The sequence below is a fragment of the Cibotium barometz genome, chromosome 53 (genome assembly GCF_041138505.1).
Source record: "Cibotium barometz isolate CiBa-2024 chromosome 53, ASM4113850v1, whole genome shotgun sequence".
Classification (NCBI taxonomy): domain Eukaryota; kingdom Viridiplantae; phylum Streptophyta; class Polypodiopsida; order Cyatheales; family Cibotiaceae; genus Cibotium; species Cibotium barometz.
The window spans coordinates 11,429,009-11,501,097 of NC_141098.1; the positions used below are offsets into that span (position 1 = coordinate 11,429,009).

The following is a 72,089-nucleotide window of genomic DNA, read 5'->3' on the forward strand; positions in this document are numbered from 1 at the left end:
TCTATGCAAGCCCTACTGTGATTTTGGAGCAAGTTACATGCATTTGAAATGAGTGAAATTACTGGTTTTTTGAGCTCTCACAAAACAAAGAAAAGGGAGTTAAGATTTGATGCATTTGGAGCATATTTTTGGTAAAAATCAAAGCATTGATGGGTCACACACTTGCCTAGGTGTGTTGGGCACTTACTTCTATCATCAATTGATACTTCAAACACTCCCAAACCCTCCTACAGCAGGCGGCGCAGCTCCTACTGTGAAACAGGGCAGAATTTTGTTCATTTTGGCTACGAGGAGATCGATTTCTACTTGGGTGCCTGGTTCCTTTCACAATTGCTTTAGCAATTGGTTGCTATACACTTTGGAGAAGAGGGCTATGTGATTGGATTGATGAATTATGCCTAATTGAGCTGGGAATGAGCTAATTAAACAGGCTGTCCACTGGTTGCAGAGAAACAGAGCAATTTTAATTGAGCAATTAATCTTTGGTCTTATACAATTGGACAAATTTCTCTTACATGGAGTTGATGGACACTATTGCTAAGCTAATGAATGCCTGGTTGCTCAATTTGGACAAATATTGAAGAAATTAGAGCCATTTTCCTACTGGTTTTTCTGGTTTTTTCCCAAAACAGAGAAAGGGGTTTTCAAAAATTGATATGTACACATGTCAGATGGTGTTGATACTCTACATTGAGGTTGTTTAGGTGTCAATGCAAGTTGTCCATACTTGATTGCACCACTACATTGTGATTTGGAGCCGTGGAAGCGCATCAAAACAGGGTATCTTAGACTGCGTGAGTCAGTTCATCTTGGATGCATACAGGTTGATTTTCTACATCAAATTTGGAGTTTGTTGGATACCTTGGAGTAGCTGGAACATTCATTGGAGTGTGGTTGAGCTGAGGAAGGCTCATTTACAGATTTGAAGTGTGCAGAAGGTGTATGCATTGAGCAAACATGTCGGATAATCCAGTTCAGATTGTTGGTGAAAAGCTGGATAGGAAGAACTTCCAGGCATGGAAGTACAGGACAAAGAGTTTCTTGAAAGGAAAAGGATTTTGGAATCTCATTACAGGTGCTGAGCTAGAGCCTGAGCTACCTCAACAACCTACACAGCAGCAGCTTATTGCTCATAAGCAATGGTCAGAGAGAGCATTCAAAGTGCTGGATTATCTGTCTATATGTATTTCTAATGCTATGCTCATACACATACAGGATGCTGAGAATCCCAAAGATGCATGGGATACTTTGGTCAAGATGTTTGATACAGATACGAGTGCTCGCAAGTCTCAATTGCGACAGTAGATACATAATATGAAAAGGAATAAAAGGAGCATACATGATTATGTGCAAGAAATCAAGAAGTTTGCAGATGCATTGGCCACAATAAATGCCCCCATGCCTCATGATGATTTGGTGGATATTACCTTGCGTGGTCTTGGCAAGGAATATAAATCTTTTGATACATCTATCTCAGTGATGAGGAGTACAGGTTTACCGGACTTTGATGAGTTGGTTTCACTCTTACTTGTTGAGGAAATCAAACTCAGTGATTCATTTCTGGATGCATCTACTAGCCATGATGATGACAGAAATCAGGCTTTCTATTCTCACAGAGGTTTTAGAGGCAGAGGGAGATTCGCATCACGTGGACGTGGTGGTAATGGTCGTGGATGGCAGGACAGGTCTCCACAACAGAATTTTCAGCCTTCATATGGTGCTCGAGGTGGTCGTGGATATGCACCTCAGCGAGGCAGAGGTAACCCCCGTTGGTAGAGGACGTTGGCAAGGCCAACAAAATTCTATGCAAGATGAGGAATGCCATTACTGTGGCAAATATGGTCATATGGCGAGAGATTGATTCCGCAAACAGAATGATTTGAGAGGGGGTAGAGCACAACGTGGTAGTCATTATGGTGGAAATTATGCACAACATGGTGGAAGCTATGCATCAAGCAGTAATGATGGAACTGCAAATCATTTGTTTGCCATGAAGCATGTTGTGGGTTCAATGATGACAAATGCTGAGAATGATGATACTTGGTATATGGATTCAGGAGCATCAAACCATATGACATGTCATGGTGAATGGTTTGAGCATATGAAGCCTATGGATGTAAAAGGCTATGTGGAAACAGGTGATGATACCCAGCATGTCATTACACATGTTGGAAGTGTACCATTGGTTATGCACAGTGGTCAGACAAAGTCTATGTCAGATGTGTTGTATGTGCCTTCTATCACAAAGAGCTTGGCCTCAGTTGGTCAAATGGTGGAACAGGGATTACAGGTTCGTTTCAACGAGCATGGATGCTTCGTTGAAGATTTCAAACATGGATGTAGAGTTATTGCTAAAGGCAAGAAAGAAGGCAGATTGTTTAAGCTGGATGCTGGAATTCCTGAGCTAAAATCAACCATGTTCTCTAAGAGTAGAAATGTGGTACAGGACATTGTTATGTGGCATAAGAGGATTGGACATGTCAATATACAGAGATTAAAGAACATGCAAACAAGAGGCATTGTCAGTGGATTACCTAGATTCAAATATGATGGAAATATGCATATTTGTGAAGCCTGTCAGTTTGGAAAGCAGGCAAGGTTGAGGTTTCCTAGAGAAGGAAATATGAGTAGCAGGCCACTTGAGATCGTACATAGTGATGTATGGGGTCCTGCACAAAACCCATCTATCAAAGGCAGTTTATACTATGTGACATTCATAGATGATTTCAGCAGGATGACATGGATATACTTTCTCAGAGAGAAGAGTGAAGTATTGGAAAAGTTCATGGATTTCAAAGCTTTTGCAGAAAAGCAATATGGCTGTTGGATTAAATGTTTGAGGACAGATGGAGGTGGTGAATACACCTCAAAAGCTTTTGAGCATTTCTTGAGGAAGCATGGAATAAGAAGACAATTGACTTGCAGGTATACACCTCAGCAGAATGGTGTGGCTGCGAGAAAGAATAGAGTCATATGTGAAGTGGCAAGGGCAATGCTTAATGAAAAGGGCATGCCAGATTACTATTAGACAGAAGCATGTGCTACTGCAGTGTATATACTGAACAAAACACCTACAGCAGCCATTCATGGAAGCACGCCAGAGATGCGGCTTACAGGTTACAGGCCAGACATTCGACACCTCAAAGTTTTTGGATGCATAGCTTATGTACATGTGCCTGATGAAAGAAGAAGGAAGTTGGATCCTAAGGCAGAGAAATGTGTATTTGTTGGATATGCACAGGATCGAAAGGCATACAAATGTTATAATCCACAAACTAGACAAGTGGTCATCTCATGAGATGTGGTGTTTGATGAGATTGCTAATTGGTACAAAGCAAAAGATGAGGGTGTCATTGAGTCACTTGAGGTTGATGTGCCTGTGAACTTGCCACAAGCAAGTTCTAGTTCTACTACTATGTCTGGGCCAGCAGCAGAAGCTGAGAGTAGCAGTGTACGTCCATGGTCAGGACGTTTGAGGCATGAGAGTGTGAGCACTGGGAGTAGTGCTATGGATAAAGGAAAGAAGAAAGTCGAAGTCCACTCAAAAATATTTGACAAGAATCTTGCCACACAAAGGGACATCATCGAAGGTCAATTTCCTCAAATGATGAATGTCGCTTCAATGAATTAAATGAGGAACTGAGAATCACCATCTCGTTCTGATGATTAAGTCTATGTTCCTCCGGATCCTTGCCTCTCTTCTCTCCCATTATTAACATCTCTTAGCATCCCCCCACTAATACAAATTCCATGTAACATTGCTTATGATTGTCAAAAACAAAGTGAGCAAACCAAAAAAAAAAAAAACAAGCTCACACAAATAAAAAATGCAATCATTCGCAAAAAACCCCACCCCCACCCCGTTAGAATTCCCAATAAACCACTAACCTCTTCATTCATTAACTAGCTTTTTCTATTTCTTCTGGAGGAACAAAGACCATTGAATGTCACTCAAACATCAAAACCATCGACAAAACTTGTTCATTCTCCCCACACAAAGATCTTCAATGCACGCGATTATGAGGACGCGATCGCCATTAGGAAGGGGGGGATGTTAACACAATTCTAGGGTTAACAAGATCTACCACCATTATCTTACATCAAGGAGTCATAATAGATATACCAAAGGGTCATACATTTAAGATATGAGCAATAGTGTCCAAAGCTACAACTTGGACGGGCACCCGTAATGGTTTGACAAAGTATTTATGGTGATTCCCGCTTCACGAGCATGTGGTAGCAAGTTAGGATGAAGTCCTAATAAGTGATATACTTCATGGATATATTATGAGAGTAGTTATTGTTATAGCATTAGGCCTCTTATGAGTCTAAAGTGCTTGGCCGACCACAGTTTAAGTGAGTGCGAACACTTATGGCCATGTATATAAGTGAATTTCTCTCATAATACAACATACTCTCCCATTGGGCAATTAAGTCTTGATCTTGCTAATCCTCTTGCTAATCTCTCTCCCTAATGCATGCTAGTGAGGTGTGTGAGTGAAGTGAGATGAGAGGAGGGACAAGTACCCGTAGTGCAATGCGGTGGTGTGACAACGCTTGCGGGAAGTCGTAGTGGAATTGCTTCTCAAGGAGTTGTAGAGCTTGGAGACCTTAAGGGTTATGAGCTCGACCATTGGAAAGATTCTCACGACAGTTGCAGTTCACCAGGTAACCTCTTTTTGGATGTGTTTCAAGGAGGGTTAGGGTGAGTCATAACACACCCTCCCTTCCTCTCTTTCTCCCACCCTCTTCCCTCTCCCTCTCTCTCTCTCTCTCTCTCTCCTTATCCCCCCCTCTCTCTCTCTCTCCCTATTCCACCCTCCCTATGCATAATCTCTTCTTCCCTCTCTCACGCTCATCTTCAACCCTTCTCCCTCCCTTACCCCCCCCTTTCTCTCTTTCACCTCGTCTCTCTCTCTCTCTCTCTCTCTCTCTCTCTCTCTCTCTTCACATGCCTTTGCATAGCATTGCATGTGAATTTATTTTCTACATTTATATTTTTGCATTTGCATGACATTGCCTGCTCTTTATTATCCTTTTTCATGTCAATACATGTATGTGCCATTACAATACATTACATTGCATAGCATGGCATAGCAGTGCATTTGGATGTTATTACATGTGCATGTCATTGTATGGTACTTCTTGTCCTTTGCATCGTGTTGCATGTTATTGCATAGTACTTCTTACCCTTTTCATAGTTATTGCATAGTGTTTCATGTTATTGCATAGTGTTGCATGTTATTGCATAGTATTTCTTGCCCTTTTCATAGTGTTTCATGTCATTTGCATAGTGTTTCATGTTAGAATTTCGTAGTGCTCATGCTAGATCAAATATGTGGAGGAGAGAGATTCACAAAATACAAGAAAAGATCTTGCTTATTAAGTTGCTCAAAATACAACTAAGCTTCATGCTCATACAAAAATACCTTCTAGCTCCACCTTTAAATAGGTGAGATAGTGGACCATAAGTCCATTCACACACACACCCTTCTCCTCCCCTTTTACATAACCTCTCTTAATATTTCATGTCATTGCATGACTTTACATGTGATTGTATGACTTTGCATGTGATTGTATGTCATTTGAACCCTTTGCATGTGACTTTATATCATTGCATGCAAGTAAAATTGATAAGGTGAATAAGGTACACAATTATACATATGAGATAATTTCATTCTAGGCAAGATATCTAGTATGCCTTGCGTACTATTTCATAAAAAACAATGAATAATGTAAATTTATTAAGGTTAATAATTTTACAATTATTATTGACATCATGGCATAGTTATTTGAGAGGAAGAGGGAGAGAGATAGCGAGAGGGAGTGAGAGAGAGAGAAACATGATGACATTACATCCTGAGGATCAAAAATACCACTTTCATTTACAAATAAAACCAAGTTAATTCACATATAGCTTTCAAATACAACTCTTCTATTATAATTATTCAGTTCCATCAAGAGTTTCATGGGCATCGCTTATCCTCCGAGGTGTAGGCACAAAGTAAGCGTATGACGTTCATTCCCTTTCGTACTTCCTCTAGCAAGAGACACTCGGATGCATCATTAATAAAACCATGGGCTCTCCATGTACCAATTAATCCCACCACTTTGGTTTGCACTGGAGAAACATCATCATCACTATTAGGAAGTGGTAAGGATGTGAGAGCTTTCCATGGTTGTGCATCCTCTATGGTCTTTTGCTTGACCTCCACATTGGTGGCCTCACTAGTGATACGTGCAACAACAACTTCAATGCTAATTTTTTATGAGGCCATCATAAACAATACAAAGGAGGGTTGTGGGTGGTGTGCTCTACTAAAATTTCTATGCTAAATAGTGGTTAACAAAGTTGCATGGAGGTTATCTATATATTTATAGTAGTGGGAGAGGTGTGCTCTTATTTTGCACCAAACAAAAAAAGATACCTTTCTTCTTTTTTAATGTCAATAATAAAGGCATCTTCCCTCAAAATCCTACACCCCAATAATGAAGGCATTTTTTCTTTCTATTTTGGGGAAGAGAGAGTATGTCATGAATAACAATGAACAATACAAAACTGAATAGGCTAATATAGCTGCTAATTGAGGCCAAGAGAAAAAATTTCTCTCAAAATGAATTTAAGGAAATATATTTAAATACATCATGAAGAGGATGTGAGCCACTCTCATGGTGGGGAAAATTTAACCCATTCTTGTGTCGCGTGCATAAGCTTTCATCTATTATGAGCTTGAGTATTTCTTTCAAGTTATTTTTATGGAGGGCCAACCGTGAGCTTCCAATATTGGTATTAGAGCCAGAGCCAAGATCAGTGAGAGAACTATGCTGTCGTACCTTCTTGTCAGGGAAAAAAAGGTTGTGTATGGGCACTCAGACGGCCCGATACTGTTGTCTTTTTTTTTGCGTGAAGGTGAGGAACGCTGGCACGAACCTAGGGAGATAGTAATTTGTTAGAGCACTGCCCGAGTAGATAGGCGTCTACAGTGGACACCATGACAGGGGATAGCACATCGACCACCAGCAAGAAAACATACCGGCCGCTAGCTCATCGGCTTGCAAATACACCTAGTACCACCTGTGCATCGGCAAGCAAGGACACCGACGAGCATAAGGAGCACATTGTACAGCCAACGCACCGGTAACAAGCGTCGAGCAACACCGATGGGACGGCCACAAAATCGATGCACCTCACCTCCCTGACAATCTCAAGTGTGGATGTCTCCTAAGAGACAATGGTAAAGAAAGGTCTCTTCTCCCCTTTATACTTGCTTTGCTTACTCTCTACAACACTATGTAGGATAACTGGGTGCCTGCGTGGCGGTCTTCGGTGAAGCCGTGATGAGAAGAAGAAAGAAGAAGAAGAAGGATAGAGAAGAAGAAGAAGGATATAAGAGAAGAGGAAGAAGAGAGAGAAGAGAAGAGGGAAAGAGAAGAAGAAGAAGAAGAAAAGAAAAAAAGAAGAAGAAAAGAAAAAAAGAAAAGAAGAAGAAGAAGAAAAAACCAAAAAGAAAAGAAGAGCAATATATATATATACATATATATATATATATACACACACACACACACATATATATATATATATATATACATAAATATATATATACATATATATATATATATATATATATATATCATCTTTTTGAAGGGGGTCTTTTTTTTTCAAAGATCTTTCAAATCTTTGTTTGGTTCAACATCTTTGATTTCTTCAAAGAATCTACAGCCATTAGACCCATCTTTCTTCTTCATCAATTAAATTGGCGATGCCCATGGTGAATTGCTAAGCCTAATGAAGTCCTTGGCGAGATAGGTACCAAGCCGATGCTCAGACTGGCTTTGCATCCTTGAGCACTTCAATGGCATGCTAGACATTACACTCAGGGGGAAAACCAGATGGCAAGTCGCTTGGAAACACATCATGAAATTCATGCAAAAGACTTTGCAAAGAATTAGAAACTTGTTGAGTGGGCTTAGGAGAAAATTTAGTTTGCTCATTATTATACATAGCACTAACATGTTGTTCACATATGACAGAATTGGGAGATTCAATACTCAAACTGGAATTAAAATCACCACCACTAGCATCATCATGAGACAAAACTAAAGGAGACATGTAACACAAAAAGAGATTTTCTATTTCCTGAGCATGTACAAGGGAGAAAAATGAGTGGAGATGGGGGCACATCACGTTTACCTTGTAAACGAACTTGTTTACCATTGACCTCAAAATCAAAAGTATTATCTAAATAACTACAAGAAAGAGATGGTCCTAAATGAAATAACCATTCATGACCCAAAATAACATTAGCTCTCGTAATATTCATAACCTAAAAATCTAAGTGCATTTCATGTCCCTGAGTAGTGAGTGGTACTTGCTTAACCACTGTGTCCCATACATGCTTATCATGCCCATTAGCAAGAGATACCATGTATTTATGATCACTAGGGCTTTGTGGTAATTTTATTTATTTTTAACCAAGTGATAATTCAAAAAGTTATGTGTAGCCCCATTGTCAATCATGACACGAACTCTTTGTCCGTTGATGTGTCCATGCATTCGAACCAAATCATAAGGTTCGAAAGAGGGTACGCACATCTAGAGGTTACATAACACTCATGCATGGCATCGGTATGACATACTTGAACTTAAGAAAACTTTTGAGAAGTTTCAAGTGGCAAGACTTGCACTGTGTACACTGCCTTATTACCGCCTTTATTGACATCTTTGCCATGATTCTTTGGATAATTCTATTTATCATGATCAACAGCTATGCAAATAAAACATAATTTTTTCCTTTTAGCTTATTCATAATCTTGTCGTGTTGACAAGGGACCCCTTGGCCCCTTGGCCTTCTTAACCGCATCATTACCTTGTTTGGCCCCCTTCCATTTGTTCCCCTTAGAACCATAAAAGTCGGATACTCCAACCCAAGGTGTCTTGGCAGTGCATTTCTTCTCAATATTATCATCAAAGATTTGCACGCTTTTTATGGCCACTTCCAAAGTTTTAGGATATTGAGTTTTAACCTTAGTTTTATATTCATTATCTAAACCACATAGAAAACCTCGTACTTTATGAAAATCATCCAAACCTTCGAGCTTGAGAATTATCTCACGATACTTAGAAACATATTGAGTCAACGTAAGATCTTCCATCTTACAATTGTCCCAAGCATCCCGGTGTGCGATCCATCTCGTTCTCAGGTAAGAACTCTTTTCAAAAACATGCCTCAAAAGCAGCCCATGTCGTAGGTCAATCATTCCCACCGAGACTCATCCACCACTTGAGGCCTTGCCCTCAAGCGTGAGACTTGCCTCGAGCATGCGAACAGCATCAGAAGAACGCTTCAAAAGGTGCAAGTCCGTCCACTTTTGTAAAAAAGTGTTCACTGCATCTTCACTCTCCTTCTCTTCCCCGTGGAACATGTGAGGCTTCATGCTCTTGAGTATAGCTACCACTTCCTGATTCTCGAGCATTTCGGTGTCTTGAGTTGACCCTGCAGGAGTAGATGCCCCTGGAGTATCCGAAACCCTGAACTAGCGACCAACTGCTTAAAGAGTCTCTTGCATCGTCTTTAAACTTTGAGAAAGAACAAGTAAACTTTGCTCAATATGCCGTGTGCGTGATTCTAATAAAGTATATGCATGTAAATCGACAAATCCGTGATAACCCACATCCAGATCAGCCATATTGGTATCCAAATATGGATGACTGCCATGCTGCTGACTCTCGAGGTGTTCGAAATTTTTGAGGTCATGGTAACAAATCAAATTCGAATGCAAGATGAAGATGAATACCTGACCAAAACTAGCTCACCAAAAAACTTGAAAATTCAAAAAGAAATCAGCAAGGTCATGGAACAAAAACCTTTCTCCTAAATCAAAACTTAAATAGCATCCAACCACTGAACTGTTGATGCTACCGAATCAGTCATAATGCGTAGCAAAGAGAGGATTTCTCAATCTAAACAAGAGCAGAGAAAGCGTACTTGTAAGAAACAATCCAAACGAAAAGCTTGCCCAAGAGTTTGAAGAGAAAGTATGTGAAAAGCTTAAAACTATTGGAAACTTTGCACAGCTTGAAACTAGGCAAGCTGCATGGGAACCAGCTTGACCCAAATCGGCGCGGCTTGTCTTGTAGAGAGGAAGCTTGGAAGCTTTGTGTGGGAAAAGTCTTTTAATAAAAGCTTTTATAAAAGCTTAGCCTCAAGGGTTAACAAATCTTTTATAAAAGCTTAGCTTCAAGCTTTTTTCATGGTGGCAGCAAAAGCAAACGACGAAGAGGAAGAAGAAACGTTTAGAGTGGCTCACAGAGGCGCCCGAACATGGCAAGCAGACCAACCACACAACTAGCAGACCCACATGCACAAATTTGACAACATCCACTCCTGTTTTTAGCACCTGCACTTCCTCTCCCCCACAGCCCTTAGCGGCCAGTCTCGCGCAGCCTCAGAGAGCCAAAAACATAGCACCAAGTGCCCTTAGATGACTTGTTCTTTTTTTTTGGGGGGGGGGGGTTTGTCGGCTTTGTGCCGTGCTCTACCGTGCCTAGTGCTACTGTTGGCAACCAATGTAGACTTGGCACTACTGCTGCTTTTGTGGCCAGGTATGCTAAGACCAGCTGTTAGATATGGCTGCTGCAATGCTGTCCAGCTATGTGCGACTGGTTGTGCAATGTTAAAAACAGCCACGCTAGGGCTTGTGTGTCAATTGGAGAAATCTTATGGCCGGCTGCTGTAGTAGTTGCGAACAAAAGAGAAAGACGAAAAGCTTGCTCTCCTCTCAACTATGGTTGTCGTGTGCAGCAGCCTGTTATGAATTCAGAGAGACAAGTGGAAGAAGATGATGAAAGAGCCTTGCTCTCATACCAGTGCGAGATCATCCTGCGACCTCCATGAATCCTGCTAGAAGAGAATAGGGCAACCGCCGGATATAGACCCTAGCCGGCTAAAATAGCCATGATCGTCAACACGTCTGGACTCCTCTAAACCACCTGACTCCCCCTAGTCCTACCTGTATCCTGACAGGAGAGCCTGAGCGAGAGCTTGAGCTTGAAGATCAGGTTAAAAGGTAGAGATTGATTGGAGGTTAATATAGAGGGAAGGAGGCTGGTCGGATGCTTCAGGCTACCTTGCTTCTTGATGCACATCAGGAAGAGAACCGTGAGGTGGCTTTTGACTTTTGAGTTGCACAAGCTAATCAGATTTTACAGCCATATGTGATGGTAAATCATGTTAGGGCTACCAAGGTTCCAGATGAGAAAGTGGTAGATGCTCGAGCGGAAACACGGCGGTTTGTGGCATAAGTGGAATCCTTTTATAACAAGGCTATAATTTTCTTTTTTACTAGGGTTACATGATTTATTAGATGGTAATTTTGTGAAGAAGATCTTTGACGTCCCAGAGGATTCTATGAGGTCCTATTCTCGTCCAAAGAAGTTCGAGATTTGGTTATGCAGAAAGTCTCATTATTTCTAGATGGACAATTGGTGCATGTTGTGCCCTGGTGCCCTATGGCAGAGTATAGAGATATGTTGCGCCACGCATGCCCTATTTGGGTTGAGGTTGTAGAATTTCCATCAACTATGTGAGAATTGTTACCATTGGCCATGCGTACTATCAGGGAGGTGTTGGTGGAGCCCAAAATGTCGTCCAAGAATAAAAACAGGGTTTGCATGCTCTGGGATACTGGGAAGCCCTAACCTCGATAATTGAGGTTATGCGTGGATGGATTTGACCCTTTGTATTTTGAATTAAAGTGGGGATTGGTTGCAGGCCATTGCTTCTGTTGTGGGGAGATGGGTCACTTCATTTCAGAGTATCCAGAGGAGGTGAATGCTCAGCCACAACCGAATGTGTTCTAGGGTCCGACTCATAAGGATACATTAGCTTCTATTTTGCCATCTAGTTTGAATACAGAGAAGGGTAAACAAGTAGCAAAACAAAGTGAGCAAGTGGTAGATAAAGGTAAACAAGTTTTGGTAGATATAAAAGATAGACCTTAGCTTGTGGCGACGAAGAGAGGTGCTCGCCAGACAACTACTTCTAGTGGTAATTAAAATGTGAGTGCTAGTCATGGTGCCTCTTCATCATTTCATCTTGGTGCCACAAGATGGACTAGAGAGAAAGATAACCAAGGCAGGGTATCACAGTCTCGGTATAATCTGAGACCTCGAGTTAGGAAAGAAAATCAGGTAAATTTTCCTCTTCTATTTGATAAAAAAGGGGCTACGGTCTTAGCCTGGGATAAGAAGTATCTGGATGTCAAGTGGAGACAGGATACATCACCTAATGATGCTCATACTTTAAGTGAGAAGGAACGAGTGGATGTTTTGATGCGAAGAATATGGGAACAAATGGAGAGAGAAGGCATTGAGGATCCTATGTAATATTTTAAGGAAAGAGAGGCCGATGGTGGTACCTCTCATTGATTTGCTTTCTATTTTGATGAATTATGAAGATTTCTCTTTGGAATGTAAAAGGTGCGTGTTCACCATCCAATAATTATCGCATGTGGTGTACTGGGACATGTTTTGTGCTGTGGAGCATAAACAACATTCCATGGCTAGATAAGTGTATAATTACAAGGACTTTCGTGTGTTTTATAGTGGGCACCCCACTACACAATCATGGGTCATGATTGCAGTGAAATATCAACCATCATTGGTTATGCAGGATGTCTGAGGGCGCGGTTCATTGTTTTGGAAGTGGAGTTTATGGGTGAAAAATTATGGCTTGTGGGGATGTATGTGCCTAATGGTGTTGCACAGCTTCCTTAGTTATGGGATGATTTATTGTGTTTGTGAGATGCTAAGCTTGGCTTTGTGTTGAATGTATGTGAATTGTTGAAGCATGCTTCCAGACCTCACTCTATTATGGATGGGCCAGAGAGGCTCAGCAGGAATGTGTTTGCCAATCAAGTTTTGAAACAAGATATGTGGTCATGGCTACAACTGCATGAGAGAGGATTTACATATGCCTCTCCACAGTACATGGATACAAGAGCTCATTTGGACCGAATGTATATTTGCCAGCATGATTTGTTTCTACCCAAAGATATTGTCCATGCAGGTGGAATATAATCATATTTTGTTAGATCATTTCCCTTTGGTATTGGAGATGTATAGCCATTCTGTGGATGCTTATAGGCCATTATTGGGAAGGGATCCTCTTAAGGTTAACCAGACTTTCTTGGAGCATACCATTTGGGAAAGATTTTGTTATCTAACAGCTTTTTGTTTTTTTTTTGGGTTAAAAAGATAGGTCACTTTTTGGTTGCATAGATGATGTTGTAGTCTCACAAGAAAATTATTTTGAAAAGGTAAGTAGAAGGAGTTAAAAAGTTTAGAAAATGACAGTGAGGGGGTAGAGAGGCCTAGGGAGACAAATTCTTACACTCCTAGATTATAGGAGTCATGCCTAAAATTTAGAGACTCCTAGATTATAGGAAACTCTTATATTCCTAGATTATAGGAGATGTGCCTAAAATTTGGGCCAATGAGCTTTGAGGACTTTGTAGTACTAGTGGAAAAAATATGCACTTGACTTCCCCTCCCATTACACCACCTCAAATCTCTTTTTATTAAGAAAGGGATTCAGAATTAAGCAAAAAGACTCTTTCTTAGTCCACTTCTCCCCTAATAGAGGTTGCAATTGGCTAAAAGACAAGTCCCTAAACGACCCTTGCATAAACAAGGCTAAACATGAAGAAGCTTAGACTTTTAAAAAAACCTTGTAAAACAAAAATACATCATTGCATAAACAAGGCTAAATATGAAGAAGCTTAGACTTAAAAAACACCTTGTAAAATCGAAAGACATCCTCATGTTGAAATCTAGATTTTAGCTAATTATTATCTTGAATTTCAATCCTTTTTTCACATGCAAATATAATTAAGGTGCACATGCATGCACGTGCGTGCACACACACACACACGCACACACACTCACTCACTCTCTCTCTCTCTCTCTCTCTCTCTCTCTCTCTCTCTCTCTCTCTCTCTCTCTCTCTCTGCATGTACATGTGTCATCATGCATTGCCAAAAACCTTCTCTCTCTCTCTCTCTCTCTCTCTCTCTCTCTCTCTCTCTCTCTCTCTCTCTCTCTCTCTCTCTCTCTCTCTCTCTCTCTCTCTCTCTCTCTCGGTGGTAGAGTAGGTTCAAGAGATACTACATCATCAATAGTGCCAATGGAGCATTTGTGAGCAAAATGATAGAGAGTAACAAGCGATGGGTTTGGTAGGGTATTGAGTGGCCTATTTTCTGTTATTCATAGGAGCACAAATTCCTAATAGTAGAGATAAAGGGATTGGGAATACTTGATGGTGTGTTTTGGAAATCATCGAGAGTGCATCATAAAAAACAAATGCAATAAAAATATAAATGAGGTTAGACCTTTTGAGCTTATTTAGAAAATATTAAGTTGAGAAGGGAACAAGTGAGTAGCACCTCGTGCAAGTAGTATTGTATCAATTGTTATAAGGCATGTCTAAAATAATATGAAATTGTTTATGGGTTTGAAGTTTGATCTCTTGAATTTTTAATAATTATCCACCATTAGATTCAAGCACATATATTTTTATATCTTAAGATTACCAACAATAATCCATGCTTATATGCATCATAACCCATGCGTATAAAAAGAATATAAAAGTAGCCACTTCTATGAATAATTTTTGTCTCAAAAAGTCTAATCACTTTCGAGATGCTTATCCATAAAGTTTTATTCCTCAACTTTGATGGAGGTGGTGGCTCAAAGTCTACATTTAGATGGATTGAAAAGGACCCTCCTTTCATTATCCAACTTGGCATTGCCCAAGAATCTCTTCACGAATTGTTCATTTAGTACTTTTTAGCATGGCAATTTGCATTATACCTAAAATGCTTTCACCCCTTTTTGATAAGGGATTCTCACAAAATGTACAAGGTCATCTACACAAATCTTGATGGAAATGGGTACTAGGCACCTTACATCCATATGGTATGTAGCCATATGGTATGTAGCCACTTCCTTGCTCCTTGAATTTGCTCCCCATCCCCATCCCCATCCCTCCTTATTTTCCCCTAACACGTGTGTGTGTGTGTGTGAGAGAGAGAGAGAGAGAGAGAGAGAGAGAGAGAGAGAGAGAGAGAGAGAGAGAGAGAGAGAGAGAGAGAGAGAGGAGTAGCACGAATGAAGGGGGGCTAAGGGGTGTAGGAGCAACTATATTAGTAGTGGTGTTGATAATACATTATCGTGGGTGGTGTAGGCGCAACTATATTAGTAGTGGTGTTGATAATACATTATCATGGGTGGATGTTGGAGCATGGCACATTAAATGCAATGATCCTAACTTGTTACATACAAGATGTAACTTGCTAGTTAAAAGGCTTAAAAAAAGCAAAATGACGAGGACTAGTATTATTGATCTTGTTTCATGGATATGGTAAAAAATTTCAAGGCCTTAATCGCAAAGTGGCTAGCATTGTGTTGGCTACAATCTTAACCATTGGGGCTCAGACTATAATCTTTAAATAAGGTTCCAATGGCCAAGTGTGTACTGTGAGAGGTTACAATTCTTGTTCCATCTCTTTCTAAGAGAGTTGAAGGATGTGTCCTTTATATATGAACAAGAGAGTGCAAAGTGCTAGCAAGGCCTAACAATTGCTAATGTATGTGGAAATGAATTTTATGAGGCTTGATACTATCTAGTTTGTTTCTTAGGCTTGTTAGAGCTACCAACAAAGCATCACATAATTCTATTGTTGGAGAGCACAGTTGCTTCTACAAATTCGACTTGGAACTTGATACCTTTTTTTGTTTTTTGTTTTTTTGCGAAAAGGTGTTAATGACTAGCTTGGATGTTAAAACAAGTCGTTTTCCCTTTTCTAAAGTGGGATGCAATTGTTTGCCTTCATGGTGGGAGTAGATTGATTGGTCCACCTAAGTCATATGCTCTTGTTTAAAGTGGAAGTTTGCCATTATGGGAGTAAATTGGCTTCACATAGGAGGTTGTGTGATGCCACCCTTAGTAGATGGGGTTTAGGAAGATGACCAAGCACGAAGAATTAAGGCATAGGGCCTTTATACATCGACCATGCTCGCTCAATTGCTCACAGAAAAGATGTCCACTGTCCATCTTCTATGGGCAACCTCTACAATGGGCTTCAAAACCCATTTAACCCTCAAATAAAATTTTGGGTTTCAAAACTAGGCCAAGAGACAGCCTAGTGGATAGAGTGTTCGTGCTCTATCCAACATGCATGAGTTTAACTCTCACTCCCTCCTCCCATCCCCTAAGTAAGGGATGAGGTTTAAAATAAAAACCTAGCAATTTAAAAAAACTACTTTATTGAGTAATATTAGCGTTTCACTTGAAGCCCGAAGGTGTCATGTAGCTACGCCTTTAGTTTTGCAATCCAAGGCATGGTTGCCCCATGTTTTGGCCATAGTGTAATTGGCTCCCCCAATAATAATTGCGAGCAATTATTATACACCCCCTCAATATATGAGGTGTGGGTGTAAATACGGCGAGGTCTGGTGTAAATATGCCCCCAATTATTTATCCCCCCAATTATTTATTGTGACGTAGCAGATTAAAACACCATATAAGTGTTGTGGTAGGGCTATTGTCGAGACCATCCTCGCACAAAGTCTACCAAACCGGGCTATGGCACACTGCTGTTTTTTTAACCAGGAAAGCTCGTATATTTTGTGCCCCTTGATTGCCCTCTCAAGGGGAAGCAGCGCCCCCGCCTCTTCGCACGATCGCTTGTACCTCGCACGTGCCGGAGCCTCTTGCCGCAGCGATTGCTGGGTCCACTAACTCGGGTAAGAGAAGCATTTAATTCGATCTCTCTCCACACACAAACACACACACACACACACTCGCACACATATATATCCCAGGCATGCAGCATTAGCCCTACTTGATGTCAGACTAACAACCCTAGATCTTACATACGAAGTTTTAAGACTTTTCAAGTCTTTGGTGAACATGTTGTTGCCCTTTTTCACATATCTGTGCATGTGCGTTGTGCGCCCGTATGTCCGTGTGATACATCTCGCTTGCATTATAAAGTATTAACCCTAGTTGATGTGTGTGTGAGAGAGAGATATATATATTCCATGCACGAAGCTTTTACCGTAGTTGATGTCAGATTAGCAACCCTACATACAAAAGATTTAAGTCTTTTCAAGACTCTTGAAAAAATATTGCTTTTCTTTCCACCACGTGTAAAACTTGCTTGCGTGCGGGAGTGGTGTGTGTGTGTGTGTGTGTGTGTGTGTGTGTGTGACACATCTCGTTTGCATTATATGGTAAAGTAAGGGTACTTACAGGTAGAAATGGATTTTGGTTACCAGGGTTTTTTCTGTTGCCCTCTGATTCTTTGGAATTCCACTATGTGGTTTACACATGAATCCAGGTAGAATTCCCCAGCAATGTCTTGGGCAGGCATTGAAGATTCAATGGGATAACATTTCCTTGCTGCAACAATTCCACAGACTGTCTATCTGCAAATGTGTAAATGAAAATAAATTTTCTTGCATTCACCTTGCCAACAAGGAAAGAATTTGCCTGCCCAAGCATTGGGCCCAGAAGAGTAGTGTGTAAGCCCTCTAATGCATATGGTGGGGTAGATGACCTTTTCATATGCGTACGTGCACAAACATGTATATTGATATATACACACCTGCATATACGTAACTACATGTATATAGACACAAACTCATATGTGCTATACTTTAATAGATTATTTTTATTTTCATCATAGATTTACTAACGATATTTGTTATTCACACATGTATCCGTTTGGTTTCTATAAATGACCTCAACATTTAGGATAAGTAAGTAGATATCTTGTGTTGGATTTATGTATGTGGGCGTGGTGGTGGGTAAGAGGGGGGGTTTGAATTGAACTAAAGTAAACAACTTGCTAGGTTGTATCATTATTTAGTGAAGTTAAGGCTTTGTATGAGGCAATGAACTTAGTGAGAGGCATAAATTTTGCACCCCTTATTGTGGCTGAGCGATGTTTGATGCTATGCTGATTTATACATTCTAAAAAGTTACAATGGATATTGAAGTCCATACTTGTTTTCAGTATAACAGTGAAAACAACTCTAAAGGTACTTTTTTAAAGGCTTAGGGAATTTGAATTTTTAAATATTTACTTTAAAAGTTCCATTACAATCTAGTGATAGTTTTTTCTTCGGGGGGGAAAGGGGGAGCCACATTGGGACCATATACCTACCAAACAAGTTCGGAGTCTCCCTTGGTGAAGAAGGGACCGGGGTTCCAAGTGCGCAATAAGGCTGCTCAAAGCTTCCAGTAAGGCATAACAGATGCTAATGCATGAGGAAATGAATTTTAGGAGGCTTGATGCTACCTAGTTTGTTTCTCAAGCTTGTTAGAGCTACCAACATCATTGGAAGAGCATCACATAATTCTATTGTTGGAGAGTATAGTTGCTTCTACAGGTTCGGCTTGGAACCACTTGATAGATTTTTTTTTTAATTTTTATTTTTTTTGTTGGGCGAAAAGGTGTTAATGACTAGCTTGGATGTAAAAACAAGTCATTTGCCCTTGTTTGAATTGTTCGCCTTCATGGGAGTAAATTGATTGGTCCACTTGAGTCATTTGCTCTTGGTTAAGGTGGAAGTAATTGTTTGTCTTTATGGGAGTAATTGATTGGCTTCACACAAGAGGTTGTGTGACACCATCCTTAGTAGATGGGGTCCAGGAAGATGACTATGCACGAAGAATTAAGGCATAAGGCCTTTATTCATCGCCCATGCTTGCTTAATTGCTCACAGAAAAGATGTTAATTATCCATCTTCTATGGGTGACCTCTATGATGGGCTTCAAAACCCATTTTAACCCTCAAATTAAACCCAACTGGGTTTCAAAACTAGGCCAAGAGATAGCCTAGTGGATAGTGTGTTCGTGCTCTATCCAACATGCATGAGTTTAACTCTCACCCCCTCATCCCATCCCCTAAGTAAGGGATGAGGTTTAATATAAAAACCTAGCAATTAAAAAAAAAGTACTTTATTGAGTAATGGGTTTCACTTGAAGCCCAAAGGTACCATGTAGCTACGCCTTTAGTTTTGCAATCCAAGGCATGGTTGCCCCATGTTTTGGTCATCAGAGTAATTGGCTCCCTCAATAATAATTGCAACCAATTATACATTCCCCACAATATATGAGGTGTGGGTGTAAGTAGTGTGTGGTTTGGTGTAAATATTGTCAGAATGCGCAGCGGAAGACTAACGCACGTAGGAGACACATCACCATCGAGCTCCATGAACACCCCCAACGGGCATTGCAGCATCCCTCCACTGGGCTCCCATCTCCCGGTGAGTTGCCTCCCAAAACATCGGCCGGAGGAGATGACTATGACAAGGTGCCCCTCTAGCCTATATATGGCTCTTCAACTTCCCATGCTTCCACTTATGGGATAATCCAAGGCACCTTCTAGCCATAGATCACACGCTCGAAATTGCCAACCTTCCAACACCCTCCCTCGATTCGAGCTCCGCAAGCCACCGAGGCGCGAGGGGGTCGCCCAGGACCACACATGCCTGAGTTGCCCAAGACCACACACGCCCAGGCTCTGATACCATGAAAGAGTGCACACAGAGCGGAAGCAGAGTGGCACTAGAATGTGCTGAACAAAGAGTGAAGAGAGAGAGAGAGAGAGAGAGAGAGAGAGAGAGAGAGAGAGAGAGAGAGAGAGAGATATGGAGAAAACTATATGGAGAAAACTATGCTGAATATACTGAAGCAAAACAGTCCCAAGCAAGAGACACTACAAGTCTCATAAGTGAGGGAGCAAAATATGTACAAGACTGAATGAATGATAAGAGGCTAGTCCCACCTATTTATAGGTGAGGAGGGTTGGCCGACTGGAGCAGAGGAGCTGGCCGACTGGTAAAATACCAAAAGGGCTGGGAAAAATCCCCAAAAAATACTAGAAAAAGGGGTGGCCAGCCCACAAGCAAGGGCCACGCAAAAGGGACCAAATGGGCACCATAAAAGAGCAGAATCATGAATGTGCTAACACTCCCTCTCAGCACCAGATGCTGAACATAACTCCGAGAAGCCGAAGAAGTCCACAAGCAATCTCCACAACAGCTCAGCTACAAAAGCAATAGAACAAGCTGCCAGGTACATTGTTCCTCTAGAAGAGAACAACCATGTAGGTTGCGTCGTGTTGTGCCAAATATCGGTGCCAAACCCAAATGTAAACATAGTGTCACAGGAATCCCTAGAAGCCTGAAGCTCCAAGAAGATAATACCCTCAAAAGAAATAGAGTCCATCTGCTCCAACTCTGTACCAAGAGTAGCCAAATGCTATGCAATAGCATCCTCCACGAAGGTCGGCATCGCCAGATGTAAGAACTCAATTGTCCCCTCTGAAAATCGATGTCGGGACTCCACAGACCCAACCAACTCCAAATCCCAATCCTTCAATCCCTGGAAGTACCACCGTGTCCCAGGCACGGTCATGAACACACCTGACCACAATCCAAAATCCTCACACAAAGTAAGGGGAAGAGGAACATTCACAGTAGTGGTAATTGAAGTAGTAGTAGCCTTCTCAATAGCATCACATAGCGTAGAAGCAGGCTCCATAGAAGGCAAAGGGACTAGCAACACATCCTGGTTACTAGTAGACGAAGAAAGAATCAGAGGCGAAGCAATAGGAGAAAAATCCCCCTCAGAAGTTGTGAGCAAAGATAGCCCATTGTCTTCCTCAAAAACATTACCAGAGATATCATCTTGGCAAGGAGCAATATGCATAGAAACTGAAGGCAGGGCAACAAGAGAAACAAACTCCTCAGAAGTAATGAGCAAAACTGGCCCACTATCCTTCACTGCAGGAACATCTCCAAAAGAAGTATCCATAAGATCACTGGCTGCAGAGCACCCAGAAGTAGAAAGCATCTGCTGATCATTGGCATCACCATACAGGTCACAAAGCAACTGCCACACATAGAAGGTAGAAGCATCATTAGGAGCATAGATGAAGTGTCGAAGAACTTGAATCTTGACAATTCAGGAGGAGAAAGCCATAGATCTGTCCGTCAGTCTTCCTCCACCGACACACATCCTTCGCAGAGGCAAGGTCCGGCAAGCACCGATTCTTGTACGAGAGAAACTTCATCAAACAATACTCCCTGAGAATAGAAGTAACTTGCAACTTCCATGAGTGAAAGTTACCACCATTCAACTTGTTTGCCTCATCAAGGAAATAACAAGAGAGTGGTATAGGAGCCGGAGCCCAATCTGAAGTTGTCATCATTGATCCAATCAATAGGACACCAACCCTCAAAAGATAAAATTGTCCAAATCAGAAAACGCTTATGTAGGTTCCTTCCTCCCACCAAAACGCAGCCCTAAGAGGCTGGACAGCACCCGAAAAAATGCTGTAAGAGGGTGTAAGAGGGAAAGGCAACAACAAGGACAGTAGCTTGGGCTCTCCTCAAGAAAACGCACAATCTTTGAGGAAGTGTCCTCCACAGGTACCAAGAGTGCCACCAAAGCTTGCAACACCAAAGACCCCCTTTGCAAAGGAGCAAGCCCACTGGAGAGGAAAACGCAGCACAGAAGGCTGCTGTCCTGAAGAAAAACAGGCCGCCTATGTCCAATCTCCACGTGGAAAGAAAATGCTGATCAGTAAATACCTGATGGCTGCAATTGGTGAAGCCAATCTGGAAGAGAAGTGACCAGCAGGTGCTGTCCAGAAAACGCAGCAGCAAAGGGCTGCAAATTTGAGAGAAAACGCAGAGGAGAAGGTGCTGAAAACAGGGCTGAATCTGGGGCAGCAAAGAGGTAGCATATTAAAACACCGTATAAGTGTTGTGGTATGGGTATTGCCGAGACTATCTTCGCACAAGGTCTACCAAACCGGGCTATGGCACACTGTTGTTCTCTTAACCAGGAAAGCTCATGTATTTTGTCCCCCTTGATTGCCTTCTCAAGGGGAAGCAGCGGTCCCGCCTCTTTACACGATTGTTGGTACCTCACATGTGCTGGAGCCTCTTGTCGCAGTGATTGTTGGGTCCACTAACGCAGGTAAGAGAAGCATTTAATTCTGTGTGTGTGTGTGTCTCTCTCTCTCTCTCTCTCTCTCTCTCTCTCTCTCACACACACACACACACACACAGTCAAAATCCCACCGGATCTCCTCGTAGAACGCTCTTGGTTCGAGAATCGAAACCTGCAAACAAACAAATAAACAAGAAGGGGGTGCAAGCCTGACTCACCTCCCAACCTCGACAGTCGTGGGCAAGCCCACAGACTTGGCTGTTCCCACCGAGCCACGAGCTGAGCTAACAAGGTTGACGTACCGACCAATCTCTACCTCGCGACGTCCCATACCGCCACGAAGCTACCCTCGTGGGTCTCGAGATTGCTGCCGGCCTCGGCTGCGTAAAGTAGGTGCACGTCTGCACTAGATCCAGGCTCCAGACCATAGAGTTCTCACAAATCACGCGAGACTCTATATGACTAATGACTCACCTTGGCCACCCTTTTATAGGCTCTTGGCCGATCATTGGGCATCCACACTTGCGTCCGCTCGTCCATACTTGGGTGCCTGTCTGTTAGTCTATCCCTAACTCAGCTCGCCAATGAGCTTGCCTAGCTCCAAGCTTCCCCAAACCTCAAAGCTAGTCTTGTGTGCGTGTGCACACGGTAGATACACACTATGCACGTGACATACTTCCCTTCCTCTAAGACCTCACTCCTGAGCTCACTAAAAAGCCAGGGTAATCTCTCTGAAGAGTAGTCAATGTCTCCCATGTAGCGTTCTCCTCAACACGATCCTTCCACTTGATCTTGTATTCCGTGATAAGGGTATTATGAAATCTTCTTTCACGAAATCCAAGAATCTTGTCAGGTTCGTGTGAAACAAATGTCATGTTCTCGACATCTATGATTTCTTGAGGAGTAACTAACTAGTACTTCCTTAAGTTTACTGACATGAAATACGGGATGAACTTTCACATGAGAAGGCAAATCCAATTTATATGCAACTGAACCAATCCTTCGTGTAATACGAAACGGTCCACAGTATCTAGGGGATAATTTCAGAGACCTGTCCGTAAAGTCTCGAAATCTTTCGGAACTCGCAAATACACCATCGTTCCTTGAGAGAACTTTCTGGGTGAACGATGTCTATTAGAATAAAATCTGTCTCGGTCTTGAGCACTTCTAATAGATTCCTTCGCAACTTGTAACATTTCTTGCATATCTTGCAAAAAATTACGTGCTGCATCATGTTGAAGTCTTGAGAATCCTACTGTAATAGGTGATCTAGGTTGAAAGCCATACATAAGCATGAAAGGACAAAAACCTGTACTCGTATGCTTAGTACTGCTATATGCAAATTCTAACATAGGAAGATAATCCTCCCATGAACTCTGTCTTTTGGATACATATGCACGAAACATATCCTCCAAAATCTGATTCACTCTTTCTGTTTGGCCATCAGATTGAGGATGATCTGAGAAACTCAAATTCAAAGTTGTTTCCAACTTCTCAAAAATAAGTTTCTAAAAACCACTCGTAAACTTAGAGTCGCTATCACTGACTATGTCATGCGGTAACCCGTACAGTCTAAACAATTGCTCGATAAACTGCTGTGCTAATTGCGTAGCTGTAATAGTCTTCCGGGTCGGTAAAAATCTAGCCATTTTTGTCAAGCGAGATCTACCACAATCCAAATAGAATCGTAGCCTTGATGTGTTCTTGGCAATCCGGTAATAAAATCCATGGAAATACTTTTCCATTTATTACCTGGGATTTGCAAAGGATGCAACAACCCAGCCTGTCTAAAGCGTTCAGCTTTATTTGCTTGACAAATTTGACACTTGAGAACATAATCTTCTACATACCCTTTCATCTTTGTCCAATAAAAAGTGTGTTTCACTAACGATAGCGTCCTTTGTACCCCAGGGTGGCGTCGTGACACTCCTGAAGAATCTTGGACCCAATGTCTGGGATTTGTGGGACACAAATTTTGTCATTACAGAATAGTAAACCATTCCGAATCATCCACTGGCCTCCTGCAGCCTGAATGGTAGATTGCTCAGTCATTGAGTCTTGGTCAATCAATGAGCTCCTGTCCTGGATCTTCTGCCAAAATAGACCAAAATAACTATCAGTCCTGCAAAGCCCTCTCAATGACTGAAATAAGTCAGTAGAAATCTAGGTGAACGACAAAGTATTCACCTCTCTAATTCGACTAAGCGCATCTGCAACACTATTCATGGACCCTTTCCGATAACGAATCTCAAAATCAAAATCTTGCATTAACTCAGTCCAACGAGCTTTCCTTCCTCTCAAATCATCCGCATAACACACATACTTGATTGACTGATGATCAGTCAATACCACAAACTGGAGCCATATAAATAATGTCTCCAAACCTTGAGAGCATGAATCACAGCATAAAGCTCCTTCTCAAGGGTTGGCCAACGAGATTGAGTGTCTTCTAGCTTTTTACTTTCAAAGGCAACCGGTCTACCACATCTTGAAATAGAGCAACCTCGATGGCATAGTCACTGGCATCAGTTTCAAGAACATAAGGCTGACTAGGATCGGGTAATGCCAAGATAGGTGCTTCCTTGACTTTATCTTTTAAAAGTCTGAAGGCCATATCCAAATCATTATTCCAAGTGATAGGCTGATTTGACTTACGTCCACGACCTTTCAATAAGTCAGTCATCGGTAGTGTGAGCTGAGAGTACTCTCGCACAGATTTCCGAAGAAAAACAACAAAACCGAGAAAAGAACGAAGTTGTTTCACTGTTCGCAGTATAGGTGAGTCCAGAACCTTCTGAACTCGGTCATAGTCAATGCTCAATTCATCTCTAGTGATCTTGTGTTCCAAGTAAATGACTTCTGTCATAAAAAAACTCACATTTACTTAATTTAGCATATAGTTGATTCTGTCTTAAAATAGATAAGACAATCGTGAGGTGTCTAACATGATCCTCAAGAGTACGACTATATATCAAAATATCATCCAGGAACACCACCAGAAATTTTTTCAAATGTTCACGAAAAAGATCGTTCATCATTTGCTGGAAAGTGGCTGGAGCATTGGTTAACCCAAAAGGTAATATGAGAAACTCGTAATGGCCATACCTAGTCCGAAAGGCGGTTCTTTCGACATGACTTTCATGAATACGTATCTGGTGATAGCCAGTACGTAAATCTATCTTCGTGAAATATTTCGCTCTTGCTAACCGGTCAATCAGGTCATCTGATCTAGAGAGAGGATAACGGTTCTTAATTGTCAGCTTATTCAATCTCTTGTAATCTATACACATTCTCCAGGTGTTGTCCTTCTTTCTCCTAAGCAACACAGGTGTACCCCAAGGTGATTTACTTGGACGGATCTGGCCCATCCTCAAATAATCTTCGAGTTGTTTAGCCAACTCATCTTCCTCAGCTTGGCTCATTCTGTAAGGTGGAATACTGACAGGATGAGCACTAGGGATCAAGTCAATACGATGATCTTCTCCCTTTCAGGTGGTAAACCCGATGGTAGTTCTTTAGGAAATACATCTTGAAACGAATCAAGTATCTTCTGTAATTCTTTGCTTTCAAATACACTTAATTCATTGATATCCATGGAAGGTATGAGAAATGAAGAAAGTGGAATCAATACACAATGGAAAGCGGTATACAAAGAAGAATCCATTATATTTCCAAAATCAATTGTATTTACAAGAGGTCCCTGAGAGGGATGTATACAATCACCTAAAATACTATACTGGTGAGCTGCTAGGGTCTAGAAGAATGTGGATTCTATGGCCATTCACTTCTCCATAAACTCGGAGAAGATCATGCAAGCCAAAAACTTTAGAGTTGAACAAATAATCAGAACATGTACATACCTATCAAAGACAACTGGTAAGCTGCCTTTGGCTTGGGTCCTGTGTTGGTCTTTGCATCCTTTTGCTTCGGGCACTCGTTACGCATGTGTCCTTTTTCTTCGCAGATAAAACAACGGTCCTCCTTCTTGAGCTTCAAAGCCTTAAGGAGTCGTTTCTTCTTCGCTGGAGTCGAACTTGGATTCTTCGAAGGTTGGTCCGAAGACTTTCCTTCAGTTGTGTTAGCCATAGGTGTGGAGAACTTTCTTTTATGCTTGTTCCCCTGCTCGGTAACGGGTTTAGACTTGGAAGAGACCATTGTATCGTCATAGATACGAGCTGAATGAATGGCCTCGTCCAATGTTTTGCATTTGTTATTTTTAACCTGTACCTGTAAACGGTATGAGTCTGGTAAACTAGCTACGAAGAACCCCAAAAGAGTAGTGGGATCCGATTTTGTAGCTTTCATCTGCAAGTCCCTAAACTTCTGGAGGTAGACCTCATAAGTGAGGTGCTGCGAGGTCATGGTCAAAGCGGTAAACCGGGCAACAACATCATAATCATCCTCTTTCTTGAGGAATTCCTTCTTGAAGATGTCTTCAAATTGTGCCCAAGTTGTTGGCTTAGGGTTGAGTTCCTTCCACCAAAGCAAAGCTTTGCCTGAGAGGAGACCTGTTGCCAACTAGATCTTTTTTCCATCATCATATGGATGAAATTGAAAATGGACCTGCCACTTATGTGGCCAAGTGTCCACGATCTCCTTGGTATGCTGCTTTTGCTCACCCCCGAACTGTTTCAGAGTAATATTGGGGCCTAAAGCAGAGGCCAAGGTATCCATACCCAAAGAGTAGATAGGGTAGTGGTCAAGAGAGAGATGGAGTTCTGCGAAGCTTGCATTTGGGCGGCGATTTGTGCCTGACGTTTCGAAGAAGAAGCTTCGAGAGCTACTTTGAACTCTTGGAAATCAGATTTTGACACATAATCGTCAAAAAGATCGGCATCGGTATCTTCCGTAGCCGGCAAGCCTTCGTGTTCGACAAGGGGCTCCAACTCCGATTCTTGGGTCGACATCGTGAAGAGGGCAAGTGGAGAGAAAATTCGATCTTGCACAAGAAAAGTGCTAGAGAACTTGAGAGCTTGAGAGCTTGAAAACTTGAGAGATGTATGGCAAGAAGCCCACTTAAGGGGTTTATACAACCTTCCCCAAAAGCAACTTGAGCTTTTGCTTTTGTGTTTATATATATATATATAACAAATTGTGTCACATCTCAGTTGAGACAGAAGGTTTTGACAGAATGCCATGCTCTGCCTTATGCAGGCCATCGTAGTATTGAAGCTACAGTAAAAGCTTTTGAGGCATTCTTTTATTGGCCTACTATACGTAGGGATGCTGATGCTTTTGTTCGTGATTGTATCATTTGCCAAAAGGTGAAGTATGACCGTCAAAAAACACCTGGGTTACTTCATCCTTTGCCTATTCCAGATAGACCGTGGGAGAGTATTGCTATGGATTTTATCTTTGATCTTCGTAGGACAAAGAGTGGGAATGATGGCATCTGGACTATCGTGGATCGTTTCAGCAAGCAGGCTCATTTCATTCCAGTCAGGAAGAAGATTAATGTAGAGCAAATGGTGAGGATATTTTTGACAAATATCTTCAAGTACCATGGGATGGCCACATCTATCATTAGTGACCGAGATCCTCGAATGACGAGTTTATTTTGGAGAGCATTGTTCGAGAACATGAAAACTTCATTGAAGTCCTCATCGTCTTTTCATCCACAAACAGATGGGCAATCGGAAACTGCCAACTCAAATGTATTGGATCTTCTAAAGTGTTATGTTTCGGATCACAAGGAGCAGTGGGAAAAGTATCTTCCTTTGGTAGAGTTTGCTTATAACAACACCATTTACACTTCGACAAGTAAGGCACCTTTCGAGATTATGGAAGGCGGGAAGAAAGTACCTCCGATCGTGCATACAAAAGATAAGATCTTCGAGGCAGATCGTTTTGTGGAGAATATGGATGAGGCTTGCAAGAAGGTCAAGTTGGCTCTTCAAAGGACTTAAGAGAAACAGAGGAAAGCAACAAACCTTCACCGTCGATCATTGGTTTTTAATTTGGGTGATTGGGTGCTTTTAAGATTTGAGAAGGCTAGACTCAGGAGAATGAAGGGTAAACAACACTTTGTAATATGCGGAAGCTTCGGAGAAGGATCGGTACTTCAAAACTCAGAAAACAGCACTCTTTTCGTGACGGAATTAACGCACAAACTGAAAGACGATGTGCAGAAAAATAGAGAGAGAAGGGGGAGATGGAGAAGGACACAGTATTGGGTCCCAATTACCCTCTGTAGGGCCCCCACCACGGATGGTGTATTTGCTTTATTAGAATGATGTAAATCTGAAAACAAATACAAAGTACTTGACCTTTTCTTGGCTGGAAAACCTGCCCTTGACCTTCAGTCCTTCACCCCTTTGCTTTAGCAATGTTCTTGGCTGTCCTGGCCCTTGTTTGCTTGGAGCACTTGGTGAATTATGAGATGGAATCATGGATTATGGGCTGGGGTATTTATACTCTTCATAGCATCCAGTTGGCTGGCTTCAGGGAGCTCCACGACTGAGTTTTATTAATAAAGTGTTTTCACACTATAAATACCTTCTGTCCAGCCTGCGCATGTATTCACACTGCTGCCAGCCTGCGCAGCCTTCTGGGGCAGCATCCTGGCTGCTGGGCACCATGCGCATGAACCAAGAAGAGTACCCCTGACTGCTGGACAGCCCTGCGCAAGGGTACTGTACTGCTGGGCAGTCTGTGTGGGCTGTCCCACAATTGGCTGACAGCCATTCTAGACCTTGTTGCCCAGCCGGCTGGCTGTCCCAAGGCCCTAAGGCTGGCCGACAGCCCTTCCAGCCCAAGCCATGGCTGGTGGGCACAATGTGGGCCCTCCTGGCCCCTTGGGGGTGGTTCTACACCTCCCCCATGCCCACACTACTACAAGTGCAAGTGCAAGATCTTCTAACTTGGGGTAGCCCTATGGGCTGGCCCCATCTCTACATGCAAACCTACATGCCTACAGAGGCCTGGCATCCAGTTGCAAACCAGATACACAGAACATCTGACATCATTCCAGAGGGAGACTCACAGCGCGGATGGCACTGCTTCATGTGCAGGACAGTGCACACCTGACCTTGGACTCATGTGCAGGACAATGCACACCTGACCTCGGACGACTGAGATGGATCCCTGGCTGACTCGTCCCGGACTGGGCTCACATGGGACCAGTTCACCATCCCAGGTCTTGCACCTACTGTACAGAAATGTCTACGTGGCATCCAAGTGCGGGATGCACGTGACATCCCCTTCTGCTTAACTTGACGGAAGCTGCATAGCCTCCAAATAATCCGTCAATAATGCCGGATAGTCTTCGAAAAATTCTTTGTCGAGCCATACCGCTTCATGAGTTCCTCGGTCCTGAAACTTCGTGAGGAACTGTTGTAGTCTTCGGCCTGAGCCATGCTTGAAACGGTGCAGAAGGATCTGTTCTGGAACCATTACTTCAGCTTCATCAATGATGTCGGGTTCCGCTTCGTCTATGACCTCTGAAGGGGGTGGACCTGCATATGGCTTTAACCAACTGACATGAAATACATCGTGCATAGTCCAACTCGGAGGTAGCTTTAACTACATAGACACCTCATTAATCTTTTTCCGGATGGGGAATGGTCCGAAGCTCCTGAAAGACAACTTTGGGCATCGCTTGCCCACCTGCTTCAATCTTTGCTTCATAATCCGAAGATACACCCAATCTCCTTCCGAAAACTTCATGTCCCTTCGGTCTTTATTGTTCTGTCGAGTGTAGGCCTCTTGCGTTTTAGCCAATCTGTCTTTAACGGACTCTAGGATCTCCTGGTAAGTCTCCGTCACTCTGTTCACCTCCGGTACTGAAGACGAAGTCCTGGTTAACAACGACTGGAAAGGCCTTCCAAACGCTGCCTCATATGGAGTCTTGCCAATAGCTGAAGAAAAAGAGTCATTCAAAACAGCTTGAACTAAAGGCAAAAACGATTCCCACTTACCTTGCTGATCGTGGACATAACACTTCAGCACATCAAAGGCCAACTGGTTGTAGATCTCTGTTTGGCCATCTGTCTGTGGGTGGAATGCACTGGAAAAATTCAACTTAGTACCAAAATTATCAAACAATGCCCTCCAAAAATGACTGGTAAACTTGGCATCTTGGTCTGACACTATGGTCCTAGGAATCCCACTAATCGGGTACCAATGCCGAATGAATAGTTGGGCAACATCCTCGGCGGTCACATTGGCCCTGCAAGGAATAAGCATAACAAATTTGCTGAACCTGTCAACAATAGTTAAACACTGTGTATTACGCTTACTCGGACTGGGAGGCAGATTTGTGACAAAGTCCATTGAAATGTCTTGGAAAGGATCCTCAGGAATTGGCAAAGGCTGTAACAACCCTATCTTCTTTCCACGAGGAGCTTTCACCTTTTGACAAATGTCACAGCGTCGTACATATGTAAACACATCACGCCTCATCTTTCTCCAGAGTCGAATTCATGCCCCTATGACCACCTGTAATGGCGTCATGGGCATCATGGAGAAGAGCTGCCCGGAATGATTTCATGACACACAGTCGGCCTTTGTAGTAAAGCCAACCATCGCGTATCAGAAAATGGCATGGTCCTGTGGCATCCAATGCCTGTTCCCACTGAGTACCGAATTCCTCGGAATCCGCGTACGTGTGCTTCATGTCTTCTAGTCCTGTACCAACAAGGTCCAGTCTAATGGTCTGAATCGCAGATACTTGTCCCTTCCTGCTCAAAGCATCGGCCACTGGATTGGCCTTTCCTGGAAGGTACTCAATCATGCCACCAAACTGCTGGAATATCTGACTCCAGCGGTGTTGTCGATCACTCCACTGTGCACTTGGCATCGTCTGAAACCAGCGCAATGCCTGATGGTCAGTGCGAACTTCGAAGTCACGGCCATACAAGAAATGTTTCCAATGTTTCAAGGCGTGTATAACTGCTAGGAGTTCACGATCATAGACTGAGTAGCTCTTTTCGGCGGGTAGTAACTTACGAGACATGTAAGCTACCGGATGACCATTCTGTTGCAATACACCTCCAATTGCGATGTTACTCGCATCGGTGATCACCTGAAATGGTTCGTCCCACGAGGCAAGGGCTAAACAAGGCGCTTCTGACAAAGCCACCTTGAGGTTCTGGAATGCCTCCAACGCTCGTGGAGTCATTCGAATCTTTTGCCTCCTTGTTTTCACTCCCTTTAGCAGATCGGTGAGGTCTGCCGAGAGATCCGAAAACTTGTCAATGTGGGTGGAATATGCCTGGCATATACCCACAAATGATCTAATGTCATAAGCAGTCTGAGGTACTTCCCAGTTAACAATCTCGGCCACTTTAGCCGGATCAAGTCGAATGCCTTCAGCACTGATTATATATCCCAAGTAATGTACCTGGAACAGATAAAATTCTGACTTCTTTTCATTGACATAGAGCTCGTTGCTTTTCAGCAACTTAAGGACTTTCTCCACATCAATGTCATGCTGCTCAACTGTAGCTGAAAATATGAGTATGTCGTCCAGAGATATGAACACACACACTCCAATCAACTCCCGGAAAATACGCATCATCATGCGGTTAAATGTAGCTGGGGCGTTCATCAAACCAAATGGCATGACCACAAATTCATAGTGGGCCCGTTCTGTACGGAAAGCTGTCTTGGGGATGTCTCCCTCAACAATCCGAACCTGGTGGTACCCACTCTTTAAATCCAATTTAGAGAACACCTTAGCTCCATTCAGCCTCTCGAGAATATAGTCAATTCGAGGCATCGGGAATCTGCTCTTGATAGTCAGCTTGTTGAGTGCACGATAATCGACACACAACCGAGAAGACCCATCTTTCTTCTTGACAAATAAGATCGGTGCTGCAAATGGCGACACGCTGGGGCGGATGAAGCCAGCTTGCAACAATTCTTGGAGTTGGCGGTCCAACTCCGATTCCATTGCCTTAGAAAGGCGATACGGAAACTTGCTCGGGGGTTCCGAGCCTGGGAGGAGGTCAATCTTGTGATCCTCCGGTCTGGACGAGGGAAGCTGGGGAGGGAGATTGTTCCGAAGAAAAATCTTCTGGAACTTTTCATGGAGAACCGAGTACTTCTCGGAAGCACTGGCCACCGTCTGGGCTGTCTGGATGTAAATCATCGCACACTGTGCGCCTTTCCTGACTGCTCGCTTTAGCCTGCAAGTGGCTTATGAGCGGAAAGTTTGGAATACCTGGCTCACACTTAATGGTCACCGGGGTGTTTGACACATTCCGATCAATCTGGAACGTGTGCTTGTCCCACTTGACATCAGGAAGAAACTTGTGAAACCACTGGATACCCAAAATTATGTCTGCTTCTACAAGAGGGGCAACCATAAAGTCACGCAGAAACTCTATGCCCTGAATCACTAATTTAGCACCTAGAGCTTCATACTTGACGCTCGTTGTCATACCTGTGCTAAAACCCTCAACCTGTTTGTCCACCGGAGTCAGCTCGAAACGGGCACGCCTAGCGGCCTCTTCCGTGATCACATCCTCCGTGCTGCCGCTGTCAAACAAGACGACGACTCTCTGGCCACCTATGTAGCCAAAGGAAAGCAATTCGTTGCGCTCATACTCCTGGTCATGGGCGCCCTTCTGCTTATCTTCGAGCTCCCGGCTAATAATTGCTCCAACTAAAGCACCGGGGGTTGAAGAACTAGGGGTAGCCACTAGGGTCGGTGTGGGAGCTGTGCTCACCACGGAAGCTGTGGAGGCGGCGGCGGCGGCCTTTGGAGGCTTCTTCGGACAATCCCGAGAAGTATGTCCTTTTGTGTGACAAAAGTAACATCTACCCCCCTCCTTGTACTGAGAAAGCTCCTCAGCACTCAACTTGCCACCTGTCTTGCCTGCCTCCGCTTTCTGGTCTGGAGTAAGCTTAGACGCATTGTTCGAGTTCTTGGAGCCAGAGGCTCCCAGGCTCTGTCTTGGGGAAGACCCCGTCTGGTTCTGGCTTTTGCCCCCCGAGGCGTTAGCCTTGGGAGAAGCCGGCTGGGAAGTCTTGGGCTTGCCACCATTGTGTTTCATTGCTGCACTCTGCGCAAGCGAGAGTACGTCCTCTACGCACCTCCCATTGGATTTGCGTGTCCAGGCCATACAAAAACTGCCCTTTCTTGTCCGAATCAGATAAGCCTAATTGTAGACACAAGGTCGAAATTTTATTGGCAAACTGAAGGACTGGTTGCGCGTTCTGACGCGCACCCCTGAACTCGTCTTCGAGTCGCTCAAGGTAGTGGGGCGGTAAAAACCGCTGCTTAAGGTCACGGACGAACTCGTCCCACCCATAAGCTGCCATACCTGATCTGGTGTGGGCATGAGCCCACTGAGTCCACCAAGGAATGGCCTCACCTTCCAAGTACCAACTGGCTAAGATCACTTTGTCAATATCTGATTTCCTAACTGCGGCAAAGTAAGCTTCAAATTGATGTAACCATGAATACAGAGTAGTGGGATCGTCGCATGGCGTCGTCTTCGCGTTGTCGAATCTCCAATGCGCGCATCTGCATCTCAAGCAAGGAGCTTGGCTGCGGGTTGTGACCTTGCGAGAGGGTCCCTGTGACGAGGATCTGGTATCTGGGATACAGAAGGAGAGGGAGGAGGAGATGGAAAACGCGACGCTGGAGAGCGAGAACGCTCCTCCAGAGCCAAAATCCGCGCCTTCTGCTCATCCAACTTGGTTGTCTGGTCTGCGATTGCTCGCATCATCTGCTGGAACATGTCTTGTACACTCAAGCCGGGTGCCCTCGCTGGGCTGCCTGGTGCACTCTGGTCCCATGGTTCTGGTTCTCTCTCGTCGCCAAAGTTCGCCATAGCGGGAAAATGCAATTCCTTTCCGGAACGCAATCTGACCATCCACTATCTGTGTGGGAGACTTCCGGAGGCTTCCGGAGGCTTCCGGAGGCTAAAAACCAACCGTCCTTCGAGGGACAGGAGTCACTCCGAAAGGGGTAGTCCACCGGTGTCTAAAAACCAACCACACGAGCGAAAAAATTTTCTGGTTTTCTTTGCTGAATCTTTGTCCTTGAAGTGAGCTCTGATACCACTGTAATATGCGGAAGCTTCGGAGAAGGATCGGTACTTCAAAACTCAGAAAACAGCACTCTTTTCGCGACGGAATTAACGCACAAACTGAAAGACGATGTGCAGAAAAATAGAGAGAGAAGGGGGAGATGGAGAAGGACACAGTATTGGGTCCCAATTACCCTCTGTAGGGCCCCCACCACGGATGGTGTATTTGCTTTATTAGAATGATGTAAATCTGAAAACAAATACAAAGTACTTGACCTTTTCTTGGCTGGAAAACCTGCCCTTGACCTTCAGTCCTTCACCCCTTTGCTTTAGCAATGTTCTTGGCTGTCCTGGCCCTTGTTTGCTTGGAGCACTTGGTGAATTATGAGATGGAATCATGGATTATGGGCTGGGGTATTTATACTCTTCATAGCATCCAGTCGGCTGGCTTCAGGGAGCTCCACGACTGAGTTTTATTAATAAAGTGTTTTCACACTATAAATACCTTCTGTCCAGCCTGCGCATGTATTCACACTGCGGTCCAGCCTGCGCAGCCTTCTGGGGCAGCATCCTGGCTGCTGGGCACCATGCGCATGAACCAAGAAGAGTACCCCTGACTGCTGGACAGCCCTGCGCAAGGGTACTGTACTGCTGGGCAGTCTGTGTGGGCTGTCCCACAATTGGCTGACAGCCATTCTAGACCTTGTTGCCCAGCCGGCTGGCTGTCCCAAGGCCCTAAGGCTGGCCGACAGCCCTTCCAGCCCAAGCCATGGTTGGTGGGCACAATGTGGGCCCTCCTGGCCCCTTGGGGGTGGTTCTACACCTCCCCCATGCCCACACTACAAGTGCAAGTGCAAGATCTTCTAACTTGGGGTAGCCCTATGGGCTGGCCCCATCTCTACATGCAAACCTACATGCCTACAGAGGCCTGGCATCCAGTTGCAAACCAGATACACAGAACATCTGACATCATTCCAGAGGGAGACTCACAGCGCGGACTGGCACTGCTTCATGTGCAGGACAGTGCACACCTGACCTTGGACTCATGTGCAGGACAATGCACACCTGACCTCGGACGACTGAGATGGATCCCTGGCTGACTCGTCCCGGACTGGGCTCACATGGGACCAGTTCACCATCCCAGGTCCTGCACCTACTGTACAGAAATGTCTACGTGGCATCCAAGTGCGGGATGCACGTGACACTATTATATCCTAAACTGAGTTTCAGTACTATGGGCCTTTCAGGTGATTGAGAAGATGAGTGATGTTTCTTATCGTCTTCAGCTACCGGATCATTGGAGGATTCATAATGCATTCCATGTGAGTCTTCTTAAACCTTTCAGAGGTGAGGTGCCTACAGATCAGGTTGATGAGACACAACCAGAAGTCAAAGAACTAGATGAGATTCTTCAACCATAACAGATTTTTGGCACATAAAGAAAGAAAAGTCAGAGGAAAAGTTTCACGTCGATATCTGGTAAAGTTTGTGAACTATTCATCGTGGATTCGAAGTGGATGGAGGAGGGTGACTTGGTAGATTCACCGAGGATACTAAAACTTTACCTCGAGGCTTTTGGTTTGGAGCCTACTTGAGAAAGTGCTTCAACAGGTTCAGCCATGGATTCTAGAGTACTACCTGTTACTCAAAAGGGGGGTGACTCCGCTCCCTTGTCATAGACATCACTTGGATGAGATCTAGAAGTCGCTTGGTGTTCTTTTCAGCACACCTGAGATACTGAACTGACAGTATATCTGCTTGGGATTTCTATGATATATGTGTACTAGTCACATGGTTTTATTCATGGATATACGGATCTTTTGAGAGAATGGGGATGCCTATTCTAGACTTTCATTTGATATGCATCAGTGTTTACTCATGTTCATGATGTACTGTTGATCGTGGGTCTTGTGGGATGGCCATGAGCGGAGCAGGTAAAGCATCCAGGGGGACATGACTATTCATGAGGTGGATGCTTTTGATTTATGTTCTGTTTCAGTTGGCAGAACATAGCTTTCTCATTGGTCTCTTAGGTTTTGTTTCAGTTTGGCAGATCCTTTGTATGAACAATCAAGGATGATTGCTTTGTTTTAAGAGGGGGATATGTTACAGGATTGAGTATTTTACCTCTTTTCTTAAGCATTGTGATTATGTTTAAGCATGTCTAACATTCACTGATCATATTTTATTTTGTATGAGCATGTGTAAGATTGTGATGCAGATACATGTTTGGTGTGTGTGTGTGTACATGTGTGTGCATGCTCATATGTTTGTTCATGTGCATGTATATGTGTTTCTCTTACCTTGTTGTTGCAGGTGTAGCAGTTTCCTTCTCTCTCAAGGCTACTTGTGGGTCAGCCCTGCAAGCACAACCAGTCAGCAGCCAACATGTAGCTGACATGTGGTACGGTTGGTTGCATAGGTTGGACTGTAGCTGACGTGGCACACGTGGTACAGATGGCTGAGACCTGGCGTTGTGGTTGCTGGAGCCGACATATGGTTGGCTGTAGGCACAGGCGCTGACATGGCAGGCACAAGCGTACGTGTGCAAGCACTGGCGCACGTGTGCAGGCACTGAAGTGGCAGGCATAGGCGCACGTGTGGCTGGCTGCAGGTGAGTTGGCTGATGCAGGCAGGCGCTGCCACATAGGCGGGCAGGCGCACGAGCGAAGGAGAGAGAAGCGAAGCGAAGTGAAGGCGCCGGGCAGCAAACGCAAGTGAAGGCGCCGGGCAGCAAGGAAAAGCGCCGAAGAGAAAAGTGCCTCGCAGCCCAAAACGCGCAAGCGTGGATTTTCGAAAAAAAGAAAACGCTAAGCGCCATGTTTCACATCCAATCTTGTATAAAATGGGGGCCAAGGCTCTTGTTTCCCAACAACACAAACTGGGTGAAAGATTCAAGGAGATCTCCTCCACGTGAAGCAAGGAGGCATCTTCTCGGGAATTGTACAAGGGCTACGCCGACTCCGAGTGATAAATAAATACCTGCGGGGGCGCCACGCTTTGGGGCCAATAGGTCTTTTTGCAGGAGCGCTCTAGCTCCACTTATTCTTTTTTCTTCTTCCTCCAAGTTTATTATTCTAGTTCGTAAAGAGTTTTTGTGATTAAGTGTGTTCACCGCCTGTCAAGTTTCTGAAGGCCGGTTTCAGTTTTTCTGCTACCTTTTGATTCTTTGGAATTCTACTATGTGGTTTACACATGAATCCAGGCAGAATTCCCTAGCAATGTCTTTGGGTAGGCATTGAAGGTTCAATGGGATAACATTTCCTTGCTGCAACAATTCCACAGACTGTCTATCTGCAAATGTGTAAATGAAAATAAATTTTCTTGTATTCACCGTGCCAACAAGGAAAGAATTTGCCTGCCCAAGCATTGGGGCCAAAAGAGTAGTGTGTAAGCTCTCTAATGCATATGGTAGGATAGATGACCTTTTGTAATATATGGTCATAGCCTTTCATGTAAATATACATGCATATGCATATGCGCGCAAACATGTATATTAATCTATACACACTATTGGGCACCGATGATGTTAGTGGGGATGTCGTAGTATCTAGTCCATACTATGCATAATGGAGTTGATAGTTATATAGTCTTGTGGATTGACTACCATGAGTATATAACATGCACGTTCCTAAAAGGTGAATTTGGGCATGTTCCTAGATTCATCTAGGTATATATATATATATATACACACACACACACACACCTGCATATATGTAACTATGTGTATATAGACACAAACTCATATGTGCTATATTTTAATAGATTATTTTTATTTTCATCATAGATTTACTAATGATATTGTTATTCATACATGTGTCTGTTTGGTTTCTATAAATGACCTCAACATTTAGGATAAGTAAGTAGATATCTTGTGTTGGATGTGGGCATGGTGGTGGGTAAAAGGGGGGTTGGGGGGCGGCTTGAATTGAACCAAAGTAAAAAATTTGCTAGGGTGTATCATTATTCAGTGAAGTTAAGGCTTTTTATGAGGCTATTAACTTAGTGAGAGACATAAATTTTGCATCCCTTATAGTGACTAAGCGATGTTTGATGCTATGTTGATTTATACATTCTAAACTCTTATCTTTGTGCATCACAGATGCCATGGACATTTGCAGGGCTAGATCCAGAAGAGGCAAACAGATAAAGACCATGAACCAGTAGAAGATGGACATGGAGCAGGACTTGGAGCAAAGCATGGATCAGAGGGCTGTCGGCTGCAAGAAAGAGGATGCTGGTTGCCAGAATAGCTGTCGGCTGACGTCAGCAGAGTGGGCAGCAGCAGGCGCATCAAGGACATGGATGAGATCCAGTCGGCTGCATTAAATGGATTTTAATGAACTAGTAACTGGCCGACCAGCAGTCGGCCAGTTCCCCATGTAGTCCAAGAGCTGTAAATAGCCCCCCTTGCTCTATGATTTAGTCATTCAATCCCACTAGGGGTTTGGATCCTTAGAGGTCCCATAGGGGACAGATTTTAGGGTTAACCACCTTTTTATGAAGGCAGCCCTTGGCTGCAAGATATGTATCCTTTTTGTACCATAGTATATACTGAAATTCCAGCACTTCTCACTCTCTCTCTCTACTCTCTCTCTACCTGCGTTTTTGCATCAGATGGTGCGTTTTTGCATCAGAAGGTTTCCAAGAGTGTTTAGGGCTGAAAGAAGACTATCCAGAGCTTCCGCGTGTTACATTGGTATCAGAGCATCAGGCTCAGCCAAGCTAAACGCTGATTCAGTCCCATATGATGGTGTACAGGTCCAAGGTACAGGAAAGTACACGGATTCGAAGCCCAAGGCAAGAACATAGATCGGGAAGAACTCCCAGGAGGTTTGTTGGTGGTGTTCCACAGTGCCAGATGGGGATGGCAGTTCCGTGAGCCAGATAGGTTCTCAGGTAACGGTCCCAAGGGAGATTGATCCTCCAAGGGTGATGTGAGAGTGCCAGACTCAGTTCCAGGAATGAAGACCAAGACGGTGTTCAGAGTCAGGGCAGGAATGGATTGTGGACTAGAGGAAGATTAGATGCATAGATCTTCATCAGAGACAGAGTGGTTTGGAGAACAGGCCGGGTTTTCAGAGAAAAAGGTTTGCCAGGGATGGATGATGACAGAGGGACTTCGGGATAGGATTGGGATGATGACAGTCATCCAAGAGCAGGTTGGATTCCCGTCATCAAGTTTAGCAGAGGGGGATGTCATGTGCATCACAGATGCCATAGACATTTGCAGGGCTAGATCCAGAAGAGGCAAACAGATAAAGACCATGAACCAGTAGAAGATGGACATGGAGCAGGACTTGGAGCAAAGCATGGATCAGAGGGCTGTCGGCTGCAAGAAAGAGGATGCTGGTTGCCAGAATAGCTGTCGGCTGACTCTATGTTTACTAGTGCAATATACATGTGTGATAGGGGAGTCACACACTTATATCATGAGTTGACTTATCCCCACAACTCTCTCTCTCTCTCTCTCCCTTGCTTCTCTGTGTATGTCTCCCACACATGAACCCTAATTCTTCTTCTCCCATTCAACTGGTATCAGAGCATAGGTTGCTGTCTTGATCCTCTGTAGCTGAGTTTCTTCAGTAGCCCAAATGTATTTCAATCCTTGGACCATTCCATTGTATTTCGGTTTCAAAGGATTTTGAACTTGAAGAAGGATCTTCAAACGCTCAAGCGGGGCAACAGCAGAACGAGACACTCCACCAGCCACGCCTCCTGCTATCAGCGACTTGCAGACAGTCACGACATTGCTTCCAGGCGCCTTGACATCAGCCGTTGCGAGCTTCGCCTCTCCAGCAAGTGTAGCCAGGGTGGAGGCCGCAGATTCCTCACCATTAACATACAGAGGAGATCGCTGGCAGAAGGCTACGTTGCCATGCGAGACCACATCCTCTTTTGTACGAGCTTGGCTGCCATACTCCTTCCGTAGACTGGACGTTGTGGCCTCTGTATGAGAAACCATCGAGAGCAGGCAAAGAACAGGAGCTACTCTAAGAGGCGAGAGCCGTAGCTGATTAGGGCAAAGGGTCTGCAGAGCGAGGTGAAGCATGAATGTATGTGTGGCCAAGGGAGGCTGGAAGCGTCGCCTCCAACAGCATCAGATTTCTGCAGAGCAGCACCAAATTCATCACCCACTTTTTTTTTCTGCAACAAAAAATCAAAAATTACGAGGTATTTGCCTTCAATTTTGAGAATTTCTTATCAATTCAATCAATTGAGCAGGTACAGGTGCCAAATTGCTCAATTTTTGAGCAAAATTGGCAAAATTGGGTGACATTGGTCACAATCAGGATCAATTTGCAGGAAATTGGTCACAATCAGGATCAATTTGCAGGAAATTGGATGTCGAAATTTGGGGCTTTTGATGTAATTGTGCAATTAAGCACTCATACATGCTGTATGATGTGAGAAATCGCACATTTGGGCAAATTTGCAGCAAATTGCAGTGCAAATCAAGGGGCTTTTGTGCCGATTGGGTTGATTTGCATGCAGGCAATCGCATTTGATGCTGTGGATAATGTGTTGATGCCTTACAAGCACTCAATGTGCCTGTAAATCAAGGGGCTTTCATGTATTGGATGTATATGTGGCCAGGGGGAAGCATCGTGAACACTCTGGATGCCTTCATGTGCGTCAATGTACCATGTATGATCAACATTTGATCTTAAATCAAGGGGCTTTTCAAGATTTTATGCTTGTTGAGCTCGGCAAAGCAGCAGGCAAGACATTTATGCCTTGAATCCTCAGAAATCAGCTTGCAGTCAAGGGGCTTTTGCCCAATTTCTGTTCGGAACTGTTGTATGCAGTATTCGGGACTGTAAAAGTCTGATTTTCACTCATTTGGACAGCCAGGAGACCATTAATTGCTACTGTACTTGCTGGTACAGATTTGGCACAGCTTTGTGCAAGTTTTGGCATGGCTGTACACTGATTTGAGTAAGGAAAAGGTTCAATTTCAGTTGTTGTACTTGCCGGTACAGGTTTGGTACATCACAGGTGAGCACTTAGTACTGTTGTACGGTACTTTGGAAGGGCAATAGAGCACATTTAAGGTGCTGTCCTAAATCTGCAGCAACCAGATTTTGGTGATTTCATCACATAATGTGGGAGAAAAGTTGCATTCGTGCTTCCGCAGTGGGAGATAAAGCTTTGGAGAACAACTATGAGCACTTTGTGTGCTTTTGGTGCAGTGTTTGCACATTTTGCAGGGAGTCAGGCATTGACAGGTTGCATATTGCTATGGCAACCACAGGTGAGAGCTCTTCATTGCTTCACATCAAGAAGCTTGAAGGCTCACATAACTATGATATTTGGCAAACCCAGTGCTATAATGTGTTGCTCCAGAAGAAGCAGCACAAGCCTATCAAAGAAAGGGGTGTAATGCCCGCTTCTCTTACTGCTGAAGAGTGGGAAGATATGGATGAGCTGGCAAGATCTACTATCATGTTGTCTGTGTCAGACTCATTACTTTTCAGCATTCGTGAAGAGAAGACAGCTTGGGGAATGTGGCAGAGATTGCAGGACTTGTATGCCTAGCAAAGTGCCTCAAGCAAAGTGTATTGGTTGAAGAAACTCATAGGTCTTCAGATGAAGGAAGGGGCGTCTATGACATCTAAATGAGTTTAATGGTATTGTCAGCCAGGTCATTAATCAAAAGTTGGCAATGGACGATGAGTTCAAAGCCACTTTTCTGTTATGCACTTTGCCAGAGAGTTGGGACACATTCAGGACAGCCACTAGCAATTCGCATGCTATGCTGTCATATGCAGATGTTGAGGGTGCTCTTCTTCAAGAAGAGATGAACAGGAAAAATAACTTTGTTGGAAAGTCCAATGCAATGAATGCACGTGGGAGATCCCAGCAAAGGGGTAAAAACAAGGGGAAGGAGCAAGTCTCGCTCCAAAAAGGATTTGGAATGCCATTATTGTGGCAAGAAGGGACACATCAAAAAGCAATGCTACAAATGGAAAAATGATCAAGAGGAAAAGGGAAAAGGCAAAGACAAAGACAAAGATGAAGCCAAAGATGTAAAGCCAAAGGACAAAAGTGGAGTCAAGATTGAAGAAATCAATGTGTCACATACAGGTGACAGTGAGGATGAGGTCCTATTTACGTCTTTACTTGATGTCCATTCACTTCTTACAGGTGGTCATGGTATGCACTCATGGATCATTGATTCAGGTGCCTCCTTTCATGTCACAGGTTGCAGAGACTTGTTTGTCAGGTATACTGTTGGCAATGAAGGAGTAGTTTATTTGGGTGATAACCATGCATGCAAGATTCTTGGCAGAGGTGATGTGAGGCTTGTGTTTTCAGATGGCTCACAGCTTATGCTCCATGATGTCAGGCATGTGCCTGAGATCAAGAAGAACCTGCTTTCTACTGGACAGCTTGATGATGCTGATTATGTTACCACATTTGGTCGTGGAAAGTGGAAGATTAGTAAGGGCTCATTGGTTGTTGCCAGAGGCTCTAAGGTGGACACTCTTTACTTCATGCATGCAGGTGTTTGTCACCATGCTAATGTAAATGCAACCGAGCTGCCGGAAATCTCTATGTGGCATAGCCGGTTGGGACACATGAGTGTCAAAGGAATGGAGCAATTCTCGTTTTGGTTACTTGCCTTCTCTAAAGTTTTCAAGTTTTCAGTTTTGTGAGCATTGTATATATGGTAGGCAACTACAGTGCCCCCACAAGAAAGCTCTTGGACAGAAAGATGCTCAGTTAGAGCTTGTGCATACAGATGTATGTGAGATGCCTCAGCTTTCTTTGGGGAGGGCAAAATATTTTGTGTCTTTTATAGATGATGCCACACGCAAAGGTGTGGGTTTATCCTCTTCGTTTGAAGAGTGATACATTCTCAGTGTTTCAGAAGTTTGTTGCTCTTGTTGAGAATCAAACTGGCAAAACACTGAAGGCTTTGCGTTCCGACAATGGTGGAGAGTATATGTCCAAACAGTTTCAGGACTTTTGTGATGCTAAAGGTATCAAGAGGGAGCTCTCTACTCCTTATGATCCTCCACAAAACGGGACAGCAGAGAGGATGAACAGGACCATTCAGGAGAAGGTCCGTTCTATGTTGTCACATGCTGCATTACCTCATGGTTTTTGGGCTGAAGCTGTTATGACAGCCGTTCATCTTATAAATAGGTCACCTAACACGAGGCTTGGTGGGAAAGTGCCAGAGGAAGTATGGACAGGGAAGCCTCCGTCATACAAGCACTTGAGAGTGTTTGGTTGCGTTGCGTACGTGCACATACGCAGGGAAATGCGCACCAAACTTGATCCTAAGTCTCACAAATGCATATTCCTAGGATATGGTGACAAAGGTGAAATGGGGTATAGACTTTGGGATCCCGTGAATAGAAAGATTATACGCAGCAATGATGTCATTTTTGATGAAACATGCATGTATAAGGAGCCTGCAAGGCAACAGGAGCCTGGCAGAGTCATCTTTGATGATGATGGACATCATGGACAACAACCAAGGGCTGTAAATCAGCCATTATAGCAGCAAAACCAGCCCTTAAATGGTGCTGAAAATGGTCCAAATGGACAGCCAGAGATGGCAGAAGATATCCCTATGGATATACCACAGTTAGAGGAGATACCGGGCATGATTTTTCAGCCATATGGCATGGAACAGGATCCACCAATGGGTGATATGCAGGCTGGACAGCAACCTGCAAATGATGGTCATTGGGTACGGAGGTCCACTAGACCCTCCAGAGCCCCTGACAGGTTTGTTCCAGGGGTTGACTACTTGATGCTCACTGACTGTGGGGAGCCCTCATGTTACAAGGAGGCTTTACAGAGGGCAGACAAGGCTCTTTGGGAGCGTGCCATGAAGTCAGAGATGGATTCTCTGCACAAAAATGGAACATGGAAGTTGGTGCATTTGCCTGCAGGCAAGAAAGTTTTGCCATGCAAGTGGGTATACAGGCTCAAAGTTGCACCAGATGCAAAGCCAAGATACAAAGCCAGGTTAGTGGCTAAGGGCTTCAAGCAGGAATATGGTGTGGACTTTAAGGAAATCTTCTCTCCAGTGGTCAAAATGACCACACTTAGAGCTGTGTTAGCTTTGGTTGCACATGATGATCTGGACTTGATTCAGATGGATGTGAAGACTGCTTTTCTTCACGGTGATCTCCATGAGGCAGTCTATTGATCCTCATCTTGTATGTTGATGATATGTTGATTGCCGGGAAATCTCATAAAGAGATGGATACCTTGAAGTAGAGGCTGCATCAAACCTTTGATATGAAGGATTTAGGTGATGCAAATCACATCTTGGGTATGCGGATACTTCGGGACAGAAATCAGCATGTGTTGTATTTGTCTCAGAAGGAATATATTGGCAAAGTTTTGCAGAGGTTCAATATGGACGGGGGGAAGAAGACTAGTACTCCTTTGCCTCCATATGTGAAACTCAGTGCTATGGACAGCCCACAGTCAGATAGTGGCAGGGCTGATATGGCCAAGATTCCGTATGCTTCAGCTTGTGGCAGTCTCATGTATGCCATGGTTGCTACTAGGCCGGACATTGCATTTGCAGTGGGAGTGGTTTCTAGATACATGGCCAACCCTGGCAAGAAGCATTGGGAAGCAGTGAAAGGTGTCATGAGATACCTGAAGGGCACATAGGATGCATTAGTGCATGGTTACACGGATTCGGATTATGCCGGTCATCCAGATAACCAGAAGTTTACTACCGGTTATGTGTTTACATTCACAGGAGGTGCTCTGTCATGGATATCCAGGATGCAGAAGTGCACTGCGTTATCTACTACAGAGGCCGAGTATATTGCAGCCACAGAGGCTTGCAAGGAGGCATTATGGCTATCTCGGTTAGTGGTTGATTTGGGCTATACAGGGGATATTCCATTGTTGCATTGTGACAGTCAGAGTGCCATCCAATTGGCAAAGAACCCTGTCTTTCATGCAAAGACGAAGCATGTGGATGTGAAGTATCACTTCATCAGAGAGGTGATAGAGAACAAGCAAATTCAGCTTGTTAAGATTCATACGGATGACAACCCGGCTGATCTGTTGACAAAAAGTTTGCCTCCGGAGCGGTTTGCTCATTGCAGACACTTGATGGGCATTGGATGAGGCCAGTTTCAGCCTTGATATGGCCTTGTATATTATCATGTACATGCTGATTTTTTCTTTTCTTTCATTTAAGGGCACTTTGCCTTTAAGTGGGAGGTTGTTGGGGTAAAGGCATTATGCCCACCCTTATAGTGTGTACAAGCCCATAAGTTATAGTATATAGTACACTTAGTACTTTTAATGTACTAAGTGCACTATGTGTACTAGTGCAATATACATGTGTGATAGGGGAGTCACACACTCATATCATGAGTTGACTTATCCCCACAACTCTCTCTCTCTCTCTCTCTCTCCCTTGCTTCTCTGTGTATGTCTCCCACACATGAACACCCTAATTCTTCTTCTCCCATTCAGGGTGGGTGGGGGGGGGGGGGGGGGGGACACATTGGGAGCATATGCCCACCAAACAAGTTCGGAGTCTCTCTTGGTGATGAAGGGATGCAAGTGTGCAATAAGGTTGCTCAGAGCTGCTGCATCTTGTCGAGTCCTCTGGGGAGGTACCCCCATCACCCCTAGTCGCTCCAAATGGAGCGAACAGTCTCTGTTGTCGGCAAGGTAATGGAACCATTGATGGTCTCACTGCATCTGGCATGTTCGATGTGTCAAGCGGCAATGTTGTTGAAGAGCTTCAACCTTGGGCTCATACGAGTCTCTGTGGTCCATTGTGGTATTGGGACCGAGAATGCAGGGATGCCGAGATCTAAAAATGTGTGAGTTGAAGGGTACTCCCTCCTCTTTGGCCCAAACAATAGCATATTGTGACTGTCGAGAACACTCGGGTCTAATGTGCTAGGGTTTGAGAGGAGAGAAGAGAACAACGGAATTAAACACACAACACACATGAGTTCTAAAACTATTGTTATGTATTATGTACAAGAAAGAGGTATTACAATTGGAATCCAAGTACAAGAAATGAGTGAGAATGAAGACGCCAGTTCATAGCCCACATCCCTTGGCCATCCCATGCTTTGTAGAGAGACTAACACTAGGAAATGATTAATTTTCCACGTGCATGTAAATATCAAAGCTATTATTCTCCTTGGGTAATAAAATACTCCAAGGGGGGGGTCGGCCCATTCCGGCCTCTATGCGGTGTCACACGTGCAAGCTCCATTTTCAGCATTTGTGGATGTTTTGTCCAGCTTTATGTTTTATGCAAAGTGATGATGGATATGTGTTGTTAAGGCTGTGGCTATGTTTAAATGTTTTAATATGCATTGATGGTATCAACAAGTGTCAAAGGCCCTAGTCCCCCGAGCAAGAGCAACCATTTGATATACCTAGGTACCATGTGGTAGTGGCAATCAGCCAATGGATCAAGTCATGGATAATACTCAGCTAGTCGACAACACATAAAATAGACCGATTAGAGCACCACTACCTCTCTTGTGTTGTTTTTCTGCCTGCGTTTTTGCTTGTGTTCCCAGATTTGGTCATCATCTCCGCTGCGTATTCTGACATGGTATCAGAGCCTAGGCTCTAGATAGGTCTTGGGATTTGTGTGAGCAAGAGGGGGGTTGTTTTGTGGCTGATTGGTGGACTGTTTTGGGCTGATCGGGAAGAGGAGAAGTAAGAGGAAGGCGGGCTTATTTGCTGGACAGCCACTTGCAGGTTTTAGTTCTTCTTTGTTCCCACCCACCCACCCTTTTCAGAGTACATCCCCGCTATGGCAGATCTGTTTGAGATGCCTAGAGACGTGAAGATCCCGACACTCCCCACGTTCCCGGTGGACCGTCAGTTGGACGGGAGCAACTACGGCATATGGAAGGTGATGATGGAATCTGTTCTGGAGTCTTACGACCTCGCCGATTTCGTCGTTGTTGGTATTCCACGGCCGGAAGTAGAGGAAGGGGAGTTACCGTCAACCCGAAAGGACCGGGAGGCCCAGACACAGATGCGGGATCGTGTCAACGCCAGGGTCCGTTCGTTTATTTTCCTCAACTGCACACCACAGGTAATCAACCATGTAAAGCATATGACGCTGGCCAGAGGTATATAGCAGCATTTGGCCTCACTCTACAATAGGGTATCGCCCATGAAGAGGATTTCCTTGGAAGTACAGATGCGGGTTATGAGCCCTGCAAAGTCGTCGACGATGCGGGAGCATATTAACAAGCTGCAGGCTCTTCAGCAGGAAGTTCTTCAGGCTGGGAAGGAGATATCATTAGAGGACATGGCCATAACGTTGCTGTCACATTTGCCCTCTTCGTACTCAGCATTTTACTCGTCTTTGATTACCAGTGGCAGGCTCAGCACCATCACGTGGGAGGAGCTTGTGCCCATGGTCCTGGACCAGGAGGAACGATTCACAAACCCTCCTCAGGGTGGAGGTTCGGAGGCCTTAACTGGCCAACGGTCGAAAGGCCGTAACTCGGGCAAAGGGAAGGCTTCATCGGAGAAGTCTTCTGAGAAGAAGTCCGACGCTGACCGTGAGAAACTGAAGGCAGAGAGGACCTGTAATGATTGTGGCGAGAAAGGCCACTACTGGAGGCAGTGTCCCAAGTGGAAGACTGAGAAGAGTGAAGACTCCTCAGCAGCAATCATGAAGACTCTGGCTTTTGTGCACGTGGAGGTGATGGACACCGATGCTTCATTTTCTTCAGGTAGGGAGGAGATTGGAGGACTCTCCGCAACGGATACTCGGGAGTGGATTCTCGATAGTGGTGCTTCCAGGCACATGACTCCTTCTCGTTCCGGTTTACAGGATCTCTGCAGGCTTTCTGGTCATATTCTTACTGGGGATACGTCCACTATCCCAGTTCACAGTGAGGGCAGGATGGAGATAGTTCCCGATGGCAGAGGGGGGAAGCATTCCTCCCAGGTGTTGTATGTTCCAGCACTTGGTTTTCATCTGTTGTCAGTGCATCAGGTTTGCAAGACTGGCGTACGGGTGGAGTTTGATGAGCATTTTGTTGCTCTCCGGGACAAAGCAACATGCCAAGTGGTTTGGGAAGGTGGAGTGGAGAATGGAGTTTACAAGCTTTCAGCACTCTCTCTCCCAGGTCCTCAGGATTGTGATGAGTGGTAGTCTGGTAATGGCTACTCAAGTGTGGATACGCTGCAGGTGCGGGCTTTCCGAGACCAGGTGGTGAATAGCTTGCCAGTAGACGGCAGCAGTTGGCAGGAACTTTCCAGTACTGAGGGTGGTAGTTCTTGTGTTCGTGAGTCAGAGGAAGCTGAACAGGTCACTTATGCTCTGATGTCTCGTCGTGTTCGGGACATAGAACCTCCAGTAGATGAGGATGTTCTTTCCACGGGGACCTTTCGGAAAGCCAGGCAGGTGACAAGTGATTACTTGCAGAAGGAGGTGGTTTCTCCAGGCTTTGTGGTTCCGGATTCAGAGGGGGTGGTTGACAGGTTTCATCAGGTTTCGAGGACTTGTTTGTGCACCGTAACAGGTGTTGATCCTTGTGAGCAGTGTGATGTCTCTGTGACTCAGAAGCTGTATGGTTCATTGATCTGGTTGATGGACACCAAATTGGACGGGAGCTTCCTGATGAGGCGGTTGAGCTCATGGTTGCAGATGTCTCTTTGGGAGGCAGGATTGCGTTTCCTGTGGTTTCTGCGGCATGCGAAGGATCATGGACTCTTGTACACAGGAGGGGGATTGTTGGATGGAGTCCGACTCCGCGGTTGGAGTGACTCGGTTTGGGGAGGAGATCCGGACACGAGGAGATCTACTTATGGCCCAGGAGTAGTTTTACGGAGCAGGAGGAGGTTACATTGCAGGTTTGGGCTTCCATTGGAGGAACCCATGGTCATCCAGAGGCACTTTGTTCGTGAACAGATCGTTGCTGATGACATCTTGCTAGAGTTCTGTTCGACGGAGGACAGTACGGTGGACCTCTTCACGAAGTCGCTCTCTCAGGACTTGCTCAGGCAGCACCCCAGCTCCCAGTGGTTGGTTACACAGCCAGGAGCTGAGAGGGGGTGTTAGAAGTCATCTCTTGTCTAGTTTTATACACCAGGGCCTTTGTTGTGGGTGTGCTCGCCCTTATGAGGTGTTTTCCCATTTTTCCCCACTCTCCGCATTTTCCCCCTATTTTTTCCCATTTTTTTAGGCTTGGGAGGGCTGCCAGAGGGTGCCAAGAGCAGTACAGTGCTGGCCGACTGGGTGTTTATCAGTCGTGGGCACTCTTGCTGCTGGCCGACTGGTTTTCATTAGTCGTGGGCACCAGTTTGCTGGCCGACTGCATTAATGCAGTCGTGGACCTTTTTATCAGTCGTGGGCTTTTCTTTATGCTGGCCGACCTCTCTTCTAGGGAGGTATATATAGGTCCTCAGCCCCCATACCTCATTGTATCATTTCTCGGGATCTTCTTGTGTATATAGAGCAGAGTTACACGCCTACATCTCTCTCTCTCTTGTGCTGTTTTTCTGCTTGCGTTTTTGCTCGTGTTCCCAGATTTGGTCATCATCTCCGCTGCGTATTCTGACAGGTACCTGGCTAGCTATCGATGGCTGTAAGACAAGCTGGCTGGTTGTTGACAGGGTTCCCATGTCCTCTTTATTGATGATGCTATTAATGGTAATGCTGGTGTTGGTGATGACACTAATGATGTCCTACATGTTGTCTTTTTGTTGTCTTAATTGATGTCCTAATCAAGGATTATGATGTTCTTGTTGGAGATTAGCCATGGCAGAGGCGTGCATGTGACATCTCCTCCCGCTAAACTTGATGACGGTCGTCCTTTCTCCTTGGACTTTTGACTATTGACTTTGACCTTCTACTTTTGATTTTGACTCTTCTACTTTGATATTTTTGTCTGAACACCTTCCACTTGTGATCTACACGTCCAAGTCTTGTTGAAGAAGTTGAGTCGAATCAGAATCAGAAGAACTGAGCATCTGTTCCGCTATTGTCCCCATGCTTGCTATTCCTTTCTCTTAACACAACGACATGTCGGAACTGATCATCCTTGTTGCTAGGCCTTTGGATTTGATCTGAGAGCTTAATGATATATTGGTTCCGAGTACATATCCCCAGAGAATGCTTTCCTTCCACTTCGCCTATTGCAGACCGCTTGTCATGACCTTGTGAATTTGTGCAACATTAGTGTGAGCATGGTGGTCGGTGAACAAGACATATATATATTTTTTAATGTTCACACTTAGGACAAGGGGACAAAGGTTTTAAAAACCTTTTAACCAAAGGAATATCTCCTTTTGAGAATCGTGGCCCTTTTTAGGGGAAGCCCACGTTATTTTTGGACTCTCTCTTTTTGGACTCGTGGGTTGGAAGGAAGCATGGAGTTGAACAGCACGTAGGCTTTCTCTCTCTCTCTCTCTCTCTCTCTCTCTCTCTCTCTTGCTAAGAGTCTACTGCAGCATACACACGCATGTGCTTTTCTCTTGGAAAGGGTGGGCGGCTGGACTGCAGCTACATGCAGGAGATTTGGTTCTTTGGAAAGCTGCCGACTGGCTGGGCTGCACGCTGAGGACACACAGGACAGAAACGATCTTCTCTCTCTGTCTTCAGCGACGGTGGACTACACGTGGACTGGGCTGTGGAGAACTGGCAGGTCTGGACTGCACGTGGGCGGGCAGTCTGTAGGTGAACAGCTCTCCCCTTTGTGAGTAGGCCGGCGGCCAGGACTGCAGGACAGCAGGTTTCTCTTTTCTTTCTCTCTTCTCTCTCTTTGGAAGAAGGTGACACTAGGTCTGCAGGTTTCTCTCTCTCTCTCTCTCTCTCTCTCTCTCTCTCTCTCTGCGAGCAGGTGGGACTGCAGAAGGTGCACAACCGAATCCCTCTTTCCACTAGTTCGAGACTGTTTCGGAGGTGCTTCTCTGGCCCTTTGTGAGAGGAAGGGTTCGGCAGTTCGGAGGGTGGAAACAGGGCAAGTTTTTGGACTGATTTGGAAGAGTTTACGGGCAGATGTATGGCTGTGTTTTTGGCTATGTGCATGGGTCAGTTAGATGCGTATTCAAGGCCTTGTGGATGTACTATCTTGGCTGATTAGAGGTGAATAACAGTGTGGTGTTTTGGGGCACAAGGCTGTGTGAAACCTCTATGCTAAGAGTTCCAGAGGACTAGCAGTTTGGACATGCATATGTATAAGCCATGAATGTCCATGATCTATTCAGTTAAACTCTTCCATTGAATTTGAATAAAGAAATACTGAAAGGGGCGCCAAGCTTTGGAGCCAACAAGTGTCGTCGTTGTTTTTGTGTAGGAGCACTCTAGCTCCCTTTTATCTGTCTTATTTGTTGGATTACGATTGTGTTTGGGTGATTGCTAGTCTACCGCACTTTGGTTTCTACTAGAGGCGGTTTCATCGCTCCATTTGTTACGCTGACTGCATTCTTCTGATGGATTTGTGCACTTCCTTGGGACTTGCTTAGTGGCTGAGATATCAATGTTGCATGCGTAGAAGCCTTCCTGTACTGCTCCATAGCCCTAAGCCTGATTAAGAACAAGATGCTGATTTAAACATGATTAAGATCGAGGAGAGAGAAGAAGAGAAAGAGAGTTGGTGTTAGGGTTTTTTGTGCTTAATATGGATAAAAAAGGTGACTGAATGATTGTACATGATGTAGGCCCTTGGTCTACCGACCTCTGGCCAGTCAAGGGATGACAGTCATCCAAAGTATAAGACATAAAAAAGTTGGATTCCTGTCATCAAGCTCAACAGGAGGGGATGTCATGTGCGCAATGCAGTGCCATGTCTAATCCTTGATCATATCCCTCATTAGGTAGCAGTATTAGGTGCATTTAGGGCATCTTCATCAGCATGCATTAGGTCGGCAGCAGTTCAGCACACACACATCATGTCGGTAGCAGTAGAATAATAGTCGGCAGCATTGTGTGAGAGTTAGCATCATTTATGAGTAATTTAGGTGCAAGAGTTAGCATTTTATGCTACATATTTTATGTCAGAGGACAAATCAGTTGGCCGACAGTAGTTAAAAATGTCCGACGAGTGTATCAGCATCATATATAAAGGCAGAGCATGTTAACTCATAATTCATCTCTCCTCTTTGGAGTTTGATCATGTAGAACCAGGAGAAGTAGTGAGAAGTAGAAGTAGCCCATTTTGGAATAGCATACATTCAACCTTTTTCATGTACATAATACATATGCACTCTGTCACATCGTGCCTATGTGCTAGGGTTTTCAGAGATAGAAAAGAGTGTAGTGGAATCAACAGACACGACTGTCTGTATTATGTGCGAGATGAAAGTGTTACAACTGAAACTCAAGTGCAAAGGGTGGCTGAGAATGCAAATGGCTATTCACAGCCCAACACCTGCTGAAGATTTCCTTGGCCAACCCACGTGCAGAGAAATGCTCTGTAGAAGGCCTGCACTGATGAGAAGCAGATGTTTATGACAATTTTTCCAATATACGTATATACAGGCATTCCAATGCTATACGGCCTGTATATGATATTGTTGGCCTGTTTTTAGGACTGCCCTTAATCTGTTGTGCTGGCTGTTCTGGCCGACCTGGCTTGACTGCGGCACCCAGCCTGTACGTAGGTGATGTGGTTTCTCTTTTCTATTTGATCATTTGTGCAGTCCACTTGCATCATCTAGAGCTGCTTTGGCACCATCAGATCTTGCATTCCTTAACTCGACCCACCCGACCCCACCCCACCCCACGCCACGACAGAATCGGACAGATCCCTCCTTTTGTCAAGCATTTACTTTCGAGGTAGGAGTGCTGGATAAACCAAAGAAGAGCTGCTTCTTTATTCTTTATACTTTACAAGGGGTAGAAAAGTTAAATATTCATCATTTTTTTTTGGCTGTCCTTTCCTGCTAAGTTTCATTTCGACTGGAGTGTTTATCTTTTTTAGATCCTAATTGTTCCTAATGTGACTCTTAATTCAGCATCGTGGCATGTTTTTTCTTTGGGCTATTTGCATGATTAGGCTTGGTGTAAAAGAAATGTTTTATCAAGCTAGTGGAGAACATTTTTCCTTTCCATAAATGTGGAACTTTAGGCTTATTTTGCTTTTCTTTATTTTTCGGGTGTCCCAGTGTGTGCCAACATGGAAGAGGCAGACTTGTCTGGCGATGGGGGTGTTATGAAGAAAGTGCTGAGGATGGCCAAGCCTGGGGCCTTGGCTCCATCCGAAGACCTTCCACTCGTTGATTGTAATGTCTTACACTAAACCTATCCTTTTGAGTTCTTCCTTGTAATTATTATCAATAAGTGCCAGCATGTTTGATTGTTGATGTGCAGTACAATATGAGGGAACCCTTGCAGAAACCAATGAGGTGTTTGATTCTACACGGGAAGACAATACCGTGTTCAGCTTTGAATTGGGCCAAGGGAGTGTGATCAAGGCTTGGGAACTTGCAGTAAAAACAATGAAGGTAGTTTGTACTTTTTTTCTTGGGGTCTGGAGAAAGGTAGCTGGAAGCTTGCATCTCTCTCTCTCTCTCTGTGTTGCTCTCGCTCTCGTCAACAAGGGCCCTTGTAGATAAAATTTTCATTTGTTTTTTATTTTAGGAATTACTCTTGATTACAACTCACAAGTTGAGTGTGGTTGAAAGGTTGGAGAAGTAGCAAGGATTATCTGCAAACCCGACTATGCGTATGGAAAAGCTGGCTCACCACCAGAGATACCTGGAGAGTATGCATTGTTTGACCACTCTCTCGTGTTGTAGGGATATGAGAGAGAGAGAGAGAGAGAGAGAGAGAGTTTTACGAACGGTTATGTCTTTATTTGCTTGACAGTGCTACACTGGTATTTGAAGTGGAGCTTTTAGCATGCAAACCTAGAAAGGGCTCAACTTTGGATAGTATGGCGGCGGAGAAGGCCAAGCTAGAGTAAGTGTTTTTGCTCCATGTATTTTTGCAGGCGTCAGGTGGTGTGAAAAAAGTGTGGCGTGACTCACTGGGTGATCTTTGTTGCAGGGAACTGAGAAAGCAAAGAGAGGAAGCCGGAGCCAAAAAAGAGGAGGAAAAGAAGAAAAGAGAGGAGGCTAAAGCTGCTGCTGCTGCCCGCATCCAAGCCAAACTGGATGCTAAGAAGGGTGGAGGAAAAGGGAAAGGGAAGGGTAGCAAATGATTAGAAGTTGACTGCAGACTTTTCTTGGTCAAGTTTGGAAATGTCAATAGTTCTAAATTTTAGTAGAATGTGCCTTAGTGGCTTGACAATTACTGTTGGGATGGTTTAAATTTTGTGAATGATGTGAACTGACTGATTTTCTTTAGTATGCTCCTGCAAGATACTACTTGTTTTATGAGCTGTGTGTTCTTTCCCCTTATTTACTGGTGCTGCAAGAGTATTCTTACTCTCTGAGCTTGTGGCCAATGGACTACAGATGAACATTATGCAAGTGAAAGTGGTTTTGTAGAAAATTGAAGAGGGCATTTTTGGGGCTTTTACACATGAAGGGTCGAGGTTTCTGTGTTATTTTCCTGTGAAACATGTTTCTATGCTTCAACAATTGTAGCCTTGTTGAGACATGTCTGACAAATGGGAAAACCTTTTACCCTTGGACTTTGAAGGCCAGGTAACTTTTCTTTGGTTGTTATTTGTGAGGTTTTTAAAAGGTTTGACTCCCGCCCTATGCAAGTGGTGGCACGCATGGGTGTGTAGGTGGTGGTGGTCTTTCAAATTTCCAGCTAATATGAAAAAGAACCTCATTTATATCAGGGATGTTTTGGAAAGTAGAGGAGGCTTTACAAATTTTATTATACTGTATTAGTGTACAATAGTTAATGCTGTTGACGATCATTAATTAATGCAACCTTAGGTTACAACTGAAATTCACAACATTAGCTGCATTCCCTATTGCCCGCTCTTGCATCCTGCGACCTTCACCACGTCTCCTACACTCCTCAAGAGGAGTCCATAGAGAGAGAGAGAGAGAGAGAGAGAGAGAGAGAGGCCCACGTCACTATGAGAGTATGCCATGTGTGCCTTTGCGCTTCTCTAAGTAGAGAGAGAGAGAGAGAGAGAGAGAGAGGGGTGCGAACAGATCATGCATCTGTAAGGTTTGACTCTGTCTCCTCATACTTGCAGGAGAGCAATGCATGACATGGATGCTTGCTACTATAAATCAATCCAAAAAAAAAAATTGAGATAACTGAAGAAATTGTGAAGGGGACATATTAAGGTGTCAGCTATACACGGAAACATGACAAAACTTAACAGTATCAATCATTATTTAAAGGTGAATTCCAATCGTCCATGTTATTAAGTAGATGGACTCATGAAGTAGGTGGGCACATAAATGGGTACATGGAGCTTGTTACACACCTGCATTCACTTCCACACTCACTACTTTTTTGAAGTTATTGTCATGAAATTTGTGGCGGTTTCAACAATCCATCTAGGTGTACTCGAATCTTAGGTATGAACTCTGTAGGCCTACAGATTGCCACTCCAGGCATGGATACTTCCCAGCTACGCAATTTGTTAGCACACCCATAGTTCATTGGTTGTTGCAAACGGAAGCACTACTTGAAAAAAGCATGTGTGGGGGTAGTGAAAATGCAAGGTCGAATTCATCATTTTTATTAAACAGTTTAAGTGCTGGGTAGGCTATATTGATTTTTTGCTCACTAGTTTCATGATTTTATATTTGCCATGGGCATAGGTTTAACAAACACATTGAGGAGAAACATATAATGCTACAAATTCAATGGCTTACTTGCCTTCAAGGTCACCTTGTGGAATTTCATTGAACAAAGTTACAAAGTTTCCTGAGTAATCTTACACAGGTTCCATACATGCATTTTGAGTTATAATGAATTGATTGAACCAATACTCAAAATTTGTTGACATTATCCCAAAAAAGCAAGAATACAAGCCACAAGCCATCCCAATATTGAAAATTTGTGGCGTGGCTTGTGAGTAGCTGTGTGGAGGGGCAGGCGTAAGTTGGAGGTGGTGTGTATATTGAATAATAAGGTGTTGGAATGGTCACGAGGTTTGAGAAGCCCATGTGGTGGGATCATACAAAGAGGGGGTGAGATAGAAACAGTGTTAGGCGATTAGATTTATTTTTGGAAAGTTACAAGTTAATAAAGGCACATGTGTGGAGAGTGGTGACTATTCTTGTCATTTTAATTATGTTCAATATATAAATATATAAATACATATAACTAGATAGCAATATAGAATCGAAGTTTAAAAAAAATGTAATCTCGTTTTCAAGTACGTAGCAACATAGAATCAAAGCAGCATTTCATTATTGAACCCATAGGATCCCTCTTTCCATTAGCATTGCTCCACACAATGATCTCCTCCTCATTCCATGTATACTCATTTTGTTGTCTGAAAAGATGCAGAATCTTCTTAAAAGGATATTGTTCTAGAGTACACTATAGATTTCAGAACCTCACAAATAAAAATGAGCTAATTGGTTTATATATATATATATATATATATATATATATATATATATATATATATACATAAATACATACATACATACACACTTATATGTATGTATGTATTTATGTATATATATATATATATATGTATACATACATACATACACACTTATATGTATGTATGTATTTATGTATATATATATATATATATGTATATATATATATATATATGTATATATATATATATATATATATATGTATAGAGAGAGAGAGAGAGAGAGAGAGAGAGAGAGAGAGAGAGAGTTCATGTGTTTTAACTTTAAAACTTTCATTAAATTAATGTTGCTGAGATGCCACAAAATCTTTTCTACCACAATGGCCTTCTCATCAATGCTGAAACACGTACACAAGCAATGAAGATACTTTATTATTGTGCCTAAAACACACCTAGAGGTTGTTTGCATCTATTGTATTGATCAAGTTCTAGGTACAAATAAAACTGACCTTTGTCTTTGGAGTAAGGCTTGCTTTAGAGAGTATTTGCATCTCTTGATATTACAATTAAAACAACTGATTTTGATCATTTGAAATCCCTACCTTTATTATCTATGTAACCTCAAACTCTATTTAATCCTACTTAAACACTTCCTAATCATGCTTAGTGCAAACTCCACTCAGCTGGTTAAGCAAGGACTTAATGAACGGTTGAATGTTCTTATAAGCTAAGTGAAAAGCATTGTTTGAGAAAGATATTAGTGAGCCCATAAGCTAGCACTAACAAGCACCTAAAACGTTTTTTTGTGCATGTCATAAACTAATTAGCTAGTGGTGCAAGAAAAAAGGGCAAAATCTCCCAGGTTTGTTTAAGGTCGAAAAGTTTGCAGCTCTCAAAATAGTATTTATTTAATGTTTAGCTGTAAATAGCATGTATTTCTTCTATAGAATCTTTCTTTCTTTGGTGTTCTTGCTATGCGTCCTTTACTGAGACCCCTCTCTCTCTCTCTCTCTCTCTCTCTCTCTCTCTCGTTGTGCTTGTCCTCTCTCGTTCCTTGCACTACGCTTGTGCTCTCATAATATGCTATCTTTTGGTGGCTTGCGCACATGGCATTAATTAAATGCCCTCGTCAATGGAACTCTCTTAAGCAAGTACAACCGGGCATGCTATCTCTGAGGCAGTGGTGGTCTGGGTTTCTCTTCTACCGTGGAGGAAAAGGAGGCTCTCTCTCTCTCTCTAGAGAGGAGGCGAGGTGCTCTGTGTGTAGAGAGGAGGAGGTGAGGCACAAGGGAGCAGCCAGGGTGTCACTATCCATGCAAGCCTTGCCTTCTGTCTGCATCAGTGAGCAGATGAACGATTCACCAAGTTCACGAGGAGGAGGAGGAGGAGGAGGAGGTCAACAGTGAGCTTGTGCAAAGAGGGAGGGGGGAGGATGTTTTTGCGCTTCTAAAGCTGCTGAGGTGTCTTCACTAAGCAGTGGGCTGTAATTAAACCCAGGATAGAAGTTTGTGTGAATAAACACCCAAGATAGAAATTTACAGGGCTATAATTAATAAGGCGTCTTCTTATGCAAAACCTTAATGAAGCAATTACACATGCTTAATATAGGTTTGTACTAGGTCATGCTGCCTATCTCAACCATTTAATTATGCAAAACCTTAATGAAGCAATTACACATGCTTAATATAGGTTTGTACTAGGTCATGCTGCCTATCTCAACCATTTAATTATGCAAAACCTTAATGAAGCAATTACACATGCTTAATATAGGTTTGTACTAGGTCATGCTGCCTATCTCAACCATTTAATTATTGCCACATCGCCTGCCCTAGGTGTGAACATGATGCAAGTTGCCTACTGTCACTATGGAGTATCCTAGACCATCCTAGTTGTCTTGACGTTAGCACTGCCATCTCGACCACTTGATTTTTGCCACGTTGCTTGCCCTAGTTGTTCGAAAGCCATCCCTACCACCTAATTATTGCCACGTCGCCTTCCCTAGTTGTCATGAAGTTAGCACACGGCCATCCCGACCACTTGATTATTGCCACGTTGCATGCTTGGCTTGGCGACTTGCTTCACATGCAATGTACAACCACCAAATCGTCTCCATTATCCAACCCAAGAATCTCCATTATTCAACCCAAAAATCTGCATCCATATTAACTATGCTAAATTGATTGATTGATATGTAGAGAATCCCAAAGGTACCTCGGGAATTATAATTTCCTATATAGAGAATATGGTAATGGAGTGTTCAATTGTGATTAAATTTGGAGGATTACACTTTTAGATATTCTATGTAATTTGTATATCAAGAGCATAATTCAAAATGTACTTAATTAATCTAAATTAAAAAGCTAAAAATTATGTTAATGAAGTTTTAGACTCAAGTTCAGTTAGGTTACAAGGTTGAGACTTGTACTCATAGAAAGACTTGAGATAGATTGCATAGTTCATTGCTATGAAATGAACCCTTTTATATGAAGGAGGTACATATTAGCTTAGCTTGCTTATGTGGGATTATAGCATGCTCGGTTGATACTCACTCCCTATACCAAGTCTTGTGCTCTATGGCACCATATTTATTAACACCCCCCTTTAGTGCCATATTCTTCGGTTACTGCAAGGTAGTTGGACCCCCCTTAGTGCCAAAGGCGGTAAGCTATGGTTGCTTACTCTCCCCTTAGTGCCATCATGGCTACTTAAGGTGGTGAGGTGTGGGGAAACAACAGAATTTAGGTCTACTCATTTGGTAACCTTTACAACATTAGAAACTATAGGCTTAGGTAGTGAGTTTTGTTGATGTAGCTCTTAGAAGAGTCTATTGTTTTGAAGATCTCCTCTTTACTTCGATGAAGCAATCGATACTGCTACACTCGATGAAGGTTGTATTGAGGAAGAGTTTGTGTAGATATGAAAGCCCATTGTGTAGATGGAGATATGTGTTATGCTGGCCATGTGAACCGCCTCTTAAGGAGGGCCCTTTACACCAAGGCTCTAGTAGACCTTATCTTTTCGTAAGAGGCCAACTGCTAGAGATGTTTGTGGAGGTAATTGTGCTCTCGGCATGTAGAGGCGAGACAATTTTATGCGTGTGCAAGCTACTACCAGTTTTTAGTTGCCAAGCTTGGGAAGTGTTGCCAGCTGCTCCTATGCTGCTCGAGGTGGTGTTGCAATCTCTTGGCTGCTAGCTTGCCATTGGCTTCTCCTCTTCTTTGTTTTTCATGTGCCTTTATTGCTGTAAGCGCGTTGCTCTCTGGTTTTTGTGTTGATGTTGCCTTCCAGAGAGTTAATATGGCTTACAGTAGTAGATTAAGGGAATTTCTTACCTTCTTGTTGATTTCGAGCTGCTCTGGGCAAGAGCCACTTCAAACATGTACAGAGATTTGTCGTTTTGAAGATGGTCTTGCCACTCCTTGAAACTAATGCTATCCTTGACCTTGATTTGATGTCTCCATTCTCTCAAGAGGCGACCGAAGAGTCACAGAGAACCATAGATATGCTTCTAACACTTCTTTGTCTTGTTGAATCGTGCTATAACATGCTCCTTTCTGCCAAAAGCTTTTGCAGAGGTTGAAACCCCCACAGTTTGTTTTGCTCTATACGAGCTCTTCTCTCTCTTGTTCAGTAGCGAAAACTTTTATGCTCGCTCTCAAGTCAAAACTCCTTCCTCACACGAAGCAACTAGTAGGATGAAGAACACTCTAATGAGGTAAGGATTAAGTAATCCTAATCTAATCAGCATAAAGATAATTCAACCCTTAGCCCTCTCCTAATCACTTTCTATGGCTAGCCCCTAAGTGGCCCTAATAATTTCCTAAACACACAACCTCCTAGTAAGAGCCAAGTTTACTCTGATATCATGTTAAAAACATGAGTACCAAAAGCAAGATGGCTGTGGTGATTGAGAGAATGCTAAAGCGGGTGAAGCCTAAGATTACTCATAATAATGAGTGTGTTATGCTAATGAACCTTTAGACTCAAGTTCAGATAGGTTACAAGATTAAGACTTGTACTCATAGAAAGACTTGAGATAGATTTCATGATTCATTACTCGGTAATGACCTATTTTATATGAGGAAGGTACATACTAGCTTTGCTTGCTCATATGGGATTATTCTTGCTTCCTCATATGACAACATCCTAGGTTAACACTCACTCCCTACCAACTTAATCCATGGCACCATATTTCTAGATTTTGGAAGATTCAAAAAATGGCATAGCTTGTAGAGAGTAAGATAGAAAAGAGGTTGAATAAGTTTTAAATACATTGAGGAGGAGAATTCACATCAAGTGGATTTAATGCCTACTACGCAAGGAGCATGGTATCAAGAGAGTTAACTGCCTATTGCACAAGGAGCACGGTATCAAGAGAGTTAACTGCCTATTGCACAAGGAGCATGGGATAGATTTGATAGTTGCTCTTACTTTGACAAAATGGTGTTGTGCAGAGTGCATGAATCACACATTTGTGGAGATGGCACAAAGTATGCTCAAAGGAAAAGGATTAAAGAATTATTTTTGGGTCGAGGCAGCTACACTGTAGTGCATATCCTTAACAAGAGTTACACAAAGTGAAGGGCATGATACCTCAAGAAACTTATTTAGGTAAGAAACCCTCACTGGTATCTTTCAGACATTTGGTTGTGACTGTTTTGTGCATGTTTCAGACTCATCCAAACTAGCTAAGATTCTAAGAATAGAAAGTGTCTCTTCTTGGAGTACAATATGGAGTCAAAGGGTTACCGACTATATGACCCGGAGGAAAAGAAGATAATTATCAACTGTGATGTGGGGTTTGAGGGGAACAACCTCATTAGGTGGAGGAGAAGGCTCTATCTAAACTATCCTTCAACGAAGTAGCCTAACAAATACAACCACCAGTGATGATGACAATACCAAGTCCACAAGAGGTGGATTCATCACTTGATGAAGAAGAGAATCCTGCAATACCACAGAAGGAGCCATAACATAAATGTGTGAAATAACTTTTGGACAGGAAAGCTCCAATGGTAATCAAAAAACAACTAGTAGCTATTCATAGATCTAAGAGGATAATGGAGTAGAAGAGGGCCTCTGCTCACATTGTCAATAAGGTCTTCATGGTGGCTAAGATAATGAAAGTACATGAGCTAGCAAGCTTGGAGGAAGTATTAACATCCAAACTGTGGAGGGAGGCCATGGAGTCAGAGTTTGACTCAGTTTTAAGAAACCACACGGGATCTTATGGATCCTACAAAACAAAATGTTATCGGCACCAACAAATGGCTTTGTAAGGATATTTAGTACAAGTCTAATGATTCATCTGGTGGGAGGCGAATGGTTTTGTACATGTTGAAGGTTTTGACTTTCAAGAGACACACCCCCATAGCTAGATTGACCTACTACTTGTATAATACTAGCCTTGGCCGTACTTGTATAATACTAGCCTTGGCCGCTCAGGGAAAGTGGCCGATATTGCAAATGGATGAGCATTTATGAATGATCATCTCAAGGAGGGGATTTATGTGGCATTGCCACTCGAGTTTAAGATGCCTGATTCATAAAATCAAGTGTACAGACTCCGAAAGGCATGGTACCGGTGGATAGATGTTTTTATAAGTGTTGGTCTTTCTAAAAGCCCGTTAGATGTAAACTTGCATATGAGTAGGGGAGGTACATGATCATTATTCTATATGTGGAAGACCTCATTATGACGGGGAACCATGAAGTGAAGATTTGATAGATACAGGAGATGTTGAGTTTAGATTTGATATAACAACAGACCTTGGGCTTATACATTTTTATTGGGGATTGAGTTCTGGCAAGAGTCAAAGTCAGATGGAATCTTCATTTCTTAGAAAAAGTATGTAGGAGAAATTCTGAAGGCATTTGTCATGGTTGAGTATGAGTTAATGGTTACACAGTACACTCATGGAGGTTGATGTAAAGCTATTTACATCAGTACACTCATGGAGGTTGATGTAAAGCTATTTACAGAAGGTGCTTCTCAACTTGCAAATACGAGTACATGAAATTGGTGGGGAGTTTGATTTTTCTATACAATACACAGCCTAACATCAAATTTTGTAGTTGGTGTTTGTAGTTGATGTTCTTAGTAGGTTCTCAAGTCAGCCTCGAGAGAACCATTGGAAGGTAGGGATGTGAGGATTCAAATACATCAAAGGTACCATTGGGTATGACATTGCTTACAAATCGAGCAACTTCTTGAGTGGATTTTGTGACTCAAATTGGGCAAGAGATTGTGATAGCACAAAATTAATATTTGGTTTCTTTTTTCTTGCTGGATCTAGAATTACATCTTGGAACAACAAGGAGTAGCCTACAGTAGCACTTTCTTCTATAAAGACTAAGTACAAGGGTATCATGCTTTATTTTACGTGAAGTAATCTAGTTGAGAAATGATCTTAGGATACATGGGTGTTGCTCAAAAGGGAGTGATAGTGTTTCTATACGACAAATCAGAGTTGCATGTGGCGATTACTAAGAACCCAAATGTTTCATGCTCACCCAAAGCACATTGAAATACAATATCATTATGTGCGTGAGCTTATCATGGATGGAGAGGTGGATCTTGTCTACTACCCAAAAATAGATAATTGTGCATACATTTTCACAAAGGCTATGGGGAGAGATTTGTTAGAGTGCCATCTTCATCAACGTGGTGCTGGACCGAAGAGGTAGTTCACCTATGAAGAGTGGACATTGATGGGGATGCTAGAAAAGCATTTGCTTAATGCTCCACCCCTCGCGCTATTTTTGGCTTAATGCTCCACCCCTTGTGTTATTTTTGCTGGTGACGGATGTGCTCTATTTTGTAAGGCCTCATTTATGAGGAGTAATCGTTGTGGTAAGCACTCACGCACCCCAATTGAGGAGTAGCTATTGTGTTGAGCACTCAGGCACCGAGTAGTTCCCATTTGACGGTGGCCAAGTGTGGCTAGATGGTTATAAGATGACTTATATAGACTTGGCACTCTACCAAGTAGGATGTATGCTTGTGTGGGCTAAGTGACTGCATTAGTGAGTGCTGGTGGGGATAGCAAACTGAGGACAACTTATATGGTCTCACCAGTTAGATGATATGATTACTTGGTCATTTTGGAACAAGTCATGGGTTGTGATTGATGTTGGCGGACCTACATCTATGCTCACCCTAGCTACTAAATATAGACTAGTTTGACAATTCTTATTTTAGACACTTGATGGTAGCCAACAAGTGTGGCCAGATGGTTAGGAGACGACCTAGCACTCTGCGAAGTAGGATGCATGGTTGTGCAGGCTAAGTGGCTGCATTATGGTAGTTTTGCAATTCCTATTTTAGACACTTGATGGTAGCCAAGTGTGGCCAGAAGGGTTAAGAGACAACCTAGCACTCTGCGAAGTAGGATGCATGGTTGTGTAGGCTAAGTGACTACATCTACGCTAACCCTAGCTACTAAATATAGACTAGTTTGGCAATTCCTATTTTAGACACTTGATGGTAGCCAAGTGTGGCCAGATGGTTAGGAGATGACCTAGCACTCTGCGAAGTAGGATGCATGGTTGTGTAGGCTAAGTGACTACATTAAGGTAGACATCAAAATGAGGAAATCACATGGTATCAATCAGTTAGTCATTTTGGACAATGTCATGGTTGGTCAATAAGGCCGACGACCTACATCCATGCCAACCTTGGGTACTATATATAGACTAGTTTGGCAGACTTAGTTTATTATATCAAGTTTATTGTGGTCATGCACTCTTATAAGTAAGACATCCTCTATCTAGTGTCTATATAGATCACCATTAAATATCCTTACCCAAAGCACACGAGTGGGTAGACACCATCAATTTGTAATTAGTTTTCAAGTAATATTGTTTACTCCACTTATTTTTGTAATTTAATGCTTTGTATGTGTTGCTTTCGCTATTGTGTATTCTTTTACATGCATCCTTTTCTATTACAATGCCACAATCATTAAAGACCTCCATATATGCTCATATGATGAGGGCATTATTTAAGGCATACCTCCACGCTGGATGGACGGGCAGGTTTGCACACTTAATGATGGTGTCACTAACCTAGTAACAAATTCTTGCCTATTGTGTTTAGCAAGCTTCCCACTCATTGCTTTAATCTTTCTTGCCTCTTTGAGTGCCTTGCACACCTAGGTATGCCCTTGCTCAAGCTGCTCCTACCTACTACAATCCACACACACACACACACACACACACACACACACACACACACACACACACACACACACACACACACACACACACACACACACACACACACATGTTTCCGTGTTAACATAACTGACTCGAGAGGTTTTTTATATAACCATTATCAAGGGCTTTTAACTTGGCGACAATATCTTTGGCTTTATTACCATAATGGGGACTGCGCGCCTCTGGTTGTTACATTGGTGGCTACTCTAGCTGTATGCGCATAATTGCTCTGCACACGCCAATTCTTAATTAAAGCTCATGGTGGTGGTTGGTGGCACTCTTTGCTCGGTCTCGACTATAATATGGACACCATATGGGGTGAGTTACACAAGCTCACTTAGCCTGTATTGTGCATGATTGGTTTTTCTCTGGCCATGTCCATCATTCTTGCTTCGGTTGGGAGCTCATCCTCTTAGGTACTTACTATTCTGTAAGGGTTTGATGTATTGTCTATGCTACCGATGGTAGTCTTATCACATGGGATAATGATTTCTTGAATCCCTTTTTGCTGATTACAAGCACGAAGGCTTTGTGATCTTTGGATACATGCATCTTGTTGCCACATGACCCATATAGATTTTGGTTATGTTCTTATGTCTCTGAATATTGCTACTATTTGCCCTAGCATACACATGTCATGCAAAGAATTATTAAAATCAATGATTAACGGTACCTGATGATATTTTTAAAATTTTCTCTTTGATGTTCTGTTGCATGCCCCATATAGACTCTGGTTTTGGTCATATTTCTCTGAATACTATGTTGGTTTGCCCTAGTAAGGCATTGGCATGTCATGCAAAGGGCTTTTAAAACCTTGTGATTAATGGAACCCTTCGATTTTTGATACATACGTATTTTGCTCATGAAGGTCGGGTGCTTATGGGAGAATGATTTTAGGAATCCAATCTAAAAGGTTTTTCTTGGGGTATTAATACTCTAGCATGCGCATCCTATTGTTTACATGCCACACATAAAAAGCTTTTGATTCTTCTCCTGTGATTTTTGCAAATGTTAGCCCTAATGCATGTCAAGCAATGGACCTTTAATATTGGCTACCTGTGGGGACTTGTCGTGTGGTTGTTTCTGAAATTCTGTGCCATGTTGTCTCTTGAATTAATGGGTATAGGTGTTATGTATTCTCTTGAATTAATGATTAAATGATGTATTAACTGTATATGAGGCCAGCTTCTGAGATAAGCTTGACAATGAGTAATCTCTAAAATATATATATATATATATATATATATATATATATATATATATATATATATTTTGTTGGCTAGGTTTAGTGCATGCGCTAACAAAATATATATATATATATTTTGTTGGCTAGGTTTAGTGCATGTGCTTCAGGTTCTATATACTGTATCTCTAATAATAGTTAGCACCTTGATTAAGTCTGACTTCTCTATGAGGGCGTTGCTTTGTCTTCATCTGTGATAAATGGTTGAATATCTCGCACAGCTATCTTGATCTCAGACCCAGCACTGGGATATTTTCTCTCTGATAGATGAACCCACTTGTGAGGTGTCCTATAGAAACTTACACAATTGTTTTCTATGATTTTGTGGGATTGGGCATATTGTAGTTAGCTCTTTGACGAGACAATTTTGAGGTACCTTTGAACAAATATGGCTAGGTCCATGGCTAAAGCCCACTAGGATACCGAATCGGCATCTATCTCTTTTCAGTTACACTTAGATGATTATAAGCCACATGATCTTCTAAATGCTTGGCCGCATGCTAATCATGTGTTTACTAATAAACTAAGGACATTTTATAAAGGTGTTTCTCCTGGTCCCAAGTTTTTGCCTAAATACCAAGTCTTAACTTTAAGGCCTAATATATGGATCCACTCCATCTGCCTTTTACTTGACCCGAATATAGGTTAAATCTGAGGATCTTTGGGTGATATCTATAAAATGTGGTAGATCTTAGGACACCTATAATACACATACATGTTATCAACTTGTTTATCTATTTTGGATGGATGCAAGAAACATGATCTACCCTCCCAAATGTCTTGAAGTTTAAGCTTTATGACACGTTGCATTGTTGGAGACACAGCCTCCTTTAACTCATGACATTATTATTGTAAACAATATTGTTATTGTGTAATCATGTTAAACACTTCATTTATCAAGACTGTTTGGGTCCTTGAACTTTTTGTTCGACTGTGGATATGTTATTAAATATAGATCACACACACACACACACACACACACACACACACACACACACACACACACAAAGGCATACATGTTGGAATTATTTGAATTAGTTGGCATTTATGCATTTATTTGATGGATATTTATTTTATATGCAAGCAAGACTGATCACCTCTAACTTGTCACATATTTTGAGCTTATATTGTGAATGTTAGTGCAGATCAGTGGGGGCAGGGTTAGTGTGCGGGATGTGCATGGATCCATTGGGCTTTCTTTGACGGAAATTTATTAACACATGGCACGTGGGGGCGATTATTTATGATCGACAATGGCAGTGATATTTTATGTGCACATTAGTGTGCAACATTTTGAGATACATTAGTTCTATTTCATGAGTAAACCTTAGAGTGTTCACACTTTTGTATTTAGGCTTATGCAAGCTCAAAGTGGAGATCCATATTTTTGGCTACATTTATTTTTGGCTCTTACTTTTTGTAATTTTACTCAAAATAACAAACCAAAAATTTGACAAGGCAATTAACAAAAAAGATAAGGTGAATTATAGTTGAGACCACTTTATTCCAAATAGGTTATTACATCATCCTCTAAGGCTAAAGACAACTTATTACTTATAAGGGCTACAACAATCAAACATTGTTTGCAATTGGTAACATATTATAACTACCTAGGGTTCCTACACCTATGCGCTTGATCTGAAGTATGTTGAGTTAGGTTTGAGTCAGATAGCATCTGAGAGTCATCAATGTTCGATAGGGTTAGGTGAGTGTCAGAACCCATCAGTTGAGGGTGTGGAAGAATAGAGTCAATCTTTTTGGGTTAAGAGGAAGTTATTCTAGGTCTAGTTTGATAGTGAGAAGTTATACAATTCATCATACGTGCAAAAGTAGCAAGTGCATTAGTTAGACCGAAAGGCATAACCAAAAACTCATAATGACCAGTTTGTGTACGAAAAGCAGTTTTATAAATGTCAGAACTAGTCATTTGAACTTGATGATATCCAAATTTCAAATCAATTTTACTACAGTAAGCTTGTCTAATAAATCATCAACACGAGGGATGGGATATATATTCTTAACTATGACCTTATTTAGAGCTCCATAATCAATACACATGTGGTAAGTCTTATTTTTCTTTTCAACAAGAAGAACAGGTGCACCAAAAGGAGAACTACTAGGTCGAATAAGTCTCTTTTCTAACGATTCTCTAATTTGGCATTTTATTTCTTTTTGTTAAAGAGGATTTGTACGATAAGGAGCTCTATGAGGTGGTTGGCTACTCGAAATAATCTCTATAGTATGGTCTTCAGGACATGAAAGAGGTAAGGTAGGAGGTAAATCGTCAACAAAACAATCCTGAAACCTAGCCATGAATGCTTACTGAGAAGGAGTGAGATTATTTTCATATGCTTGCACTTCATTAACTAAAATCATGTATGCACGTGATTGCTTCCCAAAGTGCACGTTTAGCTTGGGTATGGGATAATAATGGATACATCTCAAGAGAACGATCACGTGAGAGTACCATTATGTGTGAAATCCATAGTATGCATGGAATAATCAATATGTGGATTTAATTCATGTCTAAATGGCATACCAAGTATGATGTCACTAGAATGCAAAGGTGCAATGACAAAGTTTTGTTTTTGTTTATAAGGTCCAATTTGTATTTCAAGGTCACGTACTTCATGAGTTCCCATGTAGCGTGTGCCTTGAAATGTAGATTTAATCTTATAACACAAAGGATGAGTCTCCAAACGCAACCTATAAACTACCTTTTCAGAAATAAAATCATGCGTACTACCATTATCATGCAAAGTAGTGATATCATTTCCATTAATAGATCCTTTCATATGAAGCAAAGAGTGAGGAGTGATTCTTCATTGTTGAGTTGATCTTTCGTCCAATCCGGAGCCGTATCACCATCACCATCATAGTATGTGTCGTCTTCGATATTGTGAAGTTGTGCCACTTGAGTAGGACGGAAAGTACACTTGTCGGCTCAATGTTCCACTCGATGACACTTGAAACATGTAGGGACATTACCGCCTTGATGAGGTTGGGTAGGGCAAGGAGTGGATGCATTACTATTGTGACTAGAATTGGGTTTGGGGTGTACATTGCTTGGGGTGGTAGCATTAAAATTATTCTTCACATTTAAATTGGAAAACTTGTGTGCATTGCTACTACTATTACCAAAATTACTATTATTACCATTCCATGGACACCGTTTTTGTGATGAAGGAGATTGATAAAATTGAGGGCATCAAAAAGAAAATTTGAAACCTTGCTTTTCCAAGAAAGAAGATTGTCGATTGGGTGGAGAAGCATACTAACCATTGCAAGGTAATGGACGAGGCATACCTTTCTTGTGCTCGGAATCATGAGCAAGAGAGATTGCATCATCAAGAGAAGTTGGCTTGAACATGTTCACATCCGCTTGAATAGTTGTCTCAAGACCATCTTCATACTTTTGTTGGAGTGACTCTTCAAGAACATCCTCAAGCATACGAAGCATAAGAAGTGATTGCCAAAATCTCTCCGTGTATTGAGAAACAGTATTACAATCTGTCATGCAGGGAAGATTCCATGCTCGACGAGTGTTAAAGTGGAATTGAGGAGGAAGAAAAACAGACTTGAATTTGTCTTGGAATTGATCCCATATGAGAGGCTTGGTAAGACCCATACAAAGTGTGTTCCACCATAATAAAGCTTGATCACTCAAATGATTAGTAGCACACTTTATTTTATCTTCCTCGGAGAAGCGTTCACCAGTAAAATAATCATCAAATTGAGTCAACCAAGAAAGAACTAAATGACCATCTTTTTAATTGTCAAATTTGGAGAACATGAATGCATGACGGTTGATCTTGGAGTCCTTCGGGAGGCATGAAATCAAATTTGGAGAACATGAATGCATGACAGTTGATCTTGGAGTCCTTGTGAGTCCTTCGGGAGGCATGAAATCAAGAGATTCTTCGTGAGAATGATCTAGTGTTTGCGTTGTTCTTCAAGTTTCATCTTGAGTAGAAGAATGCGCTCCTCCAAAGTAGGAGCAGGAAGAGGTGACACATTCAAAATCGTTGGAAGTTGAGTGCCGTCACATTTGTTTATGTGTGGACTATCATGGTTTGAATGCAATCACGATAAAGGATAAGCATCTGTTACCTGAGTTGATGAGCTTTTTGATCAACCTCAAGGTGCATAATGCTCTAGCAAGATTGACTTAAGGTCAGGCTATCATCAAGTTTGCATCCTCATGGAGGATGTGCTTAAGACAACTTTTTCTACCAGATTTGGGCATTATGAGTTTTTAGTTAAGTCATTTGGTCTAACTAATGCTCTAGTTACGTTTACGATGCTTATGGATAGCGTCTTATGCCCGTATGGTCGATTCGTTGTAGTATTTCTAGATGATAGCATCGAGGAAGAGCATTTGCAACACTTAAGATTAGTGTTTGAATTACTAAGGCAAATTGCAGTTTATGCTAAAGAGAGCAAGTGTGAGTTTTTTGCCTCAGAGATCCATTATTTGGGTCATATAATTTCGGCAAAGGGAATTCAGATGGATCCTCCGAAAGTAGAGGCAATCCTTAAGTGGCCTCATCTAACCAATTTGGAGGAATTATAGATATTCCTTGGGTTGGCAGGGTTCTATCATAAATTCATCCGAGATTATGCTAAGTTAGCAGTTCCCATGATGGACCAATTAAAGGCTAAGGGTCACAACTTTGTTTGGGGTGTTGACCAACAACAAAGTTTTGATCTCCTTAAGGTTACCATACCTATTGCACTTGTGTTGGCAATAGTAGATCCTAATCAATTGTTTGTGGTTGAAATGGATGCTAGTGACCATGCAGTTGGTGATGTGCTTCTTCAAGGAGGAAGATTGGTAGCTTTTGAGAGCAAGAAGTTGGATAGAGCTCAACGGAATTATTATGCGTATGAGCATGAGCTTTATGCCATCATTTATGCTCTAGGTAAGTGGAGACATAATCTCTACGGTGCTAAGTTTGAGATTGCCTTTGATCATGAGAGTATCAAATGGTTGACAACTTAAACTGATTTGAAAGGTTGTAAAGCTCGGTGGGTAGAAATCCTCCAAGAATTCGACTTTCAATTAAGGTATCGCAAAGGCCGATACAATGTCGTGGCTTATGCTTTAAGTTGCATGCCTCAAGTCGTGGCTTATGCTTTAAGTTGCATGCCTCAAGTCAACTCGTTAAGTTTCATGGAGCTGAAAAGTGAATTTTTAGATTCACTCAAAGGCAAGTGCAAACATGATTAGTCATATGCACATGTGTGGAAAGTTTTTACACGCAGGGATTCCTCCCACTCCGCAGTAGGCGAGTGCAGATGATAATTCCACACCTAGCTCTTCTCTTTATAGGGATGAGCTTAATCGTTGTTGGAAGCATTTTTCCATTGATAATGGGTACTTGTTACATAAAGGAAGAGTGTGTGTACCCTTGGACTCCAACACTAGGCGTTAAATACTTTATGAGTGTTATGATAGTCCAAGTGCAGGTTATCCTGGATTTAGGAAGACCTATGCCTTAGTGAGAAGGCAATTCTATTGGCTTGGACTTCACAAGGACGCCCAAGAATATGTTTTGCATTGTAAAAAATGCCAGCTCAATAAGGCTGAGCGTCTTAAGATAGGTGGGCCATTACAACCATTAGAGATCCCTGATGGTAAGTGGGAAAGCATCTCTATGGATTTTATTATAGGTCTACCTACAACTAGCAGAGGCCACCATGAAGTGGACAGGTTGACCAAGATGTCTTGGTTCATTTCGACTAAAACCATGGTGAAAGCGCCAGAGTTAGCTCGGCTTTTCATTGAGAATATATATCGACTTTATGGGTTGCTAGCCAATATAGTCAGTGATAGAGACCAAAAGTTTAATAGTCACTTCTGGTGAGCAATGTATAAAAGGTTGGACACAATGCTCAGTATGAGCACGGTTGACCACCCCCAGAGTGATGGTTAGATAGAAAGGGTCAACCAAGTACTCAAGGATATGCTAAGAGTATATGTAAGTAAAAGGCAAACGAATTGGGAACATTACTTACCAATTTTAGAATTTGACTATAATAATGCAAAGCATGTCACTACCACAGGCTTTAGTCCTTTCATGCTTATGTATGGCTTTTAACCTTGATCTCTAGTACCTGTGAGGTTAACTACTGAAAGAATTCAAAAGGTCAAAGATTTTCTACAAGATCATAATGATATGCTGAAGATCGCTAAGGAAGATGTAAAATAGACAAA

At 42.8% G+C, this 72,089-nt stretch overlaps 1 protein-coding gene across 1 annotated transcript; it reads left to right on the top strand.

The window, feature by feature from the left end:
- The first annotated feature begins 16,597 nt into the window (after window positions 1-16,597).
- Window positions 16,598-54,316, top strand: LOC147608288 (FKBP-like peptidyl-prolyl cis-trans isomerase family protein). Its single transcript, XM_086788957.1, has 6 exons — window positions 16,598-16,804; window positions 53,105-53,221; window positions 53,310-53,443; window positions 53,624-53,703; window positions 53,808-53,900; window positions 53,988-54,316. The coding sequence occupies exons 2-6, from the start codon at window positions 53,116-53,118 to the stop codon at window positions 54,139-54,141; spliced, it is 567 nt and encodes a 188-aa protein (XP_086645083.1). The 5' UTR covers window positions 16,598-16,804; window positions 53,105-53,115; the 3' UTR covers window positions 54,142-54,316.
- The last annotated feature ends 17,773 nt before the right edge of the window (window positions 54,317-72,089 follow it).

Bases quoted from the DNA above. Each gene is read 5' to 3' on its own strand.
- LOC147608288 (XM_086788957.1), top strand. From the start codon at position 53,116: ATGGAAGAGGCAGACTTGTCTGGCGATGGGGGTGTTATGAAGAAAGTG. The intron at 53,222-53,309 runs GTAATGTCTTAC...GTTGATGTGCAG, and splicing joins AGACCTTCCACTCGTTGATT to TACAATATGAGGGAACCCTT. The intron at 53,901-53,987 runs GTAAGTGTTTTT...TCTTTGTTGCAG, and splicing joins GCGGAGAAGGCCAAGCTAGA to GGAACTGAGAAAGCAAAGAG.